The following is a 71,147-nucleotide window of genomic DNA, read 5'->3' as shown; positions in this document are numbered from 1 at the left end:
ACACTGGTCGTTAACTTGACGAGATTATATGAAAGGACTTAGATGTATTGTTCATCCATCCTTATCAAGGCTACAAGCAATTGTCCAAACAACACTCACATGAATAATACTCCCATTGAAAAAACGTGAATTATAAACACTGCCGCGTGTTTCTGATCGGTGGTTTGCATCCTGCTCATCCACGCGGCCAACATGCCTGTACTGGACACTAATGTTGTTAAAATCATCAGAACATCATCAAGAACAGGCCACATGCCACACAAATCCTTCCTAATTGGGAACTTAAAAGACACAAAGCCACAGTAGTGCGATTGTGGCCATTAAACACAAATTATGGACAAAACAGTAATCTCATTGAGGACATGAGTAAAAACATACCCAGATATATTGTAAATACATAGGAGACCCATGTAGATACATACTCACATAAATACGTAGAGACACATCGATAGACCCATTAGACACATAGACAGTCGGGTCCAGATGTCTTGTGACGCCCTCAATTAATTGACCCCTACATTTTTGTTTTCCTTTACTTACTCACTTGTTTTCACATCCATTGGTATTGTATCAAAAATATTACGTTTTAACAGAATTAAATGGTAAATGGTGGCGGTCGGGGGGAGGCGGTAGTCACGGGACATCTGGATCACTCTGTCCATTAAAGAGCCACCTTAGTGAGATTGTGGTCATGCGAGCCAAACTATGGACCACACACGAGTAAAACTAAAAATAGGTACAAACGAAGCTTTTCAATGCAAACACTTGTATTTGCACTCAAAAGGAGAAAATCAATTATTTTAACCCCACAATTCATCAAATTTGATGTGCTCAATAAAAGTGGATTTAAACATGCTTTCGCGACCAATATTATCCAGGTTTTTTGAGGGGGAGTTAGATCTCGTAAATATAAACGTGTCATTAAACCTGCCGTAAATGTTGAAGGGTTTACTCTCCAAGACACCGCTGTGTGCTCTACTAGTAACGAATTGGCCACGTTTTACGTGAGAAGCCTTACTTAATTGGCTGCATCGGGTGGTTTCGGGTTTAACGACATATTTATGCGATCTAACCCACCCACTCCCCCCCAAAAAAACCTCTTATCATGGACTAAAGTGGGTGGCTTGCACAAAAGATAATTAAAACATATCAAAGGGAAGGTCACCCACTTTTATTCAACACATCAACATTTGATTCAATTCCGGCACTGGGGAGAGGGTCATAAGAATGTATTTATATTCTAGATTTGAAGCTTTCGTGACTGCAAGGATTCATACTCTTGAGTTTTTTTCCGGTAAAGTCACGTAGGAAAGGAAGCTTGTGTTGCCTCCGAAACGTGGCAATTTATTATTTTCTATTATTATTTCTATTATTTTTAATTATTATTTATTCATTTATTTCCCCCTACGTGGCTTTACCGAAAAAACTTAAGAGAATGTATTTCTAACTGTTGAGTGCAAATAAAGGTGTGTGCGTTGCTGAAGCCTGTGTGTGTTTTTGTATTACCTAGCAACAGAGGTGTGGACTCGAGTCATGTGACTTGGACTCGAGTCAGACTCGAGTCAGACTCGAGTCATGAATTTGATGACTTGCGACTCGACTTGGACTTGCATAACAATGACTTTGTCCCACCTATGAGATGTGGACTCGAGTCATGTGACTTGGACTCGAGTCAGACTCGAGTCATGAATTTGATGACTTGCGACTCGACTTGGACTTGCATAACAATGACTTTGTCCCACCTCTGAGATGTGGACTCGAGTCATGTGACTTGGACTCGAGTCAGACTCGAGTCAGGAATTTGATGACTTGCGACTCGACTTGGACTTGCATAACAATGACTTTGTCCCACCTCTGCCTAGCAATAGCTGTTGTACTTGTTGGTCTCGCGCTAAAGGAAGAAAAAAAAAGCAGCCGCAGCGGCCGCTCCTGCGCCATGTCAAGCGCCGCCTCCCATTGGTCAGAGGCTGGCCCAGCAACAAGCGCTGTGATTGGACCCAGACCGTTTGCAGTCGTGGGGTGGGCGAGACCATTCGTGGTTTCAAAAAGAGGGGGAGGGGGTGTGGAATGTGCGATTATTAATTAGTAAAAACATTGTTAAAATATTTTTTTCATTAAATCTTTAATTTTCACACGAGTCTATTTTGAAAATGTCAGCTCGTTAGGATTCGTAGATTCGAAGATATATTTAGCGTTGAAGGTTCCAAAGATTGTAAGCCGTCGAAAGTGGGCGCGACCATTCGTGATTTTAAAAAGGGGGGGGGGGGTGGTATGTAAGATTATTCATTGGTAGCATATATACTCTTTGGGTCTTTCGGTGACTTTACCGAAAGACCTGCAGTCACGAAAGCTTTAAGTCAAGTGGTAACATTTAGTAAAAAAACGATTATTAATCATTACATTTTGTAAAAAAAAAAAAATACACGATGTCCGGGAACCTGGACAGATCTCTATTTTTTTTAATGAAATCTCGAATTGTCACGCGAGACGGCGAGTCTGTGTTGAAAAGTCCAGCTCATTGATCCGAACATATATTAAGCGTCGAAGTTTCCGAAGAATATGAACAGGCGGCATGGCAAGTTGAATAAAATTGTGTGTGAAAATAAAAGTGCGTGAATAATACAACGCACACCGGTTGATCTGCGCCCCTTCAACGGAGGCGTAAGGGGCCGTCCATAAATGACGTCACTCGATTTTGGACGATTTTTGACCCCCCCCCCCCATTCGTCACACGGCGTCACAAAAAGTCAGGCCCCCCCTCAAATATGACATCACAAAGCTCTGCCCCCCCCCCAAATATAAAATATTCTTCAAATCGCTTTAAACTATTGTCATTGTAGTGCGTATTTAATGTGGCGCTGCACTCTGATGTTGTAGGAGAAAACATTTATTAAAAAGTCAATTTAAGTAGAACGTGTTGTCTATATTTATTTAAAGTTGCGCATTTAGATGTGACGTCACATTTCTCACCCCCCCCCCCACTCGTCACACATCGTCACAAATGTCTGACCCCCCCCCCCCCCCACTAGGTGCGTGACGTCATTTATAGACGACCCCTAAGAGCGAAACGACACCAACTTTTTATTTAAAGCTTTCGTGACTGCAGGGATTCATATTCTTGGTTCTTTCGGTAAAGTCGCGTAGCAGGGAAATAATAAAATAATACAAATATAAAACAATAAAAATTCTCACGACGTTTCGACTGCAACACAAGCAATCATCATCAGGTGTGAAATCCACAGCAAGAAAATTTGATGGAAGTGTTGCACCGTGAATATTATCGGCGTGCATCGGCGACGCACACGCACACACACGACCGGTATAATATCAACTTGGACCTCTCACTCGATCGGGTCAGTTTAACACGTAGGAGGCTTTCGCGACCAATATCCATAATACGGTTTTTTTTTTCGGTGAGATCGTGTAAATATATAAATGTGTCGTTAAACCCGCCACCACCCGACACAGTAAGGTTTATCACGTAAACAGAACGTTCCAATTCGTCACTAGTACAGCACTAACCGGTGTGTTGGAGAGCCAAGCCACAACATTTACAATCTGAGTACGACGTTTCGCCAGTAATTACAACCAGCTTCATCAGGCGACAGCCAGATTTGTGGAGAAGTCCACCTGTCTCGTTCCTTATATGGAGGCGTAGATGTGGTGACCACGCTTCTGTGCTAGGGTCCCCTGCTCCTTCTTGTATGGTTACCAACTTGCGAGTTAACTTTGCTTGATACTACTATTGTTGTAGGAACTACGACGTTTTACAAGTTACACATGTCCATATTGGGGGGGAGGAGGTTACAATGTGCCAAGATTGGTCTGCAATGCAGCGGGTGCTGCAGTGTTGGCCAGTGATTTCTCAGCTGATTAGAAAATCACGAACTCTGATCCGGTCATTGCTTTCCTCCTGGTACTGTGGCAGTCGGGGGCTCTTTGTTTAACCCCCCCCTCCCCCCACTTATCTTTCTATCTTATGGCCGATGATGTAGATGGCAGAGCAACAACTACAATTTCACATTGAGGTGGTAAAGGCAGCAGCAGCTAACCGCGTTAGGAGAAGCGAGCGGAGTGGTATCGCTGTGATGTCCCCTTTGTATTTGTGGATCGGGGGGCATTGCGTCGTTACACGTTGAAGGGTCTGTTCTGGATTACCACAGTCACACACTAATGGAGAGTTTTTGTTTTTATTTTATCCCTAATGCTACCCCCCGCCACCTCATTCGATGTATAGCCTTCATAGTTCAGTGCTTTGGAAACTTTTTAGGTCTGCAGATCACTCATCCGATGCCATAGAATATGAATTCCTGCAATCACGAAAGTTTTAAGTCTAAATTACGGAGTCTTTAAAGCTGTCACCAAGCCCTCGACCGCTAGGTGGCAGTAAGCATCCAAACAAATGCCCATAGAAATAACTTTTTGACTGTGATTAATTATTGTTATTCTTGCCACGAGGCAACACTAATGGGTCCCCAAAGTGCAGAAGTGGGTTCTTAGAGGCAGACTTGGCAGCAGTGAGCATTGGTGATCGTACTGATGAGTCCTAATGAAGATGAAACGGGCATGCAGTTGTCCGTCTCACTGCTGCCCAGTTGGTTCGGCGCAGTTGCTCAATGTATTGATGTTCACTTAAGACAAGTGGCCCACAATGCAGTTCTTCGGGAGCTGGTGGTTTTTTTAATCGTGCTAACACTGCAACGTATTGTTGAACATCTTCTTGGTTCTTTCGGTAAAGTCACGTAGAAGGGAAATAATAAAATAAATACAAATTAAACATAATAAAATACAATTCTCGCGAAATTTCGGCCACAACGCAAGCAGCCGTCCTCAGGTGAAGAACAGGTCTGTCGGAAAGACAGTGTCTTTCCGACAATTTTGGGGGGGGGAGGTCTGTCGGAAAGACAGTGTCTTTCCGACAGACCTCCCCCCCCCAAAATTGTTTTAACATGCTTCAAATCGCTTTAAACTATTGTCATTGTAGTGCGAATTTAATGTGGCGCTGCACTCTGATGTTGTAGGAGAAAACATGTATTAAAAAGTCTATTTAATTAAGTAGAACGTGTTGTCTATATTTATTTAAAGATGCGCAATTTTACGTGACGTCACATTTCTTACCCCCCCCCGCCCTCGTCACACATCGTCACAAATGTCTGACCCCGCCCCCCCCAGGTGCGTGACGTCATTTATGGACGCCCCCTTAACCACTGCCCCAGAATCCCTTAATGTCCATTTAATCATCAACAGTGACAACCTTTGCCCGATCGAGCATTGGAGGCGGTACAGATCACTAATTTACAGCAATTCCACATTCATATGACAGAGACGAGCGTTTCCATTGGACAACCACTGTTTTTTTTTTACTTACAAAGCGATACTCATGTTTAGCGATCCCCTCTCCAGGGAGGGATGATGAGCTGAGTCAACCCAATTCCCACCTGCCCCCACCCCTCCCAACCGCGATTATAATTCACATCCTTCCGACTGCGAACCGCTCGCTCCCCCGCTGAGCAGCAACACCAAGGAAATTGGAATTGGCCACAGTCGCCCGGTGACACGCAGCCCTGGCCACGACCCCACGGTGTAATTGTGCCGATGATGCAGATGCCATTATTGGGGGGAAGCGGGTGTGGGGGGAGGTGTTGGAAGAGGCTGCATTGCCTCGCTCGCCTTCGCCACCGGAGGAAAATTACGAGGCAGCCGTGACTAAACGGTGATGCCGTGTCCAGATGTTTCCACGCTCCCGGTTCCTCCCGAGGAGTCAAACTCGAATCCCCGTTGCACACGCAATGATGTTATAGGTTTTGTCGTTTGCTTCCCAAGCCTCTGGTTGTATAGCACATGTTATTAGTAGGGTCACCGCCTGGGCCTGGGTCTCTCCTTGTTAACATCTCGATAGGCAAAGGGATTATTGCTGCTCTGCGCGGCGAAAACGGCTCGTGTTATTGCCCTCGCACGGACGCTTTAAGGAGCAAGCGCACATATACAGCAGCAAGTTTGTGTCAATCCACTGCTGGATTGGGGTGGAGGGAGACCTCCCCATACTTCACCATTCCGGAGTGCAGAACAAGAACGGGTGGATTTTATTTTCTCTCTCCACTGCACTCAACAGCCAACAAAACACATTCAGCGCTTGTCTTTTGAATCTGCCGGTCACCAAATCCAAGTGCTATCCAGGCTCAACACCCGCTTAGCTTCCCGAGATCGGATGAGTTCGGGTGCATTCCGGGCGAATGAGTCGTATGCAACTCACAGTGCAATGTCAATTTAATGCCCCGGGAAGCCTCACTGAGTCTCAAGACTAATTTAAGGAGGGTCATGCTATGTCTGGATGTTTGGCCAAATGAGATGAATAAGTATCTGGGATGAAAGTGGAGGACCCGGAGAAAACCCTGCATCATAAGAGGGGGGTGATACTGGCTACACCTCATAGCCCCACTGGGGCTGTGAAGCTATCGAGCTGAGTTCAATTCCCCTTGATTATTTACATCGGCGGTGTCATCCAAACCGCTCATGGGCATTTCCACTTCACCATGCAGCACTGACCAGTGACCAGCGTGGTGAAGTATGGTCAAACAACCGCTTTGGCCCGCATGACCTCGGGGTAGGCAACCAGCAGTGCCTTTACACATAAACTAATCATATATGTATGCGTTTTTAAGACATTTCACACATAATGTATGAACACGTGCAAAATGAATGAATGAAATAAATTGCGTCCCATAGACATCTTACACGGCCACAAAACGGAATTATATACGACCGGAAACAATGGCGCACGTGACCACAAACGTATATTCACAAGCACACCCGTACGAGACAATGCTTGTACACACACACGCACACGGCCACTTGAAATACGAGAAGCCATTACGAACAGATCACCGTAGCCAACATTTGGCGAGACATTACAACAGCCAACTTTCGACCGCGAGATGGATCGCCTACATTTGTGCGCAATTGGCCAGAAGATGGCAGTATATCAATGGGTCGTTGAATCTTAACTGTGCAGATCGTTTACATGGTATCCCCCTCGTATCTGCCGGTGGTGGTTTTTTCCTGGTTCTCTGTTGGTTGTTTTAGTCCTCCACGAAGTCAAACACTCATTGATGAAATTGGCCAAACATCTCAATGGAGCCGAACCTTGACAAAAATGACTCTTGAGGTTTCGAGCTTTAAGCTTTCGTGACTCCAGGGATTCATCTTCTTGGTTCTTTCGGTAAAGTCACGTAGAAGGGAAGTAATTTAGACGCTGTCGCCTCGACAGACCTGGTCTTCACCTGAGGACGGCTGCTTGTGTTGTGGCCGAAACGTCGTGAGAATTATTTTATTATTTTATTTTTATTATTTTATTACTTCCCTTCTACGTGACTTTACCGAAAGAACCAAGAAGATGACTCTTGAGGCTTTGTTGGGTAAAGAAGGGACATCATTTACATCGACTCCTCTGAACAAGGCCAATGGTGCTTCATATTATTCGCTTTGCAACTAAATGAGCTCAAACCTCCCGTAAGTCACGTGACTTCCGTGTGGCCACTCCCACTTTGAATCCTCCCCATCGCTCCGCCCCCCGTGAAAACAGACGCCGCTCCTCCGTGCAGTAGCAGCACGGTCGAGGCCATCACGTTTAGCCTCTTCCTCCCTCATCCTCATCTCTCCTGACCCTTTGTGCTCCAATTTCTCCGTTCCTTGCCCGTAATTTTCCTTTTACTCGTAATAAAGATTTTTGAGTTAGATTGCGTAAGTATAAATGTGTCGTAACCCTCCACCACTCGACACAGCCGGTAAGGGTTGTCACTTAAAGAACGCGGCAATTCGTTACTATTTCAGCCCACCGGTGTGTTGGAGAGTAAATCCACAACGTTTGCGAAACGTCGTTCTCAAAATCCATCTGGGTGTAATTAGCAGCGAAACGTCGTACTACTCAAATTGTAAATGTTGTGGATTTCCTCTCCAACACACCGGTGGGCTGAAGTAGTAACTAATTACCGCGTTTTGTTTACGTGACAAACCTTACTGGCTGTGTCGGGTGGTGGAGAGTTACGACACATTTATACTTGCGCGATCTAACCCAAAAACTTTTATTATGAATAATATTGGTCGCGAAAGCCTACGTGTTAAACTTAATTTTTATTTTTATTCCCCATTCTTTCTCTTCTCTTTTCCCTTTCCTATTTCCCCCATTCATTATAACTTTGACTCTTCTCCCCCATCTCGTGGGGTGTCACAGCTACAAAGTGTTATAATTAGATCAATCATCATCAGCCATGGTCTATCCAAAGCTGGATAACCCACCTCCCCTCCAAACGCTGTCGCTCACCTTCGTCCTGGATTGTCACGACTCACAAATCATCTCACCAGTGGCGTAGCTAGGATATTTTGCGCCCGGGGACGAACTATAACATTGGCGCCCCCCCCCCCGTTTAATCACGTACCAAAATGTAATTACATGACATGTAGGCTGTGTGTGGCGGGATATATAAACTTTTAGGTTGAGGTGTAGATTTGTGCAGTAGTTTCAGGCTGCCGCGCCCGCCGCAATAAGTTATAATGTGACGTAAGCCTCATTTTGGCGCCCCTTTACCTTGGTGCCCGGGGACATATGTACCCCCCTGCCCCCCCCCCCTAGCTACGCCTCTGCATCTCACCCGTACACAATAACTCATCGTAGAGTTACTCTTATTTTACAAATCGTTGTTTGACTTTAAATAACGTCGGTTAAGTTCTACAATAAACTTACACACCATGGAAACACAAGTGTCACTTTTCCGAGAAGCTATACCAAACACAGTGCCGGGATATCCGAGCAGTAAAAGAAGCTACATATGTAGCTACGGGCCCCGCACTTTCAAGGGCCCCGCGTTAAATGCTTTCAATCTATCAATTCTGGTTCAGTGCTTCTGCACTTGCTCTATAACTATAGTACTATACTGCCTTCAACTTTTATGAACAACTGGCTGTTTAAGGTTAGCGATTTGTCGTATTATTTTGTCGTATTATCTGGCCGTAAAAGCAAATGAAAAAAATACAATTACTTTACGATGCAAGTTAAAAATATGTGTGTTTTAATATTGATGTGTGTTTCATGTTTTATTTAGGGTCCCTTCATAACATGTGCTACAGGCCCCGGCACTCGCTTAATCCGGCACTGACCCAACACTCTATAAAGCACGTGTTTTCAGAACTGCGGATTGCATGTTTACAACTATTTGTGCATGTGTGTGCACGCTGCTTTGTATAGCGTAGGTGTGTCTGTGTTTGTGTGTGTCTCTCTCTCTCTGTCTGTGCGTTGCGTGCATCTGCGCGAAGTGTAGTGGTTAGCGGGGAGTGGCCGCGTGGTGGTTAGGGTACTGCGCTACGAACCCGGCGACCCGAGTTCGTTCGATTCCCGCTCACAGCCAACATCGTTGGCGAATTTCGGAACGGGTTATGCCTCCCACCCCATCCCCTCCCTCGGTCGACTCAGCCTTGAATTAAGTGGCTGGTACGGTGTGTGTAAGCGTCAACGTTGGGGTAACAAAGGTGGCCAGGCCGTGGTGCTGGACACACCATCTCTTCGTACGCCGTCCCGACCTTCATAGGTTCTTGCTAACAGCACTTGCCACTTACAGCCTACTTAGGATAGACGGGGGGATTTATGTTTCTGTGCGAGAGGTGTTAATCTGTGTGTACGTGTGTATGTGTATCTGCGTGCTGTGCATATCAGTGTGTGTCTACACTCAGATGAGTAGCTGGTGTGGTGTTTAACATGGCCACGAGGGAGACAAAGGCGGCCAGGCGTGGTGCTGGCCACACACCACCCCACTCGCGTGCTGTTCCGGCCTTCATATGTGCTCGCTAATAGCACTTTCCCCAACATCCTCTCGAGGCTATACGGGTGATATTTATCTTTGTGCGGCTATAAACACGGGAACTGAATAATCCGTGCTCTCGTTTCCGCCGTTGTATTCTCAACCAGCACACACACACACCTCCGGTTGGCACGGTTGGCGACGTACGGTGCGAAAGAAGTTCAACAAACTCACACACCAACAGCAATCTGAAGTGTAACTCCGTCGGGTTACATGTGTGGGAAGGGGCGATGGCGCAGCGGTTCGTCTTCACTGCCTAAGTTCGATTCCAAGTCACAGGCAACATCAGCGGCGAGCGATATTCCATATTCATGAACCGGTACTGGGGCCTCAATCGTACCCCCCCCCCCACCACTTCACTGGCTAGAGTGGTGAAGTATGGTCAACCCCCCCTACCACCACTTCACTGACCAGCGTGGTGAAGTATGGTCAACCCCCCCCCCACCACTTCACTGGCCAGAGTGGTGAAGTATGGTCACCCTCCCCCACCACCACTTCACTGGCCAGAGTGGTGAAATATGGTCACCCCCCTCCCCCACCACTTCACTGGCCAGAGTGGTGAAGTATGGTCAACCCCCCCACCCACCACTTCACTGGCCAGCGTGGTGAAGTATGGTCACTCCCCCCCCCCCCACTTCACTGGCCAAAGTGGTGAAATATGGTCACCCCCCCCCCCCCAAATAAACACGGCGTAGGGAGGCCTCCACCTAGGAGTGGATTACATATGAAGGCCATGGATTACCTTAACAATGGCAATGATTAACAATGATTACATTACATTAACAATGCTAACGTTACGTAGTGCCTGGCGTTAGTCCATGTTTAGCAATGAGTGCCGGCTGCTGTATGACGATCGTGTGTAGAAAACAGGCGTCGTGTTAACAAAGCACATGCAGGCTTGATGGTGGTGCTGTTCACCCCGAGCTCTCAATGTCCTGAAAGTGGCATTGTCTTTGCGCTGTTCGCCTTTGGGCGCCGTCCTCTTGTCTAACACTGTTTGAGACAAGGCTCTAAAGAAAGCTGTCTCTGGTGTGGACCAATCAGTTTCAAAGGCAATGCATCACACACTACCAGAGCACGTGTTTTTTTCTGTTTGCACGTTCAACTCAAGTATATGTGATTCATGCAGACGTGATTCCTTTGCAAAAGGTTTCAGTTTGGTGTTTTAACATCTTAACACAACTGTGTTATTGCCAGAGAGGGCATAACCACTTCTCGTAGGCGTGATGATTGCCGACGGACGAGACTGGCGACGGAATGGCAGCTGACGGAGCAGGGATCGCGTCCACCGCGAACACGGCCACTTGCCGTGACGGGATGAGCTGATGCGCAGCAGGAGAGTGATGAATGATCGGGACACGGCGCTGCATTGCCAGGGATGGCGACGGCGTGGGTTGTCAATCATCCGGCAGCGGATTGTGCGGCTGATGATAATGCGGTAACAGTACAAGATGTTGATCGAGATGGAGATGTATTTGATTGCGTATTTGTTTTGCTACTTATATTCTCGACAACGACGCGAATTTCTGTTCGGTGTTACGTGTAATTTCCTTTCGCGTCGAACTAAGGCATATCTTTGAGAGGGAGGGCCCTTACCTCTAAACATCTGGCTGTTTATCAGCAGTTCATCAGCATCAGAAACAGGCAATTGAGCCTGTTTCTGATGATGAGGCCTTGTATGTCAAAACCGGTCCGGAGTTATTTCTTGTATTACCACGATAATTTGCTGATCTCGTCGAGAAACTTAAACCATCATCACGCGAAATCCGGTCATCCTCACAGCAGCGGCTTTTGGCTGCTGGCCATCGAACAAAGACGGTGGCCACTGCATCGCGCGCTTTCAGATGCGCTACTTCCGCGGCCGTCTGGAACGCTCTTCCTTCCGATATTAAGAAGCCCGTGAGAGCTATGCACGTTTAAAGCATCGAGATTTAAAACTCATTTCTTTGGAACTGCTTTTTGTGCTTAGTCTGTTGTCCTTCCCCCGCACCTCCGATTAGCTCGATTGGCAACGTACTGTGCGAAAGAAGTTCAACACACACCCACTGTATTGCACCAATGTTGCTGAAATTACGCACTTGCGGAAGGCCTTGTGGTGGAAGCGATGTTTAAACACAAAATACTTTTGTTCTGCAATCACGTGGTGGGGAAGATGTACACGTCCGCTCATCCGAGTTGTTTACTGTGGTAAGTTAACGACGCAAGTGTATAGAGCCACCTTCCCAATCGGTCTGCGTGAGTCTCCACGCAACGCGAACCGTGGCCAAATAAGGTCACACCGCATACCTCGCGAAGCCCTCACTTCACTCAGCAGAGCACGTCGACTGCAGCGCTCACCTGGTTTCAATTACCGCCTACAGATCCAACGTTACCGCCTGATAAATGACCGCCAAAAATACCAGAAAAAAACCCCCCACGGAACGATATCCCTTCGAGTCGGTCAGCATGGTGTCCCCCCCCCTCCACTCTCCTCCTTCTGGAGTTACGTACCGCTTATACACACTGCCCCCCCCCACCCCCCGTCATCAACAACATCGTGGATGTAAAAAAACAACACATTTCATTTGTTTAAAATTTAGTATTGCTACACAATGATCCTGCTGCTGCTGCTGCCACTGCGGGAAAGTGATGGCTGGCGCAAGTGTAGAGGCAGAGGCAGAGAGAGATTGACGGTTTGATTCAATTCTCTGCCGGCGCCGCAGCTGAAACAACGGCCGGGATTTATTACCTGAGGAATCCCCCGTCTCTCCGTGACGGGCAGATAGCGTGTGGCAAAGGTGAGCGGGAGCGGTGGTGCAGCGGTTATCGCGCTGCGCTACGAACCCAGCGACCCGAGTTCGATTCCCCGCTCACGTCACAACACCGGTGACGAATATTTGAACCGGTCCGGAGTCTCCCCTAGGTCGACTCAACCTCAAAATGAGTACATGGTTGCGGCGCGCAAACATCGCCACTCGGGAGACAAAGGCGGCCGAGCGTGATGCTGGCAAACCCACCACATCGTGTGCCGTGCCGGCCTTCATAAATGCCACTCGCGAACAGCACTTGCTCCAACAGTCTGGCAGGGCTACACGGGGGGATCCTTTGTCTTGTGTAACTCACACCTCCTCCGAGGTGTTTGGTCAGCGTGGAAGAGTAGGCCAAATGCCCTCGAGATGCGCTCTCTAAAACACCCTCGACCAGCGCGCAGAAGGATCTTCCGCCGACTATGGAGTGAGCAAGCAATGGCAGGGCTACGCCTTTGCCTTTGTATTCCACACCGGGCGTGAGACTGCACGCAAAGCTGTACCGGGCACTGGATGTCGGCTGCGAGGTGGACAAGGAGATGGCAGCGCTGAGCGTCACCCCTCGAATCCAGTCACGGGTTCTTAAACGTTACCATAACATCCCCCAGTGTAGCAGGAGCCTCCTTAAACATAGTCTTGAGACTCGGTGAGGGTTTCGCTGCAGCGCAGCAATTGATTCTTGAAGCCATCTTTACGGAGTTGTCGGTTGTTGTTGTTCTTTTCCATCAGGCTTTTTTGGCTTTCTCCGACACTATCAATAGAATTGGCCAAACATCCCCAAGCGTAGCATGAGCCTCCTTAAAACGAGTCTTGAGACTCAAGAGATCCTTTCCCGGGTCTTATTGTTTTGACAACGCGTAGAACCTATACACATACACACGTGACCCGAGAATTAAGAACATCCCACAATGCAACTGCGGGCATCGATCTCAAACCGTGGACCACGTAATATACACGACTGTACGTGAGTCCATGCGTCTCTATGTGAGTCTTTGGGCGTCTATGTGAGTACGGGGCTCAATGCGAGGACAAATCACAGCGTAGACCACACAGCAAAGCCCAATTCTACCATTCACACAGCAAACATTCACCAAGCTAGTCGTGAAGCCTGGTCTATTCAAGTCTATGGGTCTCTATGTATAACATCTGTGGACCAATAAACCATTGCAGTTTGTGCTCCTTCGACGTAGGAATAGCAACGCTACACCAACGCTCACCAGAAGGCCTCTCGTGCCCAGCAGACCGTGACATTGGCATCGAGCTCTTGAACAAATTGCCACACTCAAGAACAGAATTGGTAAGTCTACGAGGTCTCTATTGTGTCTATGAATCTCAATATAAGTCTATATATATATCTGAAACCATATGTACCACAAGATAACTATGTCTATGAATCTCAATATGAGTCGGTGTTTACATCTGAAACCATATGGACCACAAGATAACTATGTCTATGAATCTCAATATGAGTCGGTGTTAACATCTGAAACCACATAGTCCACTAGGTAACTACGTCTATGAATCTCAATATGAGTCGGTGTTTACATCTGAAACCACATGGTCCACAAGGTAACTACGTCTATGAATCTCAATATGAGTCGGTGTTTACATCTGAAACCACATGGACCACAAGATAACTATGTCTATGAATCTCAATATGAGTCGGTGTTTACATCTGAAACCACATGGTCCACAAGGTAACTACGTCTATGAATCTCAATATGAGTCGGTGTTAACATCTGAAACCACATGGACCACACGGTAACACCACTGCCCCCCTTTCTATCATTCACTGGCAGAATCTTGAGGATAAGTCACGGGGGGTACCCCTGATCGCGACCACTTGGCTCAACTCAGCCAACCTCGACAGGAACTTTGTACTCCACTGCCGGCAACGTCCTTAACACACGAACGAACAACAAACGCCACGGATCGTCGTTAGCGACGCAATGCTCGAACGTCGCAAACAACTGGGCAGTTGACAGCATTTGGAAGACGCCGTGCACGGGAGAGGCAATAAACTAAACTTTTTTGTTCGTTAAACTAAACTATTTGTATTTTAGCAGGTAAGGCCCACTGAGCTATATGGGTCTTTTTTTCCAGAAGCGACCTGGCCTCAAATGACAGCTCAACGAAGTGGCTTATCACGTGGAAACGTATATCGGCCAGATACTCTGAACGCGTGTTTCTAAATGTGGAGTGAAAAACCGGAGGACCCGGAGCAAAATCCACGCGATCACCGGGAGCGAGAGACACGCAAACTCCAAATATACAGCAGCAGGCGTCAGGGTCGTGACCGAACCCACGACCTCCTGTATACCAGGCGAGGTAGTTAACATCTCGCCACCGCGGCACAATAGACATGGGCATCGGGCACTCTGTGAGGTCTTGCGTATTCAATCGAGAATTCGAGAATGCTGCGCCGACAGGGTGAATTGGACTTGCGATACAGAGAGGTCGCTCGTCCGATCTCCCGTCGCGGCAGTCGAGACAATGGGCAGGCCTCGGATATCCCCGCATGCCCGTCCCACCGCGTCTGCCCGACCAGCAGCATACATCCGCACGTCGCGTTCAGGCGATCGGCTCGTCACGTGTGTGGTGGGGTAAAGTGCGGGTACCCCCTAACTTCTTCCAATACGGTCCATCCAGCGTGAAAGAGCGCGCCAAATACCCTTTGACCGACGGCTCTCCGAAGCTCCGTCTACAGCAGCGGAGGCTCTCTCCGCCGGCAGTGTCGCGAGCAATACATTGCAGGGCTACGCTTTTACCTATTCACCTTTTATAAAATCAAAATAAGGGCACTTATTGGGGGTAACTATGTGGGCTTGAGGTCTTGTGTTTCCACGGAAGAAGCCCGAGATCGGCGGAGATAAGTCTCATCGCCGTGTGACGTCGTCTCACCCGCCTCGCCTCGCCCTGCGCACTGCGCTGGGGCTGCTATATAGCCCGCGTACAAAGCGAGACCCCCCCCCCCCCCCCGTGGAGGAACATGACCCCACAGTCAATCAGTCGGTGACTGCTGCTGCTGCTGGCCACCCTGGACTCCTGGCACCGTGGAACGAAGCGGCCAAACGAGCACAGGCGCAGCGGAGCGCAGCGGAGCGAAACGCCGGAGTCTTAGAGTTGTTATTGATGTAATTGTTGTTGTTGTTGTTGTTGTAAGCGAAGTGTGATCTCTTCTTAATTTCTTAATTCACACTTCCCCCCCCCCCCCTCACCTCCTCAACACACAAGCCCGACCCCCACCCCTAACACCCAGCCCCCCCCCCCCTACCATCACCACCCAACGCCCCCACCAGCCTAACACGCGTGCGTCACTCTGTTGATCAAACAACGCTGTCGGCAACTTGCGCCGTCACACGCTGGTCGCACACGCACGCGAGCGCGCTGCCTCTACTCCGAGCTCGGCGGGACTATGACGGGCGGCTTCGACCAGCAGCAGTTGCGGAACTTCCACGCCGCCGCCTCTTCCTCTTCTTTCCATGGCATGCACCCGCTGCACCAGCAGGATCAGCAGCAGCAGCAGCACCTGCAGCAGCAGCAGCAGCAGCAGCGGCAGCAGCAACAGCAGCTACAGCCCGAGAGCGCAGCGACAACGGGCGCTGGATTTTACGCATCAGCGCCGTACGCCGCTTACCAGCAGCCATCCCCAGCCGCCTTCTACGGACCGCCACCTCCGCAGGGCCAGCCGGCTATCTACAGCGAAGGGAGCTACTTGAACCATAGCCACCACCACCACCAACACCACCAGCAGCAGCAGCAGCACGCGCACCATCATCATCATCAGCAGCAGCAGCACCAACAGCAGCAGCAGCAACAGCAGCAGCAGCTGAGTGCGTATTACGCGGCTGCCGAAGCACTGGATGCGCCCTATGACGCCAAGGAGAACGGCGACTACCCCGGGTATAACTCGACTGCCGGAGATGCGCAAGACGGCAAAGCTTTTGACAGAGGTAATGATCATCATCATCATCATCGACATCATTTATCGTCGGTTTCCATTGCACGGTGATCCGTAAATGCGCTTGTGGTAGTGTCAACAACCCCCTTTCATATCCTCTGTGTTGTGTAACCTGAATTGTTTTGTTAATACGTACAAAAAAATAATTTTGGGGGGAAACAAATAAGACATCATTATAGTCATCTGCAGCAGAATCAACATAATCGGCAATAATGTCAACAACATGGTGATCATCATCAACATAATCAGCGGTAATATGATTACTGCCAGAAGCATCAGCGTCAGCAGCAACATCAACGTCGTGATCATCATCAGCAATAGGAGAATGAACAACATGATCAGGAGCACTATCATCATCATTAACATCACCAACATTTTTATGATCATCAACATCGTTCATCGTAATTGTCATCATCAGCTGCGCGTACATTGATATCCATTGTAATCACAGATGGATTAACTTTTGTATTCAATATCTGACAATGTGTTTGGCTGGGGGAGCATTCATTCATTAATCATCACGTTAAATTCGTCGTCATCAGCAGCAGCAGCGCCTCGTACATTGGAATATAACTATACATGGCTTTTTGTTATTCGTTTGCTAAAAGTTATCGTTTTTGTAACTGGCTGGTTGGTATTAATACACTCATCATAGTTAACTTACTTTCACCACCACCACCAACATCATCATCCTCCTCCTATACCATGGTATACAGTATAGCCATACATATCTAAACTTTTTATGAGTATTATTAAATATTGCAGAGTGGTTGTAACTGGCTGCGGAGCATACATTCACCACCATGAGTTGTATGGACTGGGAGCTGAACCTCTTTCGCACCGTACGTAGCCAACCGTGCTCATCGGAGGTGCAGAGAGTCAATTAACTTCATCATCATCAACAACGCACCATTACCATCATCGCTCTCAGCCATACATTAGTATTGTTATTATTATGACTATCATCATTAACTGTAACCCACCAGTCAGGCTCCCCTTGAGAGACACCGACCCACCGAGGGTGTGTGAGGGTAGCCGGGCCCGGCCTGCCTCTGTGTGGGGCTCATCTCTATGCTCGCAGCAGCAACAACAGCGGCGGCTTTTGGCTGCTAATCCATCGAACAAAGACGACGGCGGTCACCGCATCGCGCGCTTTCAGATGCGCTTCTGCGGCCGTCTGGAACGCTCTTCCTGCCCATATTAGGAAGCCACTGGAAGCTGTGCACTTTTAAGTCATCTAGATTGAAAACTCATTTCTTTAGAACTGCTTTTTTGCGTTTAGCTTGTCCCCCCCCCCACTCACGCACCTCCGATTAGGCTACGTACGGCGCGAAAGAAGTTCAACATGAGGGTGAGCGAGCTACGGTAAATGCAAGAGCGTGCAGTAAATCGTTCTACCAAACTCCCGAATTGCCATCGTCCTCCCTCCATTGAAATTTTTGTTGCTTTTTTTTTAACCGACAAGAGTTTTTGGAAATAGTGTTGTTACACACATCATGTGTGTGGCCAGCTGTTCTCCCTCTCTCCCTGTCTCGCACATGCGAATGACGACAGAGGACGCCAAATCGAAAACACGCTCCCATCGCTCTGGGCATTCGCCCCAACATTTTTTAGAAGTCGTTGGCGATTGAGACTTCGGCGCGGGTTGACGCCAAGAATCGCACGGAATGGAACATCGGCCAAAGAAATGTGAAGGAGGGTCTCAGTGATTTTTAAATAATAATAATAATGTAACTCGTAGGCTTTTGCAAGCAATGATATAATAAAGGAACCCGGTTACACGAGTTCCTTACCCCACCTCCACCCGACACAGCCTTTGAGTAAGTTTTTTTTTAGAAAGGTTTATCACGTAAACAAAACGTGCAAATTAGTTACTGCATCAGCACACCGGTGTTCAAAATAAGAAATATCTATTCATGTTAATAGAAACCATTTATTAAACCCTTCTCGCCAATGCGACGTCTTTATAACATTTGCGCACAACTTCAAATGAATATTCAACAGCAACAATGAATCATTGAACACATTCGTCAATAAAACTCTGTGGTCTTAAAAAGAAGTATATATGTGGCGACGTATCGGGCAATGCCCCTTCTTAATAGCAGTTGTTGATAATAATAATCGTTAAAGACTATTATCAACTATTCAGATAATCGTCACTGGTGTTGGCCGTAAGCGAGAATCGAACTCGGGTATTCGGGTCCGTAGTGCAGCGCGCTAAACCGCTACACAGGGTAAACAAAGACAAAGATCCCCCGTATAGTCCGTAACAGACTGTTGGGGCAAGTGCTGGTAGCAAGCGCCTAAAAACGCCGGCACGGCACACGAGGGGGTGGGTGGCCAGCACCACGCCCGACCTCCTTTGCCTCCCCGCACCAGATACTAATTTGAGGCTGAGTTGACCTAGGGGAGGCCCAAAACCGGCTCAGATAATCGTCACCGGTGTTGGCCGTGAGAGGGAATCGAACTCGGGCCGCCGGGTTCGTAGCGCAGCGCGCTAAACGCTACACCTACCGCTCCCTAAAGGTTAAGACAAAAATCCCCCGTATAGCCTGGACAGACTGTAGGGGCAAGTGCTGTTAGCGAGCACCTATGAAGGCCGGAACGGTACACGAGGGGGTGGGTGGCCAGCACCACGCCCGACCGCCTTTGTCTCCCCCGTGGGCATGTTTACACATCGCACCTAGTACTCATTTGAGGCCGAGTCGACCTAGGGGAGGCGCAGTACCGATTCAGATAGTCGTCACTGGTCGTGGCCGTGAGCGGGAATCGAACCCGGGTCGCCGGGTTCGTAGCACTAACCGCTGCGCCAACCGCTCCCTAAGGGGTAAACAGACACACGTGCACGCACACTGCGCCACGCGAGTGCTTTGTTGTTTGACAAACGCGATGGGCATCAATAATTTAACTCCGAGCTGTTCTCCGAAGTGTTTTCGGGCTTGTACCGCGTGGTGTTCTACACGGTGTCTAACGTTTCGCTCCACGGTGCTGGGAGAGAGAGGGGGGGGACACGTGGAAGAGTGGTGATGAAGCCACGTGATAGAACCCCGCTGCACAGATGCATTTGAATCTTCAACTCGACAACTTTTTTTTTAATAAATATATATTTTGAATAATAATAACAGCGTGTTTATATAACCTCGTGAACAAAATTTCAGGAGGGTCGTCCAACTGGATTGCCTAGTCATTTTATGTTCAATCTGACATGGTGTCGTAAGTACATGTTGCCTATAAATACTTTCATATTTAATTAATCTTATTCTGGAAGTTGCTATAATTATCCAATATAGTGATGTTGAACGAACAACAATTTAGAGCATTTAATCAATCCGCTACCGGATGAAGGCTTCCCCATGCAAGTGTAGGCCGTTGAGTTTGTTTGACCATACTTCAAGTGCGCTAACCACTGCGCCACCGCTCCCCAAAAGGAAGGCTGAGCATGATGTAATTTATCATAAGCGATGTTTTTGCAATTACATTTAATTTATTTGATCAGGGAAGTCAACTACATTATCGAATATTTTGACGTTTCATTATTTCACTTAACTGCGTTTCCAAACCACAAATATGTAATTAATGTCACTTTCACATTGGCTTAAGTACTTAGAGGAATTATGTTAACGTAATTAACTGCACATATACAACATTCCGCATTACTATATAGGTACGTAGACCCATAAAATAAACGTACGTTTACATATGACGTCACGTTACATATCGTTAATGCGTAATATACATATTCTGTTTTAGAATTTAGCAAAATTTCGTAGAATCATAGCGAAACGCTTGGTTTAAGAAGTCACATCCCCAAATTGTTTATCTAAAGACTGCCGAGACTCAAGACTCACTCGCAGAAGAGTCCTGCATTGGCACGTTTAGGCCAATTCCCGAATCAATGTACGTATAATATAATAAATTTTACATATTTTACAACACGTTGGACGCACCAACGCTGATAAAAAAAAACATAACTGCTCCACCAGATTATATCCATTTTTGATTTTAAAAAATCCGGATAGGAAGACGCACCCCCAACTTTTGCTTTAAATTACGGATAAAATGTGCGCCTTATAATCTGGATAATACCTCATCGCAGTCATCGGTGCATACAAATGTACCCAGTTGTCCTTGCTGCTAAATGCATTGCGCACACACAACACACACACAACGCACGTACATTATACGCGTTCATAAGCGGCTCATGTGCACATCTCAAAAACAAGATCCCTCTGCATAGCCGTGCAGACTGTTGGCGCGAGTGCTGTTAGCGAGCACCTATTAAGGCAGGCCGTCGTGGCCTACGATGGGGGTGGTGGCGTTGTGGTGTGGCCAGCACCACGCACTGCCCGGGTGCCATCGTCTCAAGAGCTCGGCTATGCCGTTTGCAACGCACCATTTTGCCAGGTGCTCGTTTAATGCTGAGTCAACCTAGGGGGAGAGTGGTGGTGGTCGGGTGAATGGAACTCGGCTCTACCGGATTAGTAACGTGGTTTTACGGGCTGAGCGCACGGAGACTGGCGTCACCGATTGAAAGGGATTCTGACGATGTTCTAAAAGGGCTGGGCAGCTGAACTCGTTAATGCACATCGCAGAAGCTTCGCGCACAACAACAACTACAATAACATCAATAAACTGAGACTCGTAACTTTTACTCCACGGTGGTTGATTCGTTTCACGCCAAGTCGTCCCATTTGCTTGGCTACCACTCCGCCACTGTTCTTGTTGGCTACGTACGGTGCGAAAGAAGTTAAACGTACGTGCATACAATAACACGGTTGGCTACGTACGGTGCGAAAGAGGTTCAACGTACGTGCATATCCTTGGCGCGTCCTGCCCACGTGCCCAGTTTGATTGATGCCTTTAACCGGAGTGCGCTTTCAAATGCGTTTCTAGTTTTGTTGTTGTTGTCATTCCAAAATAATTCATATCCTTTGGTTCTTTCGGTAAAGTCACGTAGAAAAAAACAAAAAACGCACGACGTTTCGATCGCAACACAATCGCTCGTCATCTGGCGCCTGATGACGATCGATAGAACCAAACGATATCTATTCCAAAAGAGTTTGCGTCTTCTCTCCATGCTCCATTGTAGCACTCTCTCCAGTTTTCGTTTCGTGAGAGTAGCGACCGCGCACGTGCAAAAGTGGCGTGTTGACAGCAGCAGGCGCGGTAGGATCGGCACTGCCCATCATCACGCCTGCATGCCACTCCATATCACCATACCGCGTGTGTACTGTGTGTGTACTATGTGTGTGTGTGTACTGTGTGTGTGTGTGTACTGTGTGTGTGTGTGTACTGTGTGTGTGTACTGTGTGTGTGTGTTTACTGTGTATGTGTGTGTACTGTGTGTACTGTGTTTGTGTGTGTGTACTGTGTGTGTACTGTGTACTGTGTGTGTGTACTGTGTGTGTGTACTGTGTATGTGTGTGTGTGTACTGTGTGTGTGTACTGTGTGTGTGTGTACTGTGTATGTGTGTGTGTGTACTGTGTGTGTGTGTACTGTGTGTGTATTGTGTATATGTGTGTATTGTGTATGTGTGTGTGTACTGTGTTTGTGTGTGTGTGTACTGTGTGTGTGTACTGTGTATTGTGTATGTGTGTGTGCACTGTGTGTGTACTGTGTATGTGTGTGTGTACTGTGTGTGTGCACTGTGTGTGTGTGTATTGTGTATATGTGTGTATTGTGTATGTGTGTGTACTGTGTGTGTGTGTCCTGTGTATGTGTGTGTATATGTGTGTATTGTGTATGTGTGTGTGTGTACTGTGTGTGTGTGTACTGTGTATGTGTGTGTACTGTGTATGTATGTACTGTGTATGTGTGTGTGTGTACTGTGTATGTGTGTGTGTACTGTGTATGTGTGTACTGTGTATGTGTGTACTGTGTATGTGTGTACTGTGTATGTATGTACTGTGTATGTGTATTGTGTATATGTGTGTATTGTGTATGTGTGTGTACTGTGTTTGTGTGTGTGTACTGTGTATGTGTGTGTACTGTGTGTGTACTGTGTATGTGTGTACTGTGTATGTGTGTGTGTGTATACTGTGTATGTGTGTACTGTGTATGTGTGTACTGTGTATGTGTGTACTGTGTATGTGTGTGTGTGTATACTGTGTATGTGTGTACTGTGTATGTGTGTACTGTGTATGTGTGTACTGTGTATGTGTGTACTGTGTATGTGTGTACTGTGTATGTGTGTGTACTGTGTATGTGTGTGTACTGTGTATGTGTGTACTGTGTATGTGTGTGTACTGTGTATGTGTGTACTGTGTATGTGTGTGTACTGTGTATGTGTGTGTACTGTGTATGTGTGTACTGTGTATGTGTGTGTACTGTGTATGTGTGTGTACTGTGTATGTGTGTGTGTGTACTGTGTATGTGTGTACTGTGTATGTGTGTGTACTGTGTATGTGTGTGTACTGTGTATGTGTGTGTACTGTGTATGTGTGTACTGTGTATGTGTGTGTACTGTGTATGTGTGTGTACTGTGTATGTGTGTACTGTGTATGTGTGTGTACTGTGTATGTGTGTGTACTGTGTATGTGTGTGTACTGTGTATGTGTGTACTGTGTATGTGTGTGTACTGTGTATGTGTGTACTGTGTATGTGTGTGTACTGTATGTGTGTGTGTGTGTATGTGTGTGTACTGTGTATGTGTGTGTGTACTGTGGGGAGCGGTGGTGCGGCGGTTAGCGCGCTGCGCCACGAACCCAGCGACCCGAGTTCGGCCAACACCAGTGGCGATTATATCTAAACCGGTCCCGGGCCTCCCCTAGGTCGACTCAGCCTCAAATGAGTACCGAGTGCGGTGTGTAAACATCGACCACTGGGGAGACAAAGGCGGCCGGGCGTGGTTGCTGGCCACCCACCCCCTTAGTGTGCCGTGCCGGCCTTCATAGGTGCTGCTCGCTAACAGCACTTGCCCCCAACAGTCTGTTAGAGGCTATCTGTGGGCTCTTTGTCTTCTTCCATACAAAACGAATTGTGAGTCTGCGTTTTGCACAAGCACTCAAGACAAACACTCGACGCATGCGTCAGTAGCGCTTGTCGCTAAAGACGACGAAATACGACCTAAATAGCCGACGTTTCGGGCAATGGCCCTTCTTCACAGCAGGCCCATTTCTCGAAACGACGCATTTTGTTGTCGTACGACAACCACCTTCGTGTCGCACGCATTTATCCTGAGCACAACTAGGCAGCCCTATACATAGCACGCGTACGCATGGCACGCATACACGTTGTCACAAAGTTCAGGTGGGAAACAAGGTAGAGAGAGGCCAGCCAGCCACGGGAGCAAGCGGAGTTTTGGAAAGGTTTCTCTACACATATGGGCGACGTTTCAGGAAATGACCCTTCTCCATAGCTGGGCCATTTCTCGAAATGTCACGTGTCATGTTTATATATTCCGTGCTGTGTATATACGATGTTTGTGCTACTATTTGAGGAATTGTCATTAATTATTGAAGCGTCAGTGCGCAGAACGTCACTTATTGTATGCTTATAATGTTTTACATATGTGTGTGTGTGCAACGTTTCGGGGAATTAACCTTATTCATAGCAAGACAATACAAATCAAATAGACGACGTTTCGGGCAATGACCCTCCTTCAAATGTAGGGTCATTGCTCAAAACGTGGCCTATTCCATTGTGTATCCTCCACAGGGTCTCCCCCACCCCCCCCCCCCCCGTTTTACGTCGTTTTGCAAATACGTCACTGCTTTATGATTAACATCGCGACCCCATTGACGTCGCTTCAACCGACCCCCCCCCCCCAACACTTAACGTCGCTGACAACATCGTCCGTCTGTCCGTCCTCGTCTCGTGTATCCGTCGCCTCCTCAGCCTTCGTCACCACCACTACCACCACCACTACCACTACCACCACCACTATCACCACCACTACCACCACCACTACCACTACCACCACCACTACCACCACCACCACCACTACCACCACCACTACCACCACCACTACCACCACCACTACCACTACCACCACCACTACCACCACCACCACCACTATCACCACCACCACTACCACCACCACTACCACCACCACTACCACCACCACTACCACCACCACTACCACCACTACCACCACCACCACTACCACCACCCTCTAGATCGGTGGTCTCTTAACCGGGGGGGGGGGGCGCGAGGTGTCCTTTCTGGGGGGTGCGAGACATGGGCAAAACATTTTTTTCTTTCAGAAGGTAAATGATCGAAAACACACATTAAGCACGGACACGCAAGCACAACTTACTTAGTTGCATCAAACCTGTGTGAGTATTAACATTATTACATTTGTTGACGATTGAAAACAAAAGGTGTGCAAAGCTGCAGTCAAAGTCCAGGACCACTGATGTGCACGAACTACAGGTTGTGCGTTGCGCATCGAGAAATGCACGTCCTGTAGAGCACAATGTATAATGTACGTACATTCACGTGTTTTGGTGATTCGGGAAAACAATTGCTCTGGTTTGCTGTGCGTCGTATCGGTAGTCATCGTGAGTCGTCGTTGCACCCTTTCAGGAACGCATCCCCGAAGTCAACCGGCCTACCGCTGTATCTCTTGCTTGACTAACTCATCTTGTTTCGGGTCGAGTGTTGGGCATTTGCACGCGCAGCACAGCGCTCCTACCCCTGCAAATCGCTTTGATTTAACGTCGTTTCGATATGCGTCGAACGTCGCGCCTTGCAGCAACGCATCCTCGACGTAAATCTTCTCCCCATCCCCTACAACATGAATGCACCAACAATGGCCATGTGGCTGAGCATTGCCTCCACCGTGCGCGCGTCTTGACCGTCAGATAGGGACGACTCCGAGCCGGAGGCGCGCCTCGTGAACGGCAAGCCCAAGAAAGTGCGCAAGCCCCGAACGATCTACTCGAGTTTCCAGCTCGCAGCCCTCCAGAGGCGCTTCGAAAGGACTCAGTACCTCGCCCTGCCCGAGCGAGCCGAGCTTGCGGCCTCTCTGGGACTCACCCAGACACAGGTAAGCCTCCCTCCAACCCCTCCCCCCCCCCCATCGTCGCCACCCTCCTCCCGGCCCTCTCTCCTCCCCGGGGCGCATGCTTAGGCAGGGAGTGGATGGATGAGTTGGTGTGGAAGTGGGGTGGGTGGAGGGGTGGTGTGGGTTGGTGTGGTGAGTGGGGGATGGTGTGAGTGGGGTGGATTGGGGTGGTGAGTGGGGGGGTGGTGTGGGTTGGTGTGGTGAGTGGGGGATGGTGTGAGTGGGGTGGATTGGGGTGGTGAATGGGGGGTGGTGTGGGTGGGGTGGTTAGTGGGGGATGGTGTGGGTGGGGTGGTGAGTGGGGGTGGTGTGGGTTGGTGTGGTGTGGGTGGGGTGGTGAGTGGAGGATGGTGTGGGTGGGGTGGTGAGTGGGGGATGGTGTGGGTGGGGTGGTGAGTGGGGGTGGTGTGGGTTGGTGTGGTGTGGGTTGGTGTGGTGAGTGGGGGATGGTGTGAGTGGGGTGGATTGGGGTGGTGAATGGGGGGTGGTGTGGGTGGGGTGGTGAGTGGGGGGGTGGTGTGGGTGGGGTGGTGAGTGGGGGGGTGGTGTGGGTTGGTGTGGTGAGTGGGGCTGGTGTGGGTGCGGTGGTGAGTGGGGGGTGGTGTGGGTTGGTGTGGTGAGTGGGGCTGGTGTGGGTGGGGTGGTGAGTGGGGGGGTGGTGTGGGTTGGTGTGGTGAATGGGGGGTGGTGTGGGTGGGGTGGTTAGTGGGGGATGGTGTGGGTGGGGTGGTGAGTGGGGGTGGTGTGGGTTGGTGTGGTGTGGGTGGGGTGGTGAGTGGAGGATGGTGTGGGTGGGGTGGTGAGTGGGGGATGGTGTGGGTGGGGTGGTGAGTGGGGGTGGTGTGGGTTGGTGTGGTGTGGGTTGGTGTGGTGAGTGGGGGATGGTGTGAGTGGGGTGGATTGGAGTGGTGAATGGGGGGTGGTGTGGGTGGGGTGGTGAGTGGGGGGGTGGTGTGGGTGGGGTGGTGAGTGGGGGGGTGGTGTGGGTTGGTGTGGTGAGTGGGGCTGGTGTGGGTGCGGTGGTGAGTGGGGGTGGTGTGGGTTGGTGTGGTGAGTGGGGGATGGTGTGGGTTGGTGTGGTGAGTGGGGGTGGTGTGAGTGGTGTGGGTTGGTGTGGTGAGTGAGGGTGGTGTGGGTGGGGTAGTGAGTGGGGGTGAGCGGTAGTATAGCGGTTAGCGTTGCTGTGCTACGAACTCGGTCGACCCAAGTTCGATTCCCGATCACAGACAACACCAGTGACGATTATCTGAACCGGTGCTGGTCCTCCCCTAGGTCGACTAAGCCTCAAATCAGTACCCTGTGCAGAGTGTAAAAATCGACATTGGGGAGACAAATGCGACCGGGCGTGGTGCTTGCCACCCACCTCCTCGTGTGCCATTTCGGTCTTCAAATGTGCCATTCGCTAACAGCACTTGCCCCAACAGCCTGTTCAGACTATACGGGGGATCTTTGTCTTTGTGGTGAGAGGAGACGAGGGTAAAACGTGGGTTTGGGGTGGTGTCAGATAGTGGTGAGGTGGTGGTGCTGTTGGCGGTGGTGGTTGAGGTCGTGGTAGTGCTGCGTTGAAGTGATTGTTGTTTTGGTGGTGGTGTTGTTTTCTACGATTGTGGTAGCAGTGATAGTTGCGGTAGTGTTGTGATGATGACGATGGTGGTAGTGGCGTATTTGCTGTGGTTGTGATGGTGGTGGTGCTGGTGGTGGTAGTGGCGATCCTTGTGATTGTCGTGCTTGTGGTAGTGAAGCTGCTGATGATTGTTGCGGAAGTGGTGGTGATGTTTGCGCTGACAATAGCGCTGATTATGGTGGGTGGTGTTGCTGTTAGTTGTAGCAGCTGCGGTAGTCGTGTTGGTAGCGGTTGTGACAGCGGTGGTGGTGGTGGTGATAGTCGTGGTGCTAGTAATTCTCAAACAACTCGCGGACACGTGTTTAAAAAATATTCAGCCTTAGTGCATTATGCAAAAAAACATCAACAGTTCCTGCAGAACTGCATTGAGGCTTTACTGTCGTACGTAGGTCACCCTCAACATAAATTGATACAAATGCAAATATCAGTCGGTCACGATTCCTCAAGTTCATTTCGCTGGTTACATTACAAAATAAGAGGACCACAATGCAGTTCGTCGTGAACTGTTGATGGGTTTTCGCACAATGCACAGAAGCCGAGTTTCAATGTGTACACGTCCCTCTGTGCGTCGTGTTTATACGTACGTTGTGATTCCGTAGTAATGATGATGTCGATGATGAGTTTTCTCGTCACTTACATATTTTGATTGGTGTTAGTAAATGATGTCGGTGCTGGCAGTGGTGGTAGTGGTGATGTTGGACATGGTGGGGGGGGCGTTGGTGGTAAAAGTGCAGTGGTGGTGATCAAATATATGTATTTTATAACTGGAAGCCCGAACGTCCTTTGAAAGTGACCATCCATCGGCCCCTCCAGCCAGCCATGAACCCAGCCAGCCAGCAAAACTTTTTCTCTCATATCGTATGATGAGCGCATTAACGGTGGTTAGGTGTGAGTGATCAAATATATCTGTTTTATAACTGGAAGCCCAAACGTCCTATGGATGTGACCATCCGTCTGCCCCTCCAGCCAGCCAGCAAATCTTTTTTTATCATATCGTATGATGAGCGCATTAACGGTGGTTAGGTGTGAGTGATCAAATATATTTATTTTATAACTGAAAGCCCGAACGTCCTGTGGACGTGACCATCCGTCCATCCCTCCCTCCAGCCAGCCGGCCAGGAACCCAGCCAGCCAGCCAAGCAAAACTTTTTTTATCACGTAGTATGATGAGTGCATTAACGGACACTTAACCGAGCCACCGAATGTGGAAGCCGCGATACTTCCCGTGGCTAAGAGGCTAAGAGCCAAGTAATTAAACCCCCCTTTGCTGCTAATAATCAGTAGCAGTCTGGCACTATATACATATCCACAACACGGCAAGGTCTACCAACTTCCATCCGTGCGCTGCCCTCGTATGTGCATGGGATATCACTTAAGGGGCTCGCAAGCGATCATGGTTTCTCGCTGTTCGTTTATCCCAATGACACTTTGCCGGCTGACTTTCCATCCAATTACGCGGGCAACAATGAAATGACAACATTCACGTGAACAACAATCGTAGAACATATCAACATCACGACATCGATTTGACGTGTCAACGTGAACGACGGTGTTATTGTCCGTTTCAACAGCACCGACAACAATGTGCCACACCAGTGATGTTAGCGTGAATATCGTCAACATGCACGTGCATTCATTCAGAGCGGTTGCTTTGCCACCGACGAGATGGAGTGGCAAAATCAGTCCTTGTGCAGATGCTCAGTGGAGTATTGCATTGCCAGTTTAACACGGAGGCTTTCGCGAACAATATCATCCGAATTGGCCACGTTCTGTTTACGTGACAACCCTTACTAGTTGGCTGTGTTCGGGTGGTGGCGCGGTTTTAACGACACATTTATATATTTACGCGATCTAACCCAAAACAAATCTCTATTATGGATGCATTGCCAGGATTGCGAGAGGTTGGGAGGGAGATCTTCATCCAGCAGTGTATATGTACACGTATGTTGAACGTCCTTCTCACCGTGCTAATCGGAGGCGCGTGGGGGGGGGAAGGACAAAAAAACTCACCATGGCTGATGATGTAGTCGCATTTGCAAATACACGATGATGATGATGATCAGAAATGTGTCATTCCACTGCTGGATGAAGGCCTCCCCACGTCGTGTCGGTCATGATGCGCTCTTGTTTAAACCACATTTCATCACCTTGGTCAACGCGGGGCTTTGCCGGAGAATCGTTGGGCCCAACGCCGGTTCTGAAATCACTCCTCACTCACGTTAGTCGTGACCGGGAACTGAACCCACGTGCCCTGCATCGTAGCGCAGTGCGCAATCCACCACGTCACGAATTCTATGACAGTGCACCATACATTTATATATAATCATCCGCTCGGTCTGCCCTCTCTAATTAAATTGTGTAAGGCCTCCATAATAGGGGTTAGATCGCGATCTAACCCAAAAGACCTCTATTATGGATGCTATTGGTCGCGAAAGCCTTCGTGTTAAACTGTTTAAGGCCCATTACTCTAAATGTGCAAGACTACACACAGGATGGTAGTGTGGCCTAGCGGCAGCGCGTATCGTTGAGCAGGTTCGCGGTTCGACTTCCAGCAGCCGTCCTGGTCAATACTCGCGCGTGGATTAAAACACGTGATACAATCCTATGACGTCAACGTTCTGCTGACGTCATTCACAAAAGCACGCCATTTTTTGTGTGCTGGCGTCTTCGTCCGAATTTGACAATTAGTTAAAGCATTTACACCATTGGAACCTCATTTGCCAATGGTGTAAATGCTTACCCCGAGCTCTCATACTCTGATGGTGCATTGTCTTTGAGTTGTGCGCCTTTTGGCGTCATCTGGTCCAACACCATGTGAGACTAGGCTCTAAGGAAAGCTGTCTCGGGTGTGGACCAATCAACTTCAAGGACAGTGCACACATTATCAGAGTTATGTTTTTTTTGCATTATGACTGCAGGTATTGTGGTCTACGCAAACATGACTCCTTGTAAAAAAAAGGTGTCAGTTTTGTTGCCAGATAAAAGGGTAAAAAAAAACTATTATCATGCTTCAACGTGTGAAGTTTAAGCTGAAATAATAATTGTTTTTGGTCAATCAGCCATCCAGATAAATGTTTTCCTCAGCAGCAAACTCCGAACTGGTTTTGCCTTCTCTAAGTCTCATCAGCAGTGCCGTGGCCTGCTCAAACAAAAAGGGGCCATCATATTTCAGAAGCTTATAAATATTTCAACCTCCTAATCCACCGCAAAGTTCAACGTGAAAGGGAATCTCAGGGGCAGTAGTAGCTCTGTAATACCCACTTCCGTGGGCCATTCAGTTTTCCCACTCCTCTGCGAGGGTTTCCTACGTGCTATGACGCCAGTAGCACGATCGGAAGCCAATTCATGAAAACATTACCACAAATATATAACATCTACATATATATTTGCGTGTACATGTATAAATAAAAGAAACCCATCATCACTAAGCAACAACACACCTTACTATTTTAAACATCTCAAAATGTTCTCGGCTGGGTTAGAACATTCGTGTCTTGGGGGCATTTGTATTCAGTATTAATATATATTTAAAAAAAGATCACACCCTAAGGCTGGTCGCAGTGGAACATCTCAATTCAATGAGCAGTATGGAGAGCACAGACTCTCCCAACTTGACTCAGATTGTCAGCTCGGCTAATCCTGGGGAATTACAGAGGCTCGCGGTAGGCTGGAACGCGCTGAACGCCAATAACATATATCCATCAGTATCACGGTGACCATGATCATGATGATCATAATCATCGCTATTATCAGCCACAGTCTATCCACTGCTAGATGAAAGCCTCCCAATGTACATACATCAAGCGGAAGAAACGTGAGAGTGAAAAGGATCTATTGTATTTGAGAGGAAGTGATATCCCGTTGAGGCTATTCAGTCTCTTTCTCAATCTTGATTTGAAGCTTTCGTGACTGCAGGAATCCATACGCTCTGGTTCTTTTGGTAAAGTCACGTAGGTAGAAGGTAATACATGATATACTACTGGACATCTGTGAAAAAATTTGCTTCATTAGTCATCGGACTTCGCCAGGATAAATGAAGATGCTGATTCTAAAAAAGAGTCTGTATTTACACCGTATCTCAACGTAAATATGCAATGTCTCTTTAGCCTCTCGGCCGAACGCTGCACTTTCAGGGTAACGTGAACCATCAGCAATGATGGTTAAATGGACTAACGCTATTCCGGCTTCTTCCCTCTTCAGTTTCATCAGCAGTCATACCTGTGGCTTCAAGAATGTATTTACGAACGACCAAAAAAATGTCTCGTTGAAACGCAACTGGTTGTACAAAAACTACCGGAATGTACTGTAAATCAAATTATATATTTAACAGCTAAATGCAATGCGCATTACTATTCGTAATGTATATTGGTCAGAGCACTGTAATTTGAAGTGCACATTCATGTGTTTAAATATATAATAAAAACAAAGATCCCCCGTATAGCATGAACAGACTGTCGGGGCAAGTGCTGTTAGTGAGCACATATGAAGAGGGCGACACACGAGGGGGTGAGTGGCCAGCATCACGCCCGACTGCCTTTGTCTCCCCAGTGGCGATGTTTACACACCGCACCAGGTACTCACATGAGGCTGAGTCGACCTAGGGGAGGCCCAGATACCGGTTCAGATAATCGTCGCCGGTGTTGGCCGTGAACGGGAATCGAACTCGGGGTCGCCGGGTTTCGTAGCGCAGTGCGCTAACCACTACTGCTGTTATTATTATCAATTTATTTTTTATTTGTAAGTGTATTTTTTCCTATTTTTATTGTGGGTTTTTTGCTTTTATTATTTTCAATTTATTATTATTTTACTTTAATTATTTTTTTATTTTCTATCTACAGTGACTTTACCGAAAGAACCAAGAATACACTACCCTCCCGTCAATATCAAATCACACACACGCGCGCGCGCGGGTACACCCTCGGTCGGGTTGAGGCCTGTACAGCTTAACCCGGTCGTATAGGCGTTGTCGCTATACCGGGGCAGTTGCGCCGAGTTCAAGCCGGGGTGTTCCGGCTGTAGGGACTCGAAAACGGGTGATGAATTACTTTGAGAGACAGGGAGAGGAACGTTTCTAAGGGTAATGACATCGCTCAAACCGTGGGGGAAAAAAGGACTGAATTTTGGCTTGGGCGGGATACGTCGCTTGAAAGTCGGGATGATGGACGATGGTCAAGAATAATAACGGAGTGGCAGCCGAGGGATGGAGCCGCATCGCGAGAGAGCTCGGAGCTGCCGACGTGATGGAGCAATGAGATCAGTCCGTATGGAGGCGCTGGGTGGATCGTTAACGTCGCAGGGCCGTGAAGGGTGACGGTGGCTGACGGAGGCCTTCATCCAGCAGTGGAACGACCATGGCTGCTGTTTGTGTTTAGTTTGTTGTCCTTTCCCCGCACCTCCGATGAGCACGGTTGGCTACTTACGGGTGCGAAAGAGGTTCAACGAACAGAAATGGCAGATGATGTTGGTGGTGGTGGTGATGGGTAATCATTTACAGTCATTTGTCAATGCAAATCCTTTTTTCTTTAATGGTTAATACGACGTAGTTTCCATATTTAATACGACGTAGTTTACCATATTTAATGTAAGTCATTTAGAGAGGCCGACGTAATTATATAATAATGATACATAATTAAATAAAATCAGCGGCTGTATAAGGTTTGCAATTATTTAATTCGTTTAACAAAAACGGTTATTTGCGAGCCTGGGATGTAACAATTCACCCGGTTTGAATTGATTTCATTGCTCCGTCTCCCTCTGATGCGTTCCATTCCTTGGGTATCATCCCGTTATTATTCTGGACCATCGGCTAACATCTCTCCCTTCTATGATCGTGAATTATTGTTAGGAAGAAAATGTGTTTTTTTATGATACATACAATGTACCGTACACAGGCAAGACACACAAAGACAAAGATTCCCCGTATAGCCTTAACAGACTGTTGGGGCAAGTACTGTTGGCGAAAACCAATGAAGGCCCGTACGGCACGCGGGTGGGTGTGGCCAGCACCACACACGTCCGGGCCGCCTTTGTCTCCCCAGTGCCGATGCTTTATACACAGCACCCAACCCAGGCACTCAGTTAAAGCTGAGTCGACATGAGCAAAGATAATTATCGTCACTTGGGTGTTCGCCGTGAACGGGAATCGAACTCGGGTCGCCGGGTTCGTAGCGCAACACGGTAACCACTAGACTACCGCTACCGCTACCCATGTAGGGCACAAACAAACAAAGATCCCCCGTATAGCCTTAGCAGACTGTTGGGGCAAGTGCTGTTAGCGAGCACCTTTGAATGTCGGCATGGCATGTTAGGGGGTGGGTGGCCAGCACCACGCCCGGCCGCCTTTGTCTCCATAGTGGCCATGTTTTACACACCGCACCAGGTACTTATTTGAGGCCGACTTGACCTAGCGGAGGCCCAGAACCGGTTCAGATAATGACCAGTGGCGTTGGCCGTGAGCGGGAATCGAACCCGAGTCACCAGGTTCGTAGCGCAGCGCACTAACCGCTACACTACCGCTCCCCAGATAGAGCACACGACACACGCGCCCACGTGAATCTCTAGATCCCACTGCTCGCGATGTTGGCGAATGTTTCCTCTGCGTCCGATTTTTCGCCCTTTTCTCGCGGAAGCGCGCGACACCCGAATAAAAATCGGACACTAATTAACACAGCGATTAAACCCGCAATTAATTACACACGGGACAATTCGCCAAGTCGATCAAACGTCGGCCGTTTCATTGCGCGCGTGGGACCCGCGAGCGAATGGGTTCCCAAAACTACCACTCAGGTGTCGCGTGAGATTTTTTTTGTTGTTTGAAAATTAATGTATACATCAAACGTCGCGCTTTCAGGACTGTAATTCATTAGGGGACGATATTAATTAGTGCGTTTCCATTCGGAACACGAACGATGTCCTTTGCATGTGTTTTTTAATGGAAGACGGATTCTTTTTTTTCATAATCGAGTCAATTATATTGCCTTGTGGAATACGTCCATGCGTATATACTGTATTGTATTATATAATACACGCACACACGCAATTCCCAACGAACACCTGGTGAGAGGTGGCGGAGACTTGGCGAGAGGTCTTCATTCAGCAATGGATTGACCATGGCTGCTGATGTGTATTTGCTAACGCTAACGCAAATGCGTGATGAGTATAATTGTGATCATTTACAACCCTTTTGTCAATCCACTGCTGGATGAAGGCCGCCCCCATTGTCCAACTGCCCCGCAGGGACGACGGACCGATTTAAAAAGGGTGTTAAAAAAGTGGTTTAATAAAGTGTGTAGTTTTAAAGTCAAGGGTGTATCGTATATCGCATTTAACATGCCATCCCACGCGATGGAGGAAGGGACGTTGTCAACGAATCTAACATACGAAGGATCTTGATAGATGAGTGAAAGATGTGCTATTGTGTGTATATATATACTGGCTGAATGTCCACTAGTGGCGTGTACACGGGAAGCAGTAGATTAATGGGTTTGTACTCGATGGGGTGGTTAACGTAACTCTGTTGGTAGAAAAATGTCGAGTGCTCGACAGAGAGTCCCATTCAAGTACACCTTTGCAGTATAAGTACGGCTATATATTGTCAACAAAACTACTAAACTGTTCAATTTGACCAGGCGAGGCTCCGAAGTGACCTGGCTATCACAAATGAGAGCTCAACGAAGTGGGCTCATCTTCTTGGTTCTTTCGGTAAAGTCACGTATAAGGGAAATAATAAAATAATAAAAATAAAACGTAATAAAATAAATGAAACCATTCAGACGCTGTATTTCCGAGAGACCTGTTCTTTACCTGAGGACGGCTGCTTGCGTTGTGGCCGAAACGTCGTGAGAATTATTTTATTATGTTTTATTTTTATTATTTTATTATTTCCCTTCTACGTGACTTTACCGAAAGAACCAAGAAGATGAATCCCTGCAGTCACGAAAGTTTTAAATCTAGAAGTGGGCTTAACGTGTGGAAATTTACAGCAGAAAAATGCTCTAAACGCGTGTTTATAAACGTGGAGGAAAAACTCGCAGGACCCGGAGAAAAATCCGCACGATCACGGGGAGAGAGAGAGACGCGCAAACTCCAAACATACAGCAGCAGGCGTCAGGGTCAGGATCGAACCCACGACCTCCTGTAGACCAGGCAAGGTAGTTAACATCTCCTAGCCACCGTGGCGCCTCCGTTGTATATATACGCGTCGTCTTTATGATCTGATATCGCATAGAACGGACCATTACAAACACACACAAAGCTAAAGATCCCCCCGTGTAGCCTTATAAACTGTTGGGGCAAGTACTGTTAGCGAGCACCTATTAAGGGTCGAACTGCGCGCGAAAGGGTTTTGTTTGTCGTCTTTGTCTTCCCCAGTGTGCTGCGTTGACCCACCGCACACCAGGTACACATTTAAGGTTGAGTAGACCTAGAGGAGGCCTAGCGCAGGCTCAAGATTTAAACTTGTCACTGATGTGAGCCACGGCCTAAATATGAAATCGTGGTTTTCAAAATCTGTTGTTGTTGTCGGTATAGACCAGGGGTCGGAAACCGAAATAACAAGAAGAGCCATTTTTTGTTCTTTGAATTCGGTCAAAATTGAAAACGCATACGTTGATATATTTCAAAAGTCGCAAATGCTGCAATGTGAATGCGAGACGCTGGCCCTTAACAGACAACGGTCACGGAGGCGCTCGCGGCTGACTCCCTGTGACTATTAGACGACCACTCGACTACAATTTGTGGTAAATTGCCAGAACGCTCTCTCTCTCTCTATCTCGCTCTCTTCACTAAAACGTACATCAGGAGTCATCGCCGTTGACTTTACGCACGCGTTTGGCAATACACGTCAAAGCTGTCAGCCTCAAATGGTATATAAAGTATGGGTTTTGGGTCAGGTTTGATTGATTGCTGCAGATGGATAGGCTGGTGTTAGTTTAATTACCAATTGATACGCAGAACATAGCCCCAGAGCTTAGGAACGTCACGCTACGAATGATTACAGCCACCACCACCACCACATCGGCCCCACGTCGACGAGCAAATATATTTAGACGCGCTACTTTCAGAAGGCAATGTTTTGCTATCGGCTGTGAGTTTCCATATTGTATATAGAGACACAGAGGGCAGTGCTTACGCTACACAACACACGCATCTTCTTGGTTCTTTCGGTAAAGTCGCGTGACTTTACCGAAAGAACCAAGAGGATGAATCTCTGCAGTCACGAAAGCTTTAAATCGAAATACCACACGCAACATACGAATGGGAGCGGTGGCGCAGCGGTTAGCGCATTACGGTTGACATCAATGCGGCGTGAGGAGGGCCTTCATCTGGCAGTAGATTGACAAAGAGCCGAAACGTTACTAGAACGTTTATAAAACGTACGGTAATTACACAAGTACGTAAATAGTGAACTACTACCTCACATAAATATATATGTATATAGGCCTGCTGTGTGTATGTGTGTATATACATAAGTACAACATAAATGGCTGCACTACTACAACACCTTTTATATTCCTTACACTTAACCATAATATTTTACATGACCTTTTTACAAATCCGTTGTTCGATGAAGGCCTCCTCACGCGACTAAGGCAATGGGGGGGGGGGGTTGTTTGACCATACTTCACCGCGCTGGTCAATGCGGATTTCGTGAGGTCTTTGGCGGGGGGAGGAGGAGGGAGTTCAGACACCTCACGACCAGTTCAGACGCAGCTCGCCACTGATGGTAGCCGGGAATGGAACTCATGCGGCCGTGAGCATGCTGCAGTTGCGCTAACCACGGCGCCACTCTGTGATATGTGTCCTACAAGAATACAAATAATGATAATAATCGTGCTGGCATTAGGACCCACACTTCATTCGCATACACGCACAAAGACAAAGACCCCCCGTATAGCCTTAGCAGACTGTTGGGGCAAGTGCTGTTAGCGAGTTGCACCTATGAAGGCCGGCACAGATAATGCGGTTGGCGAGGGAGGGGGGGAGGCTGATCAGCACCACGCCCGGCCGCCTTTGTCTCCCCACTCAGCGTACCAGGTACTCATTTGAGAATGAGTCGACCTCGGGGGAGTTCCAGGACCGGTTCAGAATAATCGCCACTGACGTTGTACGTAAGTGGGAATCGAACTCGGGGGGGGGGGGGGGCGGGTTACGTCACGCTAACCGCTGCACCACCGCTCCCCCACTCACACACCTACACGCGTGTGTATATATACACACAGACGCGTAGACAGAGTTCACGCGCTAACAGAGAAAGAGTTACCACTGTCGCTTAATGCACAACGGATCCTTGTTCAGCGCACGCGTAAAGCGCAGCTACATTATAGCTATTCACGCTGGCACGTGGAGCGAAACGTCAGACATCGTATCGAACAGCGGGCGTTGCAACCCGCAAATACATTGGAGGTGGGGGGGGCTATATCTTACAGCACAACGTAGTGGTACAACAGCAATCTGTTTTCTATATATTGTAGGTGAAATGATGTTGACTTTCGATATAATTTACTGGAGTGTTCATTGAATGATAGTTTTTGTTGTTGTATTCCAATGTTGGTAAATATCGATGGGATTTTGTATATGCCAATGAACGTGCCCCTTACACAGGGGATGTGCAAGATCAATGTTCATGTATGGACGGTAATCTACTTTTAAATGTAGAAAAATGCATGATGGAATTGGTTAATAGTGATGGGCAATAGATATACGCACATACATAAACAGACACATATTAGCACATGAAAAATATGGCGCAAATACACACACACACAAATACACACATATACAAGCACGCACGCACACATATATATACATACACACAAGCACAAACATACACAAACACGCGTACACACAACTCACATACTCACAACACACAAATTATATACAAAGGTCGGTACCGTCATCACAGCAATTGTGCCAGGCTGGGTGCACAGCCACGCTCACACACACACAAGATTAAGAGCCCCCGGATAGCCTCAACAGACTGTTGGGGCAAGTGCTGTTAGCGTGTAGCACTTACAAAGGCCCAATTAGTACAATATACACGCGTACTCATAAACACACACACATACGTCCGTGCTTTCTTATATATACTGTATTTTTGCTACGTTTAAAATACTTCTAGCTGTTAATACATTGTTTGTGTGGTAACGTTTTAAATCGTATCAATGGTTTACAGCTCTTTATATATATATGATCATTATGGCGGTACCACGGGGTTTCAAATAATACAAAATTGCCGAGGCAATTAAATACTTTATTTCTGGGACACTATTTTTCCCCAGGGGTGTACTTAACTCCGTGACTGGGGTACCAATCAATCCGACATCAGTGCCACACTCCGCGATGTCGAAACGCAGCGAGGACGATTGCGCCGAAACCCTGAACGCTCGCACGTGGCACCGTAGTGGTGGTGCATCGTGAGTACAGCTCCTCGAGATGAGTCGATTGCCGCATCGCCGACCATCAACAGACTAAGAGTGACTGCATCACGGACATTATGCGAGAGCCGGGGTACTATGGTAGCCCGGGGTACCGCCATGAGGTTAATGTACACAAACACGCATTGGATATTGTGTTATGGTAATGTCGCGTTACGATAACGATGACAACAATGCCCTTCGTTTTAGCCAGCCGTGCCTCATTGAGTTCATTCTCAAGCCACTTTTGCAGTAAGGTCCATGCGATGCGATGTTTGGCAAATGTTATTTTTTTTTCAATAAGGCGCTTATGATAAGCCACTTCGTTGAGCTATTAATATTTGTGGCCAGGACGCTTCCAAAAAAGATCTATACTGTATAGCTCAGTGAGCCTTACTTGGCAAAATAATGATTAAAAATGTGTTTAGTTTAGTTCGCTTGAGTGTGTGGAGAAGTCATAGAGAGGTGGAGAAACTTGATGTCGCATACGAGGATATACCAATCACAAGTTCGCTCAGACGGGTTCGCGAGCGCGCTTGCTCGACTCGAAACTCGTGGCCACCTCGCAGCACGGCTGGACGGGTGGGTGGGTTTGGGAGTTCCATAAATCTCCACGTGATCCACCAACTCTTACCTCCGAAGCGCTGGATCGCAACGATGGCTATGATCATAATGAGGATGGTGATGAATATGATAATGACGATGACTGGAGTGATGACGATGGTTATGATGATGATGAGAACTCACGATGATGAATCCAGCGGATGACGTGTGTGTGTGTGTCGAACTTCTTTCGCACCGTACGTGTCCAACCGTGCTCATCGGAGGTGTGGGAGAAGGACCATCGACATGATTATAACGTCGAGGGTAACATTGATAACCATGGCCAATAAGATGATGATGGTGATGATGATCACGACGACGACGACGACGATGATGATGATGACGACTATCACGACGACGTACCCAGAGTGCGCATTCCATCAACGAGCATCTGCGCGCGCGTCTCATCCGCCCCCCCCTCCCCCCCATCTCGCAGGTCAAGATCTGGTTCCAAAACCGGCGCTCCAAGTTCAAGCGCCTCGTCAAGAGCGGCGAACTCGGCTCGGAGCACAGCCCCGGAGCCAGCGACTCCATGACCTGCGACTCGCCTCCCTCGCCGGCCCCCTGGTCCGACGCGATCCCGCACGGAGCCCCCGCTCCACCGGGACACCCAACCGGGGGTCTCCAGGCCCCGTCGACGACGCTCATCGGCCTGCGCACCCCATCGCCGACGCGGGCGCACCACGACGCGCCGCTGATGCAAGTCCACGTGGCGCCGTCGTCGACTCCGACGACATCTTCCACGTCGTCGTTGTCGTCATCGTCGTCGTCATCGTCGTCGTCGTCGTCGTCGTCCTCTTCGTCGACGTACCAGCCGTGGTACCGGCCGCCCCACGACTCGAACTTTGCTCCTCCGTCCTCGACTGTCGTCGCCGCGGCCATGCAGCCTCTGTGCGGTGGAGCCGCAGTCAGCGCCGGGGTCATTTATTGATCCGACACTGATCAACGTCGATGATGATGATGATGATGGTGGTGGATCAATACCGATCGATGTTGAGCCATTCTAATCTTCATCGGTATCACTGTCAAGTGCCCTGTTCAGTACTACTACGACTACCGCATCACCATCGTCAATTTAAACAGCCACGATTACTCCGCTGCTGCATGAAGTGCTCGCCATCAATCACGGTCCATTGCTGCGACGGTGCAAGCAACAATGCGTGCATCTCCCGCGGCAGCACCTGCAACGCGGGTCGATATTCGTCACTCCGTCTCCTGCGGCACCGCGCGTGCTAATGGACGTTGACTGCCTGCCAAAACAGACGATGCTCCAAGAAGAGGAAACGTAGAGAGATCGCCGTCGTTACAAAAAAATCTTGAGGCCACATTTTTTTTTTGCGATGCATGGGCCGAAAATTCACGTCTCTTCCGAATTTAAAAAAAAAAGGTCCTAATAAGTCGTAAACACAGCGACTTCGTTGGCGATTTCACCCATGGGTGTGGTTACTGTGCACAGAAAACACTAGCAAACAAAAAACGGACGAGAAAAAAACACGATATCGTCAACAACGAGTAATCGTCTTCCTATACATTCAAGTTGGTGTGTGTGTGTGTGTGAATGTGCGTGAGTGCACCTAGCCTGGCACAATTGCTGTGGTGATGTCAGTATTACGGCAGCAGCTGTTGTTGAGTGCCTTATCAATGAATATATATCCTGTATATATATACACACAGAGGCCAGTAATTAAATATATTGTACATAAAATTTGCGACGGTTATAAGGAAGGGTTAATGACTATAAGATTATATCCAAGGGTATATATAAAAACTACGATCTCGTATACACCATTTGCGTGTGTGTGTGTGTAATCGCGTAGTGTAACCTATGTTGATTGATTAATGTTCTCGAAGGCTCTAGAGAGTGTGCAGGAGACAATGGCTCACACGACTGTGGCGTGCGTGAGTGTGTATCGAACTGTTGATGTTGTTGGTGGTGCATGTTTGGAATGAAGTTATTTTTTCATAGCCGGTAGGGAGAATCAAAGATGCAAATATTTATAAGCCATTTGTTTATCTTCGTTGTGTAACTTTTTTTTTTCCCCACTCGTAAAGCTTGCTGTGTGCCTACAATCAATGCCGTGATTTCATAGACACCACTTTTAACCAAGTTAAATAAATCAAAACCAACCTCTGGATCTCAAAGTCATTTTTTTTTTTGTGAGTCCATCGCCCCAGCGAGCGACCTTCATCGTGAACACTAAAACCAGCACGTTTTTTTTGTTTCAAATGGACAAACTCTGGACTGGTTTCGCCCTTCTTGAGACTCATCAGCAAGCGTCAGACGTGCTAAACAAATACTTTCGAATTACCGAATCGCTGTTGGGACTCTGCTGATGAGACCCAGAAGGGCAAAGCCGGTGCGCGTTATCAACAAATACCGCTGGTTGGCGGGTGAAGTTACGTCTCAGAGAGGCCAATAGGTGGATAGACTGAATCAACGATCGTATGTTCTGCGGCGGAGTTACGCAAACTATTCTTGTGTACATGTATTTATTTTTCTATCCATAATGCTCCACTCACAGCTTGCTGAGTACAGTTAGCCGGTCGTCAGCTAATCGCGCTGCAAGGAGGTAGAAGAGGGCGGTGGGGTGGGGGTGACTTTCTCCTCCCTCTTTCTCTCTCCGGAGATCCCCTCAAGTGGAGGGAGCTTCTGTCAGCAGGGGCGTGACCGGCGATTGCAGGGCCTGCACCTTTAACCCCTTTGCGTGCGCGCTCGGCGCAGAGTGTGACAACTCTTAACGCTGGCGTTCGGTTCATCCTCGCGCCTGTCGATTTATAGAGAGAGAAAGCGAGGGGTGTGGGGGGGAAACACAAATTTGGTTATACAGAATTTGGTTAATGGGGGGTGTGGTGGGTAGGGACAAACGACTCGGCTATTTTTTTCCCTTCCCACTCACCCCCCGTAAAAAGGAGAGCTTTTCGCAAGTGTAATCGAATTCCGCAAGGATTGCGTAAAAACTTCCAAAAGGAGTTGCGCACGAGTTCACCCACCGCAATTAGATGACACACAGCAACGCACCAGGAATATGCCATCGAATTCCTCTGCCGTTACATTTGTTTCTCCCATCGATTCCAAGACGTCTTGGTCAAGCAGGGCCACTCACAGTTGGAGGTGGGGGGGGGGAGGAGAGACTTGGGGGGACTCCCACGTGGCGTTCTGCCCCGGGACCTCCAGCAACCTCTGGGTGGCCTTGCTGATCAGCGCAGGAAGGAGGGAGAATAGGCCAAAGTGCGTTCTCTAGAGAGGCCTCTCATGGGAAACCCATCCACTAGCAGCAGTGGGAGCTAGCAATTGCAGGGCTGCACCTTCGCCTTACTGGGGTGGTTTGATTATTATGATTCATATAGTGCGGCCACACGCGTGATTGTTTTACCAGAATCAGAAATGTGAAGTCGGGAAAAATTGGGTCAAATACGGTAACTTACAACTGTCTCCAGCACGATTGCCAAGCCAGCGGTATCCATTTATCTCCCGTATTCTGCGGATTATATGACGCCCTTTCCCGTTGCCCTGTATGTAAACTGAAATGTTTTGGGGTGCGTATTAAAATCCGGAGAATACGGTATATACCAGTATTTGTGTGTGTGTGTGGTGGGGATGAGAGGGCCTGTATGTTTATGTATGTGTCTGTGTATATGTATGTGGTGTTGGCCACCTACCCCCTCGTGTGCCGTGCCGTCCTTCATATAAGTGCTCGCTAAGAGCCCTTGCCCCAATAGTCCGTCAAGGCTATACGCATGTGGGTATCTGTGCCGCAGTGGTTAGCGCACTGTGCTGCAAACCCAGCGAACAGAGTCCTGCTCACGGTCAACACAAGCGATGAATATTGGAACCGGTTCTGGGGCCTCCCCGAGGTCGACTAAGCCACTAACAGCCTCATGTGCTGCGCCGTACTTCATAGGTGCTCGCTAGCAGCACTTGCCCCAGCAGTCTGTGAAGGCTATACGGGGGTCTTTGCCTTGATGTATGTGGGTGTGTGTTCATCGCGGGTGAGTGTGTAGCAAGCATAGTTGTTTGCGCACTGTGCTACGTACCCTGCGACACTGGTTCAATTCCAGTCTACGACTGACCTCGGTGGCAAAATTGACATCTGAACCCGATTCCCTGCGTCTACCCGAGTTCGACTCAGCCTGCTGCGGTGTGTAAACGTCAGCATTGGGAGGGAGACAAAGGCGGCAGGGCGAGGCTCTGACCATACCACCACCTCGTGTGCCTATTATAAATGTACCTCCTCTTAAAAGGTGCTCGCTAACAGCACTTTCCGCAAGTCTGTAGGAGCTTTGTCTTCAGTGTGCGCGAGCGTGGCCGCATTTTGTGCATCATGTACGGCATGTGAGTGTGTGTACTGGGAACGCGTTGCGGGGAGCGGTAGTGTAGTGGTTAACGCGCTGCGCTACAAACCCGGCGACCCGAGTTCGATTCCCGCTCACGGTTATTTGAATCGGTGCTGGGCCTCCCCTCGGTCGACTCAGCTTCACATGAGTATCTGGTGCGGTGTATTGAATCATCGCCACTAGGGAAACAAAGGCGGTCGGGCGTGGTGCTGGTCACCCACCCCTTCGTGTGCCGTGTCGGCCTTCATAGGTGCTCGCTAACATCACTTGCCCCAAAAGTCTCTGCGAAGGATCTTTGTCTTTGGGAGCGTGATGTGTTGTACGCGTGTGTGTGATGTGGTGTGTGTGACCAAGCAGAGTTGTGAGTGACTCTCACGTGGAAAGCACAAATGCCCTTCTAACCGAGGAGTGAAAGACCTCGCCAGTGGTGGTGGTGGTGGTGGGAGGAGGGGGTCACACGGAGGGCAGCACAAAAAATACGCACGAAAAACGACCACAATACCGCTGTTGTGAACTCCCTTTTTTTCTGATTACAACTAATGGCTGTGTCAAGAACGAGTCCAGCGTTCTATTTGAACCGTCCCTGGTGTGTTTAAATCTATACACATTTATACATCGTGCGCAATGTGTTGTGGCCGACTTACCTTGTGGGCTCCCACCCCATTTCCCTGCCCCTTCCCCTAACAAAGAATGACGTTTTGCACGGCAGCCCAGCGCCCGCGTGCGCAACGTTCCAGATCATTCTCTCCAATACACCTGGCATCTCGATTTAAAGCTTTCGTGACTGCAGGGATTCATTTTCTTGGTTCTTTCGGTAAAGTCACGTAGAAGGAAAATAATTAAATAATAAAAATAAAACATTATAAAATAATTCTCACGACGTTTCGGCCACAACGCAAGCAGCTGTCTTCTCGACAGACCTGTTCTCCATCTGAAGACGGCTGCTTGCATTGTGGCCGAAACGTCGTAAGAATTATTTTATTATGTTTTATTTTTATTATTTTATTATTTTCCTTCTACGTGACTTTACCGAAAGTACCAATAAGATGAACACCTGGCATCGTGATCCATTCTGCTGGACCTCGACGCGCCCTGCCATCCACCGGAACTGCTTTTTGTTGTTGTCTGTGTTTAGTTTGTTGTCTCTCTCCCGCCCGCCGCCGCCGCCGCCCAGTCGCACCTCCGATTAGCACGGTTGTGCTACGCACGGTGCGAAAGAAGTTCCACATAAATGCATACACCAGGACCGACCAGAAAGCCACACACAATGAGCCGGATGATTTAACCCTGTAATGTACTGTGCTGTAAAATACACTGAAGTGCTCGCGCCGTATATTGATTTTGTTTTACGCATTCATTCTTAAATCGGGGGATTTGTTTTTTTTATTTGCCGTCAGCCGTAAAGAGAACTATCTTTATTTATGTGTGTGTGTGTGCTTATGTTAGAGGCGTTTTTTTCATTGCGATTTGTCCTGAGATCCACAATTTAAAGAAGACAATCTCCCAGCGATCATCCACGTCCTGGGTCTCGGCAAAAGGTAAAATCACAACTCATGGGGGGGTCTCGACGTTTCTCGTTGAATTGCACCCGTGCCAAGCTTCGTCATCATACTCCAAGCTCAATCCACGTCTGGTTGTTTCTCCGTGAATTGTGCCCGTCCCAAGCTTCGTCAACATGCTCCAAGCTCAATCCACGTCTGGATTAAAGGAGATTGCCCCCCCCACCCATTCCCCACCACCACCTCCCCACCGCCACCTCCGACGATGTAATGATAATTCACCTAAGTGCCTCGACATGAGATGATTTTGTCGGTTGACGTCCTCTCTCGCAGACGCGTGCCAATTCCGTTCTTTTTTAAATCCTTTATATTAAGTTCACTTGCTTGCTTGCTTGCGCGCTTACGACCGTGCAAATCTTTCGGTCGTTTTTTGAACCCACTTCCCGTGATCCAATCGAGCTGACATTTTGCACACAGACTCGTTGTGCGTGACCATTTCTTTTCGTGAAAAAAAATTCCAAAATGTTCCACTTTTTACGAATTTTTTTTTTTCACATTTTATTTAAAATACCAATGTGATAAAAATGAAACTCTTACTCAAGAAAAACAGAAATGAATAATAAAATAAAACCGATGCCACGCATATAAATGATTTATAGTGAAAAACTTTGTTTTTACGGGTTAATTTTTTTCACCCCTTGGTCATCCGGCTGCTGTCACCCCTTCTGGCCATGATGGCGTGTCCCTGTCCTGTCTCTTGAGTTCCAATACCGACGAAGCTTGCGTCTCTCCACGTGCTTTGTGCCCTCCATCGCTTAGCCGATGTAAATGTCCGTTAAGTTATGATTGACGTCATTTGACGCAAGGTGTTGTGTGTGTTTATGTTTGCCGAAGATTATTGTATATTGTGTGTGTGTGTGTATATATGCATGCATGGTGAACAATGTATAGATACCCCACTGGCTTATGGAATATTGTTACGTGAAAGTGATGGCCTCCGTAATCTCGCAGGGGAGAGTGTTCTTTGATGTAATAATACAAGCGGACTGTGTTGGAGATTGGTGGGAGGCCGGTGTAGGTTGTGAACGTGTTGGCTTACAGTAATTACTCGACCCGTTCATTTTAGTGAGGGTATCTACAAGCGGATCACCCTGTACTAATGTAATGTGGACACATTAAGTCCTACCCGGTGAACGTGGAGCGTCGGGCCAACGTTGAACCAACGTTGGGCAAACGGTGCCTCGCCACGTGCCAATACTGGCCCAACATTGGCATGTTTACTGGGTTGTGGATTGCACTCTCGCCTTCATTTAATCCATTCTTGAGAAACAACTGTCCTGTACTGGAGATGGTGCAAGGTGTGTTCCCTCGAGAGTAAGCTCCCTTTGTCTTTTGCTCCGCAGATAATCGTCAAAGTAACTGACAATGTGGCTGTCCAGAGGTTTTTTGGTTTCTTTTCTTCCAGTGCTATCGATTACATCAGGCAAACGGTTCAGGTGCATGCCATCACGTCTACGCAAAGCAATGCGGTGATGCGGGGAGAGGTGGGGGGGCAAATGTTGCATCTTGCTGTTGGTGCAATGGCGATGCTATCCCAAAGGTAAAAGGCGCAGCCCTGAAACGCCCCGTTCACGCCACTGCTGGCGGTAGGTCCTCCACCGCAGGCAACTTTGTAGTAACGGCTAGCACAGTTGGCTACGTACGGTGCGAAAGAAGTTCAACGTACAATACCCCCCCCCCCTCCTCCTCCTCCCCCATAACCATCCTCCATTCCCCCAAGCGTACTTTGGCCTACTCTTCCACCCCCGAGGACCAAGAGATCAGGTTTACCTTGACCGACCCCTTTGTCCCGTCTTGCCACGAACACCGACGACGCCTGTACGTGACTGTAACTTGCATTTGATGTCACGAATATTTGTAAAATAAATCAAATAAACCCACCATGTAATCCCTACAAAAGGCGAGGTTGTATGATTTGAGTGGCTTTCTTCCAGTTGTGATTGCATTGAGTGTTTATATATACTGCGTATGGGCCAAAGAGGGGAAGTGATTCATTATATATTTATATATTTATTTATATTTATATATATACATGTGTTGCTCTCACGAGCATTCTTGTTGCTTTACATCATTGGAATGACGCAAACATGGGAATTGGAAACGCGAGTAAACAAGAGGGAAATAATATGAAACGTTAAGAATAACAATTACTATTATAATAATAATAAAAAGAGTGTTAACCCTTTGTCAATATGGCGAGACTGGAGGCGTCTCCGCACTTTGCCGGTCCATTGGGGTCGTTTGACCATACTTCACCAAAACAAAGACAAAGATCACCCGTATAGCCTTTAACAGACTGTTGGGGGCAAGTGCTGTTAGCGATCACCTATGAAGGCCGGCAAGGCAAACGAAGGGGTGGGTGGTCAGCACCACCCACGGCCGCGTTTGTCTCTCCAGTGGTGATGTTTACACACCAAATACTCACTTGAGGCTGAGTCGACCTAGGGGAGGCCCGGTGCAGTGCACACACAATAACGAGGACAGCCTCCATTTGATACGAAGTGACGTCGACAGAGCCACAGCGCTAGTGCCAGGCTAGGTGCACTTCGAGGCCACGTGAAATGTCAGACTCGCTTGTATGTGTGTGTGTGTGCATGTAACCGGGTTGGTTAGGTACAAAGCTTCAGCGTCCTAAAAATAACACAACACAATGCACGTAAACACATATATATTACTATTTACACACAGTTACACATCCACACGCTCTACACATATGTTCCAGATATTGTGATGAATTGTGTTGTTGGTTGTGCCTTTCGTTTGAATGCAATTGCTTTATTTGTTGATTAATTGGCAGTAGGGTTTTTATATTCATGGTGCTTTCGGTGAAGTCACATAGATAGAAAATAAAAATAAAAGACCGCTTGTATTGCAGTCGGAACGTCATGGGTTTTTTGCTTTTAATTTAATTTAATTTTTTCTACGTAACTTTACCGAAAGAACCAAGAATATGACGTCCTGCAGTCACGAAAGTTTTAAGTAGGGTTTTCATTTGCTGAGTAGTAGCTGCATATAGGATTTGGTCATTATACATTAAATAATTAATGCACAGCGTTATGGGATGCAATTAACATGAATGACGCGATATGAAATGGAAGTATTATTATATTAAACGGAGTCATTGGGGAATGGGAAACTTTAAATACCACGGGCATTCGTGAATTACCATTATTAATAATTCCCAGCCCTTTCTCGATCCACTGCTGAACGAAGGCCTCCCCGCAGTCGGTCATGGAGGCTTTTAACCATACTTCACCAGGCTGGTCAGTACGGGTTGATGATAGGGGAGGGGGGGCAGGGAGTGGAGGATCAAATCAGATAACACTCGCCACTGATGTTCGCCGTGGCCGGGAATCTCCGTCTCTTTATCGAAACTGATCAAACATGAAAACTAATACTAATAGGGGGTTTTCCCCTTTTTTCTGGCAACAAACTGACACCTTTTGCAAGGAATCATGTTTACATTAACCACAATACTTGCAGTCAAATGCAAACAAAAAACAATACTCTGATAATGTATGCATTGTCTTTGAAACTGATTGGTCCACACCAGAGACAGCTTTCTTTGGAGCCTCGTCTCATATGGTGTTCGACCTTTTGGCGTCATCTGGTCGAACACCATATGAGACGAGGCTCCAAAGAAAGCTGTCTCTGGTGTGGACCAATCAGTTTCAAGGACAATGCATACATTATCAGAGTATTGTTTTTTGTTTGCATTTGACTGCAAGTATTGTGGTTAATGTAAACATGATTCCTTGCAAAAGGTGTCAGATTTGTTGCCAGAAAAAAGGGGAAAACCCCCTATTAGTATATTTTGGTACTGGCAAAAGAGGTCCCATGATGTAGATGAAAACTAATTTCTGCTTTTTTTCTTCTGTTTAGTTTTCTGTCCTTCCCGCACACCTCCCATCAGCGCGGTTGGCTATGTAGGGTGCGAAAGAAGTTCAACGTACGTACATAGAAACGCGCGCCCGTTGACTCCAGTCGCTCGCTCACCTGCGGTCAGTCGCATTCGTATAACTCACATCACGCTACTGCCACGGTTACTTCGCCCGAGCACTTCGCTCTTTGATTCCTCTATCCATGTTGAAAAGTGCCTATCAGACTGACTTGTTTCATCCCGTATGTGGAATTCGCTCACATTTTAATTTTTAAATATAACCTTGCTCAATCCAAAAATTAAGAATTTCCTCTTATCTATCACGGTGTGTTGCTCACCGCTCGGTCTGATGGGCCCGTCCTCAGAAACCGTGATAAATAAATGTATCAACAACTCAACATATTCGTCAATAACACGGCGTGGCCTTAAAATGAAAATAAATATAGACACGTGTCGGACATGGTCCTTCTACATAGCACATATTTATAGCAGGCGACGTTTCGGGCAATGGCCTTTCATAGCACGTGCACGAAGAAGAGCCATTGCCAAACCGGTGCCTTTTATACGTTACGTTGTAAGGTAAGAGTGTTAATGACGATTGCATTAATTTGTTAACTGTGCCGACGCAACAGCAGCAGGAGCAGCCTCGCCAACAAAATAGAACTCGTTTAAAACAAACATACGTCTCGTTAAAAAAAGAAATACTCGCTGTGTGGAACGTCCAGCTTATTTCCTTTCCCTGGTGATGATGATGATGATAACAGTAATGATATTAAAGCAACTAAAACTTTTGAATGTTGGCCGCCTTCCTGCCCGCAGCCACAAGCGATGGGTTTGTGTGCACACTCAGACATCGTCGAGACGCGGGGTCGGCCGCGTGGCGTAGGGGTCACGGCGAGGTCGCGGCGAGGTCGCCTCGGGCCGGACTAAGGGGTCACGACTTCCACGCTAGGTCACGAGTTCCTGGGTTAGGGTTCGGGTCAAGGTTCGCTACCGGTTCGGGGTTTGTCCCCAACAGTCCGGGAGAATGGGCATCGGTTGTTCGAGTGGCGGCCGGAAATTGATTAGTGCCGATGTCCGTCTGGCACCGGCTATCGCGCTGTGTTGAACTTTATCGCAGAAAAACTTGCACGGTTTTGAGAAGAGACTTCGCCTGAATGAGAACTTATATCGGGGTTTGGTTGATCACCGTTGGTTAACCCTATGATGCGAATGAAGTTCAACAGACATAGAACGTTCAGAGGAAAGCTCGAATCCCGTGAGTCTGGAGTTAGTCGGATTTGCGATGCAACGAACCATCTCACCCCTCTGCACGTTAAACTGATCTCATCGCTCCATCTCCACGGAGATTGTACTCTATAGGTAACGTGCAGACGAAGAGGATAAGGGATACATCGCGTGTTCGTATGTATAACTTCTTTCGCACCGTACGTAGCCAACCGTACAATCATCCCACCGAAAGATATACTGTATACGGTACTTTAATCAGTGTGGGATACTAAAACTATAAATGAAACTATTTTTATTCTTATGATTTTTTCGGTAAAGTCACGTAGGTGACTTAATATTAATTTAAATTTTTTACCTACGTGACTTTACCGAAAAAAACTAAGAATATTAATCCTTGCAGTCACGAAAGCTTCAAATCTAAAACTATTTTTACTTTACCAGCTAAGGCCCACTGAGCTTTCTCGCTATTTTTTCAGACGTGACCTGGCCACTCAACGAAGTGGCATATCACGTGGAAATCTATAGCGGCCAAATACTCTAAACGCATGATGTTGATTCTAAATGTGGAGGGGAATACCTGAAGACCCGGACAAAAATCCACGCGACCACGCGGAGAGAGAGAAAGAGACGCGCAAACTCCAAATATACAGCAGGCAGCAGGGTCGGGATCGAACCCACGACCTCCTGCATACCGGGCGAGGGATTTGACATCTCCTAGCCACCGTGATGATGATGAGAGAGAAACAGACGCGCAAACTCCAAATATACAGCAGGCGTCAGGGTCGGGATCGGAATCACGACCTCCTGCACACGAGGCGAGGGAGACGTCTGCTAGAAACCGTGGCGCACCTGGAGAATTTGCTCACGCAACTGGCTTCTGGCGGAATGAAGAGGCACAGGCCAGTGCCTCTTCATTGCAAGGCATGCGAGCCACTGCCGGCCCCTGATGGCCTTTAGTGCGGCCCCTGACAATACACAGAGAGGGAAAACACTCCCACACCCCACCCTATCGTGCTGCTGTCAAACCCCCAATGGTTCCAAATGTGTGGCGGCCCTCACACTTGACGATGTCTTATCGGCGAAAAAGTGCCCCCTCCCACCCTCCTACCCCCCTTTGAAAATTTGTTTAAAAAAATAACAACCCTGCTGTTGGGAGCTCTGGGAGAATACAACTGGAGGGTACATTGGTCTACTCTTCCACTGTGGCGACACTTTACCCCACTCCGAGCTGCCCGCCGATCGCCTGGCGTCGTCCTGCCTGTTTACACAACGCCACCTATAAACAGAAAGTCGGGGAAAACAACAACAATAACACGTCCGGGTGGGCAGGCGCAAGTGCGGTGGTGGAGTTTGGGGAGTTTCAGAATCTGCGCGCCCCGTTGCTTTCAACTGCCGCTGCGCCGAGAGATGTGACCCCACGGGTGTCGCCGTGCGGGAGGAACGTGCCATGATCCATAGCTAGCCGGTGAGACCTCGGCAGGAGCAGGAGGGGTGCTGAGAGAGTTTCCATCAATGCCGCGTGATTGACGACGGTATTTCGCGTCTCGACAAGAGTGTCCATTGGACGCACTCATTCACTCGCACGTCCGGGGGAGAGACGCGCCGAGTCACATGGCTCTCTTTCAGGAGGGTCCTGCCGTCGCGGCCACCACCGCTGCATTGGGATTTTGTTGAAAGATGTTTTCAGCCAATTAATGACGAGATGGATCGTGGCCGTTTTTTTTGGCGGTATCAAAGTATGAGAAATACATTTTGACTTAAAACTTTCGTGACTGCATTAATTCATATTCTTGGTTCTTTCGGTAAAGTCACGTAGATAGAAAATAAAAAATTATAAAATCTAAATTAAAAATAACTTACATTTTGTTATCTACGTGACTTTACTGAAAGAACCAAGAATATGAGAAACAAGATTAGGTTTTACCCTTTCTGGCGATACAACAAGTGTTAAGATGTTCAACCACCAAATAAAAACCTTTTGCAAGGACTAAAGTCTGCATTAACCACACGTACTTGTGGTAAGGTACGGCCCATTGTCACCACAAGTACGTGGTTAATGCAGCCTCGATTCCTTGCAAAAGTGATCTATTTGGTGGTTTAACATCTTAACACCTCTTGTATTGGTTCAAGGACACATTTATATATTTACGAGATCTAACCCAAAAAAGCCTTGTATTATGAACCTCTTTTATTGTCAGAAAGGCTAAAACATATTCTTATTTCTCAATGACGAATTGTGTTTGTTATTGACTCGTGGGAGGAAACCGGAGCACCCGGAGGCAACCCACGACGTGTGCGAGGGGGAAACACTCTATCCCCGTACACATGGAAACGGATGACGATTAGTCCACTTCCTGTACTGCGTTCTCCCTTTGGAGTTTACTCATTTTGTCACACGGATGATGGTCCCGTTTAGCCAGCTGCCCGGCTATTTTACAAGGCAGATCCGTGGTGCATAAACACAGCGACAACAAGACAGAGACAAACACATTCCTGCGGAGGGAGCTGGTAGGAACGTTGGGTTGCTCGGTCAATGGCCAGGGTCAACGGCGGCGTGGTGTATTCCGCAAATATGGCCGACTGTGAGGGCGGGCACAAGCCGGCGTGAGTAGGTTAAACGTTGAGTTTTATAAGGGCACCACGGAGTGACCAGTCCCTCCCCACCCAGCCCCACCCCCCACCCAGCCCCTCCCCACCCTCCCCACCCAGCCCATCCCCACCCTCCCCACCCAGCCCCTCCCCACCCAGCCCCTTCCCACCCAGCCCCTCCCCACCCAGCCCCACCCCTCCTATTTTTGGATGCACGACGGACGGACGGACGGACACAATAATCCCCTGTGGGCTGGTGGAACCAGGTGGTTCCTACCACTAAAACATTAATATTTCAGCGAGCGAGTACCGGATCCTTAAGGGATATTGCACCATTAGCGAGTTATTTAACGACCATGAACCAAACACGCGAATACAAAAAACAGTGCCAACACATAGCACCTCCGTGACTCCCACGCGAAGGGAGTTTCACAGCATTCGCGTGTTGTGTCATCCACAAACCCTCGCTGCGGCCTCTTCACTTGTGGATTATCAGCGGTAAGTCCACGCTTAATGTGCGGTGTTCACACAACGCGATTTCGCTATAACGCGGTTCTTCCATTCGAAAACACTTTGCAGAACGCGGAACGCACACCGTTATAACGCGTGACACGCTCCGTTATAACGCGGTTTCTGAGCGGTCGACGACGAACTACTTTCTTGAGCTGCTCGGCTGAGTGGTACAGTAATACTGCACGCGTAATGATACAGTAACGCCGCGGCGAAAACCCTCAGTTATTCGTCATTGCACTGTGCACGCGTGTGTGTGTGTGTGTGCGGCGTATCTCGCCAGACGTTATCGTCACGTTCTTTTTTTTTTGTCGCCTGACGCGTTTTTCGCTCAACGTCGCACGTTTCAGGAACGCATCTATCGCATTAAACGAGGACCTACCGCGCGGGTGAGTCACGCGCAGCCAAAGCCGCAACCGCCACCCGGCTACCCGGAGCGAGGGTTCGGCATAGGCGAGCTCTTAGGCAGGCACGAGACGCACTGCATTGTATGGCAGGATTTCAATGAAATACGACCGCCGAGTCGCGTGCCACGGTGAAGAGGCCCTCTGTCGGGTGCCCAACAATAACAGCGCTCCAGCCGTCGAGCACCGCGCCTCCGCGTGCAGAGCCAGCGATGACACGCGGACAGACGCGTATCGGTTGTCGTCGCGAGCGCGCGCGCGTGTGTTTATGGGGAGCGGTAGTGTAGCGGTTAACGCGCTGCGCTACGAACCCGGCGACCCGAGTTCGATTCCCGCTCACGTGCCAACACCGGTGACGATTGACTGAACCGGACCTCCGCTAGGTCGACTCCGCCTCAAAATGAGTACCTGGCGCGGTGTGTAAACATCGCCACGATGGTGACAAAGGCGGCCGGGTGCGGTGTTGGCCACCCACCCCCTCGTGTGCCGTGCCGGCCTTCTTAGGAGCTCGCTCACAGCACTTGCCCCAACAGTCTGTGACCAACAGTCTGTGACCAACTATAGGGAGATCTTTGTGTTTCCGTCGCTGAGTTCGAAGATTAATTCGTGGTGGTCGTACAATTAGCCACGTGCCCGTAGATGTTGAACGTCATCATGATCAGCAGCAGCAGACATTGTCTTCATGATAATTAGCAATTATCATTCGTTAATGATGGTACGTGCTATTAATTAACAATGACGATTATTATCGCCAACACCTATATTATCATTACCTCCATCGGCCGTCCCATTATTCACAATTAATTGTCTTAATACCATCGTTTCTTTCTCTCTCTTGTCTACCCATGGTTGGGGGAAGTCCTCTCTCATCATCCATTACACGATGTAACACGATTTTTGTCCCTGGGTAATAAGTGTTATTTTTAATTGCTTATGCCTAAAAAGCATATAAAATGGCTATTATTCCCCACAAACTTTGCTTTTGTGAACAGGACTCTATGTGAAGGAATTACGTTTCTCATTGAAAAAATATAAATTGCTAAATATCACTGTCCTGGTCACAAAGGCTAAGTTAGTGGGGAATAACAGCCCTTGTCTGCACTTTTGAGGCATAAGCAATTATGAAATACACTTACTCCCCAGGTACAAGAAAATACATTTTTGTTACACAGTGAATTATCGACCGTCTGTTGGACAAATTCACCTGCGTCACCACCACCACCATCCACCAGCGCCACCACCACCACGACCATCCATTGTCAATCCACCGCTAGATTATGTTGCTGCTATACATGTCCACGTGATAAGCCAATTTGTTGAGCTATCATTCTTAGCCAAGTCGCTTCTGAAAGAAGAAGTTAATAGCTCAGTGGGCTTTACCTGGTAAGATGAACAAAAAAAATGTTTAGTTTTATTTGTATATATTTTAAATGATTGTTTTACCTTTCCTATACTTTGCACTCCTACCGCGTTTTTTTTTGCATCGTTTGCTGTTGGGACGTTCTGACTCGCCCCTACTGTACGTTGGTGAAAACAAATAAAACGCTTTATAGCTCATCGGATTCCTCCCGTACAAAATAAATTTTCTGATTCTCAGATAAATGAATGACGCGCCATGCCACGTCTCCTGCAAGCGAACACGGTATCTTTGCCCAAAGCTGCCATCGCCACGTTCCAAAGATCCATGGGGGGGGGGACCTCTGCTGTAGAGAACAAACTTTGAGACAACTTTGTGCGGCAGCATTCGCCGCAAACTTTTCGACGCCACGGCCGCCGGTCACTCAGCGTGTTGAGAGTTGCTTTCGAACACTTTTAACAGTGCCATGTTAAGTCGCTTTCAAAAACCTAACGCATTCGTCAGTAACACTGTGGCCTTAGAATAATAATAATTAAACAAATGCATGCAATAGGTGACGTTTCGGGCAACGACCCTTTTTCATAGGATCCTTTGGGGGTGGGGGGTGGGGGGCGGGTCCGTTAAAAATCGGTCATCTTCAACGCACATTTCGCAGCTGTTATCTTAACGATTCAACACGATTTGGTGGTGATGTTGATGCAGCGTTTGCAGTGGTGTACAAGCACAATTAACAAAGAGCTCGCTGTAGGACCGTTTCTGGGATCGTTTTCTTCGTGCGGCCCATGTAGATGTTTAGAGCAACTACTATACTATCACAACGAGGTGGTTGAGCCAGATAATTGCGTCAGGAGTAGCAGAGTGCATCGCCGTGATGACGATTGAGTCATTCTCTGTTCCGCGGCTCCGTTCTTGGGTGGTGACCACAGTATCCGCACGCTGCCGGAAAGTTTTATGTTTTTGTGCCACACATGTGCATCATCGTCGTCGTCGCGATCAAGTATCCACATTTGCTACCGTGGTTTGTGCGGATGCGGTTCATCGCACAAAACTCTGGATCGCTTCGACTATTCATCGCTGGCTCGGTCAAGTTACGGGGCGGTTGCTACTGGATCCTCAAAAAACCACTTCAAAAAGGCAGCAGCAAGCAGCAGCAACAACAATAACAACAACGCCACATGCTGGGTCTGGCTGGCTTGCTGGCCGTAGTGCAACCACGCACGAACTCAGCTGGCTGGATCACTCACAAACCCGCGCACCCCACCACCACCAACACCACCACCACCACCCCCTTCCCCATGCGTTGGCTGATAAAGAGGCGTGAGCCAGTCCCCCCGGTGCCCGCCTTGGGGGCGTGCGCGGCGCATATAATGGATGCCGTTGAGAAATCCGTCTACAAAAGCGCAGTTTGCCCCCGGGCGCGGAATGTAAATTGCCGAGTGTATGCGCGCGCTGGGGTCCGCCCGGGCACGCGGCCCAACAAAGCGCCCTTGAGGGCTGGCGCCTGATCCGTCCCGCCGCAGACAGGCGAGCCAGTCCCCCCCCCCTCCGCCCCCGGGTCAGAGCGGGCGGGCGGGCGGGTGGGAGGGGGGGTGAGGGCTGCCTTGGGGTGGCGGGGCGGTTGGGTGTGGGGAGGGTGTTGTGGGCAAGGGAGGGGTTGAGATGATGAGTTGGGCTGGGTTGAGTTGGGTTAAGCCGGGCTGGGCTGGATGGGAGGATATGGAGGTGGGGAGGGGGGAATGGAGGAAGAGGGGAGAAGGGTGGAGGAGGGAAGAGGAAGGGAGAAACTGGGTTCGTGAGCTACCGACCCAAATTTGACTTTGCGCCCGCGCGTAAAAGCGCGTGGTTTAGTACGGGGCCGATACAGCTATTATTACTCGCAATTGTGTGCGCGAGTGTGTGTATGTATGTATGTATGCGCCGTTCATCTTTTCATCGGCTGCATAACGCTGTGTGGAAGCTACCTGGTCTGTCGCTCCATACAAAGCTCCGGGTCTTCTCGGCCACAAGTTTTGCCCTCCATTCTTTCCGCTTGCGGAACGGGGATCCCTCTGAAGTCCAAACGAACATATGCGCCGGTTTGAAACATCCAGGCTAGCCTGCCTGGTTTAACCAGACTGGACTGTGTGAGTTCACATAGCCTTGAAAGATGTGGACACGCTCCCATCAATAAGCTCCTCCGCAAAGCGAGGCTGTGTTGGCTGGGTCATGTAGCCCGCATGCCCAGCCACCGCATGCCCAAGCAGCTTCTGTTCGGCCAAATATATGGGGGCGAAACGGGCGCGGCAAGGGCCAGAGAAGAGATGGTTGTTGCTGATGTGGTACAGAAGGATGTTGGAGCTGAGTAGACTTGCCGATGACTGATACCAGCGGTGTCCAGATCGGCCTCTGTGGAGGAGGTTCGTGAAGGACGCCGCTGGGGCAGTCGCCCTCCTATCAGTCCGTCAACCCATGGCCCCTTGGGGTCTATCCCGTGACCTGTCAGCAAGCCATCGACACGTGGTCTCGAGAGTACACCTAGCATGGCACAAGCGCCGTTGTGACGTCACCGCCGCGGAGTGAACGGCGGTTGTGTTGTGTATGAGCGCGGCCGTGTGTGTGAGAGCGTGGTTTAGCATCAGTGTGAGAGAGAGAGTGTGCGCGAGTTTGTGTGAGTGCGAGCCTGTGTGCGAGTGTAAGAGAGCACGTTGTGTGTGTAAGTCTGAGTGTTTTCTTGTGTATGTGTAGATGGTATGTGCGTGCTCACGTGTGTGTGAGTTTGCGTGTCCGTGCTCGGCCTGTCATCTCACTCAGTCGACCCACAGCACCTGGGTCTGTCCCGTGACCTCCTGCCAGCGGGCGTTCGACACTTCACGTGGCCTTGACGTGCACGTCGCCTGGCACAATCGCCGTGGTGACATCACCGCCTCTTCGTGTTCAATGGAGGTTGTTGTTGTTATTGCCGTGTTCGTGTGCCCATGGCACTGTGCGTGCACCTAGCGTGGCACGGACGCCGCTCTTAACGTCACCTGCATTCATTCCGCGTCGCGTGGCGGTTGTTGTTTGCTGGGTTGTTATGACGCTCCTTGTGTTCGTGTGCAAGGAGCGGTGGGAGCAGTGGTTTGCGCACTTGCGTCCATTGATGGCAAGCGGCGTCCGAATCTCCACGCATTCTAGGTATTTCCGAAGTCGGTTCACCATGATGACGAGTAGCTGTGCACGGCAGAAGTCGCGAGAGACGACGGCGGCCAGGTGCCGGTCGGGCCTTTATAGCTGCTAACTAACATTGCATATCACAATATAAATACTGTGTACATAACGCCACGTAGGGAGGGGGATGTCAGCTCATTTGCAGGAGCGCGCCGTGAGAGGTGGCGAAGGCTTGGGGGGGGGGAGACCATCCAGCAAAAGATAGATCATGGTAAATGATTTTAATGATGAATATTCCAATTCGCGATTTAAACCACAGGCAGTGTGACATGAAGGTGTTTGATTTGAACAATTAACTTCTATTATAGATGGGTTTTTTGGGGGGTTAGATCGCGTAAATATATAAATGTGTCGTTAAACCCGCCACCACCCGACACAGCCAACTAGTAAGGTTTGTCACGTAAACAGAACGTGGCCAATTCGTCACTAGTACAGCACTAACCGGTGTGTTGGAGAGTAAACCCACAACATTTACAATTCGAGTACGAAGTTTCGCCTGATGATGCTAGCTGTACTAGTAACGAATTGGCACGTACTGTTTACGTGACAAACCTTACTAGTTGGCTGTGTCGGGTGGTGGCGGGTTTAACGACACATTTATATATTTACGCGATCTACCCCCAAAAAACCTATATTATGGATAATGTTGGTCACGAAAACCTACTGCGTGTTAAATGTACTGAAATGTTGTCATTTAAGACGCTGCATTTAGAACGCTTACACATGCGCCAGTCAATATTAGCTGTACCGACGTGTCTATTAATCGATAAATACAATCGATTATTCTCACGATACATGCGTCGAGTCGCGCGTGTCTAAGAATCGATTATTTTTGTTGCGCGGGGAAGGTTGTTAATCGGGTTCACGCGAATTTCCTCCAGCCACCGGAGGCCGCTTACATTGACCGCGATGTTTACAACAACAACAAAATAATAATAATAATAATCAATCGAACTCTAATCGAAAACTCGAGCGGGGGGGGGGGTGAATCATTTACAGGTTTACACCCTTACCAATCAACCAAGACTCACCACCACCACCACCACAGCTCCGAGTCCCAAACAATCGCCCCACGTGTGCGACCATAGCAAATTGCTCACACATGTTTAGTTGCAGGCCACGTGCTGCTGTTCAGTGTCACGAATATGTGTGTGTGTGTGCACGCCCGTGTATACAAAGGCTATACACAATCACACAGATCCATATACCCCCCACCCACCACCCACCCACGGTCTCCACACCCTGCAGGCATACAGACTGTGTTGTTAGCGAGCACCTATGGAGGCTCGCTCGGGCACACCAGGGGGTTGTGTTGGTGGGCAGCAACCACGCCCGTCTGCACGTGTCTCCCCAGTGCTGATGGTAATCATTTGAGGCTGAGTCGACCTTAGGGCGCAGGCCCCGGGACTGATTCAGATGTTCGGTCACTCAACGTTCGTCTGCGATCGGGAATCGAACTCGGGTGGTCGGTTTAATCGCTACAGCCCCCCGCCCGCCCCCACTTAATTACAAAGATAAAGATCCCCCCCCCCCCGATATTCTCAAGGCTCTTGCACGGGACGAGTGCTGTTTGCGAGTGCCCATTACGGCAGACGCGGCACACGAGGGGGTTGAGTGGGGTGGGCCAGCGCCGCGCCCGGCGGCCTTTGTATTCATTACACAAGCCCACACACAGCCAAACAAGGTTTTTATATTCTTAGGTTTTTTCGGTAAAGTCACGTAGGTAAAATTTTTTTTAATTAATACATGTAAAATAAAAATAAAATCACGACGTTTCGGAGGCAACACAAGCTTCCGTCTTCAGGTGGAACAGTCACAGCACGATAGCTGTATCAAGTGATACAGCTATCATATCAAGTGATACAGCTATCGTGCTGTGACTGTTCCACCTGAAGACGGACGCTTGTGTTGCCTCCGAAACGTCGTGATTTTTATTTTATTTGTATTTTACTTTTATTAATTTTAATTTTTTTACCTACGTGACTTTACCGAAAAAACCTAAGAATATGAATCCTTGCAGTCACGAAAGCTTCAAATCTAGAATTAAGGTTTTGATATTGAGATCTACTGCCGTATTAAACTTGAACAGCCGACCGTTTTAATCCGGCAATCGATTGGCATTGACTCATGATGAGGATCACACTGAACAGTAACACGTCCGGAACGTGAAGCTCATTTTAAAGAATCGCCCGCATTCAAACGGCTATGAGAAAGGTGTGAACTTGCCAACGTGTTGATTATTATACTTGTTTGGCGAGGGGTTAATTGACCACACCTTCAACAAGTTGGTCAATGCGGGCTGGAGATGTAGCACAGCCTGACAATGGCTTCACTGCTTTGCCCACTACCGCACCTCCGATTTGCGCGGTTAGCCACGTACGGTGCGAAAGAAGTGAAACGTACGTACGTTTATACAACAAAGCCCAGCATTGTTCGTACAAAATGCCGAATTTAAAACGTTACGCACGGTCTACCTTAGAAACCTCCTCAATAATTGCAATTCATTGTAAATGTCCGAGGCATCAGAGGTTCCGACGCCAAAAACTCAACTCTGACAGCCCTCCCAAGACCGATGACGCAGCGCCTATTATGAAACAAAACACCGACCGACGCGTTACCGGCAGAGAAACACCACCGGTGGTTTCGCGATTCGATAAATGAACCTTATGGCGGGACCCCGGGGTCCCATAAGCCCCCGGCTCTCGCATAAACTGCGTTGCGACGTCATTTTACGTCTGTTGACGGCGAACGAAACTTCGATCTATTCCTCTCGACGAGCTCTACACGATGCGCTAATGAAAGTTTCAAAGTTTTGTTTATGATTACGGTAATTTTGGCGACGACGGGTGCTTGGTGAAGAACGGTTGGACGGAGTCGCCAAAAATAAATACATTAACTACGATTTTGACTTCCGTTTATTCGGGACCACGGGGTCCCGCCATAAGGTTCAAATCCTCAGTTCACAAAATTTCATTTTCATCTCTTTCACCCACCCCCTTCGCCACCCTGTGGGAGTCTGTCAAGGGCCACATCTTGCCACTGTCAAGCCCCCCGAAGTGTGAGATTGATGATGACGCAGTCGCGTTATCGTTTGACGCTGACACGCGTGTCCTTGTGAAATGAGAATAATGCCGACAGTGAATATACCCCCCCCCCTTCCCCTGGCCCGTTGAGCGCCTGTGCAGTTGCACCGCCTGCACACTTCATAGCTATGCAATCAGGCGATCGTTTTTTTTAAATATACAACTTGGCTTGCACGTTCTGCGCACCCCCCCCCCCCCCCCCCAAAAAAAAAACCTAATAATAGTCCAGTAATAATGCTATTTGCCCAGAAAAAGACTCACTGAGTCTCAAGCACTCTCTCTCTCTCTCAGGAGGGTGCTGCCACATTGGGATGTTTGACCAATGCCACGAATGTGCGGGGTTTTTTTGGGGGGTGGGGGGGTCCTTAGCATGGAAGGAAACCGGAGAGCCCGGGAGAAAACCCACCGCGCAGAGAGGGAGCTGACACTCACAGCACGGCCACCTCCTAGCCACACGCCGACAACACCTGGCAAGCCCTGGTTGGTGGACGCCCATCCAAATACTGCTCGGGGCTTTACACCGCTTTAGCCTCAGTCTCAGTCGCTCACACATGCACTACAGTACTGTATTTTCCAGAATATAAGACACTCTGGAAACACAAGACGCGCCCACGAAACCTGTGTGCAGTGTGAATAAATGTACCCAAATGCGATCTGACACACACACACACACATTGGATTGGAACGCATTCTAACCTGTGCTTTAAAATATAGGGGGCGAGGGCGGTGGGGTTCAGTGCGTCCGATGATCCGGATAATATGGTAATTGAGTGGAGAATGAGGCTTGGGGCACGTGGGGAACGAGGAAATGAGCAACCCATCGAATCGTTGCAAGAAACTCAACACATTCGCCAGTAACGCAGCGTGGCCTTAAAATAAAAGAAACATATATAATCGGCGACGTTTTGGGCAGTGGCCCCTTCTTCAGATGTTATCGTTACAGACATTCCTTAACGTTACCCAGCATGGAATAATCAACACGGTGTCCTTTTTGGACTACGCATGTAAGTGGACGCCAAGGTATAATCAGGGCTTAATCTATCACTCGATATTTCCCGAAAATTGTTGCCGGGCTGGCTTGGAGTAGGGGATTATTGGTGTAGAGGCACTGACACTCGAGTACACGACACGCCGATCCATAATAATCCAGTCCAATAATCCTCTCGGCAGGTTTTATACATTTCAGGGCAATATTAGTCGAGATCGATTGTGGCGTACAGACAATTACAGGAACAGAGTTCCGGACTCTCCCAGCTGCAATGAGACCCTGGATATCTTGCAGGGATATCCTAAAACATCAGTCCACGCGATCCTCCGCGGAACACCTTCCCACGGCTTCAAGTCTCCTCCGTTCAAATGGGAATTAAGGCGGTGCACGCTGCACTTGCCTGATGATTGCTAAACAAGTGTCACGTGTCACAGAGAGCGTTGATTCAAATGAAGATATAGATTACGTGCGTGCGCGTGCGCCGATATCACGTGACCTAAAAAAAGTCAACACATTCGTCAATAACTCTGTGGTCTTAAAAGCAAAACACTTGGAATAGGCGACGTTTCGGGCAATGACCCATCTTCATAGCACATATACTGAGAGGCCAGATAAATAGAGTGGATAATAAGAGTTGGAGACTGCGCTTTACACCATGGGGCCTGATGAGAATTACATTTTAATGTTTTCTGATGAACAGTTTTTTAAATAGACATATGAATAGATACACTATTAGTGGATATTGAGTAACTGACAAACCGTTTGTCATCAAAAAACGTATTACTCCACGAACCTATTTGTATTAAATGTGAAATTACTAAATGTTCCTGGCACATCGTAGTGTGGTGTCGATGTCCAACGCATTTTGACGTCGATGCATAATCGATTATTGTGGAAACAATCGATTCTTGAATCTTAACGCCATCGGCAAATCTCAGATCTGCAAATAACGAGGAAACTCCATCATGACAAAATAATAGTGCACGCCAGAAAGCCAGAGCGTTTCAAACAAGACACAAAACCGTGTAAAAGGGAACACATCCATTTGTACTTCTGCAAAGAATACCTAATACTGGTAGGAACCTCCTGATTACACCAGCCCACAGGGAATTATTGTGTCCGTCGTGCAGGGAGGGGCTGGGTAGGGAGGGAGGGGCTGGGTGGGGAGGGGAGGGTGGGGAGGGGCTGGGTGGGGAGGGTGGGGAGGGGCTGGGTGGGGAGGGTGGGGCTGGGTGGGAGGTGGGAGGGGTGGGGCTGGGTGGGGAGGGGCTGGTCACCCCGTGGTGCCCTTATAAAACTCAACGTTTAACCTACTCACGCCGGCTTGTGCCCGCCCTCACAGTCGGACATATTTGCGGAATACACCACGCCGCCGTTGACCCTGGCCATTGACCGAGCAACCCAACGTTCCTACCAGCTCCCTCCGCAGGACAATGTGTTTGGGGATTTCTTGTCCTTAACTCGAACCGCTCCAATGTGTGTGGCTTTCACTGCATCACTGACGCTGTCCGTCGTTTACATTTGATCCCATTTATTTCGATGTACGCATGTTGAACTTCTTTCGCACCGTACGTACACAACCGTGCTAATCGGAGGTGCTGGGGAAGGACGACTAAACGCACAAAAAAATTAACCCGTAAAAACAAAGTTTTTCACTATAAATCCTTTATATGCGTGGCGGCTAGAGTCCTCTCGTCCTCTGGCTTGAGATGGCTGCCACCTATGGGTCAGATGATTGCATGCCAGCATTAAGCAATTGGTAATTAAATATAATATTTTTGTCCAAAAAAGTGTAAAATTTTGGGAAAAATTTTTCACGAAAAGTAATTGTCACGCACAACGATTGGATCACGGGAAGTGGGTTAAAAAACGACCAAACGATTTGCACGGTCGTAAGCAAGCAAGCAAGCGCGCAAGTGAACTTAATATAAAGGATGTAAAAATGAAGGAGATCTCAGACAACATTACCCACAACGCAACAATTTTTTCGGTGTTTCTTGATGAATATTTATTTTTACCGGAGGAATCCGATGAGCTATAAAGCTCTTTTTCACAGATGTCCAGTAGTGTGGAGAGGCGCTTATGACGTCACGTTGGTGAGGTCAAGGGGAGGGGTTGATTGGACTGCTGTGGAAGGGGGGGGGGGGCTGATGACCTCACAGACACTGGGATGATGTGAGGAAGAGGGGGGGTGATGACGTCACGCGACACTGGTGAGTTGTGAGCAGAGGGGGTCATGACGTCACGCTAGATTTGGGGGTGCGTTGGTGAGGAGAGGGAGTGACGTCACCAGGCTCGGGAGTGGTGAGGGGTCGATGTCATCACGCAACACAGGTGAGTTGTGAGCAGAGGGGGACATGACGTCACGCTAGATTTGGGGTGCGTTGGTGAGGAGAGGGGGGTGACGTTACCAGGCGCGGGGGGTGTTGAGGGGAGGGGTCGATGACATCACGCGACACAGGCGAGGTGCACGGCAGGGATTGATGAGGTCAAGAGACGCGGGAGTTGTGAAGGGAGATGGAGCGGGTTATGACGTCACCCGACATTGGTGAAGTGCAGGTGAGGTGTAGGAGAAGGAAGTGATGATCAACAAAAAAAAATAACCGCAAATCTTCGCCCAGACTTTCTTTCTTTTTTTTTCCGCGGAAGTTGCGCGCGACCCTGGGAAGCGGTGCTTTCTTGGCTGTGTACTCGTTACGCATTTTTTAATCCTTTATATTAAGTTCACTTGCTTGCTTGCTTGCGCGCTTACGACCGTGCAAATCTTTCGGTCGTTTTTTTTAACCCACTTCCCGTGATCCAATTAAGCTGACATTTTGCACACAGACTCGTTGTGCGTGACAATTTATTTTCGTGAAAAACAATTTTCCAAAATTTTCCACTTTTTAGGAAAAAAAAAATTTCATATTTAATTTAAAATACCAATGTGATAACAATGAAACTCTTACTCAAGAAAAACAGAAATGAATAATAAAATAAAACCGATGCCACGCATATAAAGGATTTATAGTGAAAAACTTTGTTTTTTACGGGTTAATTTTTGTTGTGCCTTGTTCCAAACTGGAGGGCAAAAACATCGTCACGCACCCGTCTCTGGCAGGAAGAGTCGTCTGTAAATCTTTCGTCTCGATCGGGGAAGACACGCGGTGAGGTTGTTTTTTTCAATTTTCTTCAGCGGATGCGCCCCTGCCAAACGAAATGAAACATGTGATTTATTGCACGAGACATTTGTTTGGCAGCGGTCTCAATAAGTGTCGAGATAATGTCTTTATTCACCCAGGAAAGCCCCGAGTCTCACGAATTATTTTATTATTTATTTAGCAGGACTAATGCTGCTGTGGATCTTTGTCCAGATTCTGTCGGGAGATTAATTTTCTTTTTTTCGTGTGTGTGTGTCTGTGGGAATATTTCAGCGTGCTTGCCCTGAGAAATCCCACAAGTGGTGTCGGTTTTTTATATTTTTTTCCCGTGAAAAAAGATCACGGGATCTGAGCAAAAGGGTCAACGGGCAGCAACAATCAGCGCCCTTTGAAGATTGTAATAGAGAAGAGTTTCACGCGTCTCCTTAGCTGAGCAAGGCTGCACGAAACTTGGGTGGGAAAGATGACGAGAAGGGAATTCCATACCAAAGGAGAGTGGGTCGGTAAAAAAAAATCAGGAAGAAAAAGTGTTGCGACCTGCAGTGCGGTGATTGGTGAGTAAGTGATCGAGTTGACGAATGAGCGAGCGGGTGTCTTTAGTTAGTGATTGTGTGAGTGAGTGGCCGAGTGTGTGTGTGCGTGCGTGTGTGAATGTGTGAGTGAGTGTTGTTGCAACCTGCAGTGTGGTGGCCGAACACAGTGTGATAGGTGAGACGAAACAGCCAGTGGCTTGGTAAGAACCGAGTTTTCAACGTTGGTGGAGCAATCAATGAGTGGCGTTCACGGGGACAGTAACCCTTGCAGCAGTAGCGATAGAAGAGTGATAAGGAGGTGAGCGAGTGGCTGGTGCCGTGCAATAAATGCACTAGCCAAAGAAAACCAATTGTTATCTTGGAGATGGCACCAAAGGAACGCGAGTCTCAGGCTGATTCTTCGACATTAATTCCCAACATTATTGAGAAATGGAGTTGGCCGATTCCATCATGCATTGGGTCTAATTCTTCATCCAGTGAATTTCATGTTGTGACCACGCGGGCCGGATTAAGAGCTCTAGTGACGTCACAGGGACACTTCTGAAAGTCATTTGAAAGTCGTTTTGCCACGAGGAAGGCTTCCAGCAGCCTATAGAAGGTGTGTGTGTGTGTTTATATTAAAGACAAGATGTGTTTGTGTTTGGGGTTGTTGTTTTTCTGTCAGTTTGACCGAGCCATCGACACAGCCTTTTCTCAAACATCCTCAGCGTCATTCGCCACGATCTATCGACTGCTGAACGATTCCCTTCCCTAATTCTAGATTTGAAGCTTTCGTGACTGCAATGATTCATATTCTAAGGTCTTCGGTAAAGTCACGTAGGTAAAAAAAATCAATTAATAAAAGTAAAAGTAAACATTTAATAATATAATAATTATTTTATTTTATTTTACTTTCATTAATTTTAATTTTTTTACCTACGTGACTTTACCGAAAACCTTAGAATATGATTCCCTTCCCCTTATCCGGCGCCTTCACTCACGATCACGCGGGAGCGACAATCCAACCATAGCTCCCTGCACGCGACTTGATCTAATCCGGTGGTTCGTAACCCGTACCCTTCACCCCCTTTGGCTCTCAATCGTAAACAAAATGTACAATCTTCATAGATGTTTGACGAAACGAAGTAGCTGTTACTTACGTGCCGGTGCTTAATTTGTTGTTGCGATGATTTGCCTTTCTAACAAAATCTGGCCACGTCTCGCCCCCCCAGAAAGGGCATCTCGCATCCCCCAGGCAAAGAACCACTGCTCGAACCACCCCATCTCCTCGACGGTTAGCTACGTACGGTGCAAAAGAAGTTCGATGTACGTACGTCACCTGCCTACGGAGGTGATCTCCTAGGGGAGGGGCGTGTTCCTCTCCTTTGACTGCCACTCTGTGCCTAGTCTCGACCATCGCGCCCTCACCACTTCCAGCGGATTGCCCCGACTGCCAAAAACCCACTCGTTACTCGTCGTTCATGCGTCGACGTGTCTAACTTTGACGTACGTTCTTGAATCCAACACGCACCTCTCTATCTATATATAGACACTGATTTGTGCAGATTGCAATCAGGCGTGTTGTCGTCCGCTTTCGCAAAAATGTAGTTGAGAAATATCGACTCAGATAAAGGAAATGGAGTGAGGTGGTGCTAGGGGGAGGGGGTGGTGGTGACGCTGCAAAGTGCGCAAAGAAGCCTGTGGGCCTTCATCTTTGTTCGTTTAGAATTCAATTCAGTCGGTCACCAACATCTATTGGCCACCCAGCAGTAACGTGGCTGAATTGAATATTTGGAGAGAAAAACAACGCAGGATAAACACGTCTGGTCGTTAACATGCAGTACACGGTCAATTGTGTACGAACGCATCTGTACGGAATGGCGCGTAAATCATAACTTGGAGAATCGACGAATACAATCAATGCCGAGTGATACAATAAAAAAAAAACACGCGCGAATTAAGGATGCATCTACAGCGGCACCTGCACACGAGCTGATTGCAACGCTCCATCTCTTTGGCAGACGACCTGGAAATTAACTACAAAGATCCCCCCGTGGAGCCTTGAACAGACTGTTGGGGCAAGTGTTGTTAGCGAGTAGCGCTTATGAAGGCCAGCACGGCACACGAGGTGGGTAGGGTGGCCAGCACCACGCCCGGCCGCCTTTGTTTCCCCAGTGGTCGATGTTTACACACCGCACCAGGCAACTCATTTAAGCCTGAGTCGACCTAGGGGGAGGCCCAGGATCGGTTCAGATAATCGTCACCGTCGGTGTTGGTTGGTGGCCGTGGTCGTAAGAGTATGAATCCTTGCAGTCACGAAAGCTTCAAATCTAGAATCGAACTCGGGTGGGCCGGGTTCGTAGCCCTACCACAACACCCATCACGCACGTGGCAGCCTCTACATCATCCACCGCGAATACAAATAAAGAGATCACATTTGTCTCATTTTTAGACAAGCGTGGAGGACTTAACAAGATAAACGGCCGTGTCGACACGTCGTCGTAGTAGTTAAAGTCGTGTTAGCTTGGGGCTACACACACACACCAAGAGGAAAACAAAGATCCCCAGTATAGCCTTAACAGACTGTAGGGGCAAGTGCTGTTAGCGAGCACCGATGAAGACCGGCACAGCACACGAGAGGGGGTGGGTGGCCAGCACCACGCCCGGCCGCCTTTGTCTTCCCAGTGGTCGATGTTTACACACCGCACCAGGTACTCATTTGAGGCCGAGACGACCTAGGGGATTCCCAGTATCGGTTCAGATGATCGCCAATGGGTGTTGGCCGTGAGCTGGAATCGAGCCTGGGTCGCTTGGTTCGTAGCGCAGCGCGCTAACCGCTACACCACCGCTCCCCAATACACACGCACGCACACACACGTGCGTGCGTTCTGTTCTCTCCCGAGGCGAGTGTCCGAGCGAGCTCGCGTGTGCGTGCGTGTGTGTACAGGCCGGTGGCTGTGCATTGCACAAACACACGTGAACTGCCCAGAGCTGGACGCGGAGAGGCAGAAGCTTGTCCCGTGTGGCGTCTTATATCACGCGTCTACAGTATTGTGTACACACATTCGGGGGAACAGGTGGCCCAGCGGTTTAACGCGCTCTGCGCTCGCCGATTATTGCGGTAGCTGTTTAGTCTCTTGTCCGTCCGCCGCACCTCCGATTAGTACGGTTGGCTACGTACGGTGCGAAAGAAGTTCAACGTACGTACATAGAAACGCGCGCCCACTCGCTCAAGTCGCTCGCTCACCAGCGGTCAGTCGCATCTGTGTCACTTTTATAGCGCTACTGCCCCAAAACGTTGCGATTATACATTTGTAATTTTAAGGCCAAAGTTTGTTTTTACGAACGTGTTGAATGTGTTGTTATCTTCGCTTGAGCATCATTGTCTAGTTAGTGCCGAATTATCCAAGTAGCAAAAGTAGCTACTATACATATGTAGTAGCTACTACTAGCTATGTAGCTACCACACATGTAGCTACTACACGTGTAGTAGCTACGGGCCCCGCACTTTCAAGGGCCCCGCGCTAAATGCTTTCAAGCTATCAATTCCGGTTCAGTGAGTCTGCACTTGCTCTATTACTATAGTACTATACTGCATTATACTTGTATGAACGACTGGGTGTTTAAGGTTAGCGATTATTATCTGGCTGTATAGCAAATGAAAAAAAAATTACTTTACTATGCAAGTAAAATATGTGTGTTTTAATATTTACGTGTTTTTTTTATTCAGGGCCCCTTTATAACATGTGCTACAGGCCCCGCACTAGCTGAATCCCGCACTGTGTCTAGTACATACACAGGATGCCCTCGCTGTATGCGGTAGTAGATGCGTTCCAAAAAAAGGGTCGCACAAAGCGAAACGGCACAAGGCAGCTTCCTGCCGCATCGCCCCGCAGTGCACACACTCACTACACAATGCCGTTACCACGTCCGACCGCATAGCATGATTGAATTCAATCCGCATATAGCGAATTTTGGGGAGCAATCGTTTAGCCGCTTGCACGCGAAATAGCGCAACCTGAAGCCGCATAAAGCAAGGGAATCCTGAACATACATACGCATTGTTCATAGATATCAGTTACATATACACACAGTAGATGCATATTTACATAGTAACATAGTCCACCTATGCAGCATACATACATATGGTCTACAGTGCTCACAATAAAGTTATGATTTACATAGCGTCGATATACACACACACGTAGTTACAAAGATAACGATCCCCCGTATAGCCCTCACAGACTGTTGGGGCAAGTGCTGTTAGCGAGCACCTCTTGAAGGCCGGCACAAATTTGGTCAGACGACGACGTGGCCGACCACAAATATAATTTATGCGTCCAAACAATAGCCGCGAAAAACAAGGACGTGTTAGATGTATGCTGGACAAAAACATACTCACGAGCGAAAACAAGTAGTTTACGTGAATTACATACATCTTCTTGGTTCTTTCGGTAAAGTCACGTAGAAGGGAAGTAATAAAATAATACAAATAAAACATAATAAAATAATTCTCACGACGTTTCGGCCACAACGCAAAGCAGCCGTCCTCAGGTGGAGAACAGGTCCGTCAGTAGACAGAGTGAATTACAGAGTTACATAGTATGCAATCCCGCTAGTTTATACATTACGGCTGGTAATGTCCTTTTATTTTATATCTTTGGCGCAGTGGTTAGCGCACTGCACTTTTGAACCAGGCTTGCCGAGTTGCAATGCCTTGTGAGCGGACACGGTATAGGGAGGGCCTTCATCCAGCAGTGGGATTGACACATGGGCTGGAAATTCATGGAATAATTTTTTTGTAAATCATTATTATTTATTAACGAGTTATATAATGAATACACACATTTGGGTACGCTGCTTGCAATAACATCATGGAAATTCGTTTTAATTTGGTCTCACTTTATTACGTCTGTGTTGACTCGATGATTTAATATTAACGCTTTTACGCTGGCTAATATTTCTAGCCATAAATAAACTTGTAAAGTGCGGGCACTTTAGCGGTGCAACAACGGGCATTGAGTTGCAAAAGTGGCATGATCAAAACGAATGTTATTTTCAATTGGATTTAAACAAAAATATATTACATAAAATATTGTTAAACCAAACATCTTAGCAACCTCAGAT

At 48.2% G+C, this 71,147-nt stretch overlaps 1 protein-coding gene across 1 annotated transcript; it reads left to right on the top strand.

Moving 5' to 3' along the window:
- Positions 1 to 16,052: 16,052 nt before the first annotated feature.
- On the top strand, positions 16,053 to 40,995 carry LOC144938103 (homeobox protein DLX-2-like). The gene is made up of 4 exons (XM_078865800.1): positions 16,053 to 16,122; positions 16,495 to 16,590; positions 25,404 to 25,588; positions 39,684 to 40,995. Exons 1-4 carry the CDS (start codon positions 16,053 to 16,055, stop codon positions 40,176 to 40,178), a joined length of 846 nt encoding a protein of 281 aa, XP_078721926.1. The 3' UTR covers positions 40,179 to 40,995.
- The last annotated feature ends 30,152 nt before the right edge of the window (positions 40,996 to 71,147 follow it).

Source organism: Lampetra fluviatilis, chromosome 21, assembly GCF_964198595.1.
Source record: "Lampetra fluviatilis chromosome 21, kcLamFluv1.1, whole genome shotgun sequence".
NCBI lineage: Eukaryota > Metazoa > Chordata > Hyperoartia > Petromyzontiformes > Petromyzontidae > Lampetra > Lampetra fluviatilis.
This window is presented reverse-complemented; position numbering and strand designations above follow the sequence as displayed.

Bases quoted from the DNA above. Each gene is read 5' to 3' on its own strand.
- LOC144938103 (XM_078865800.1), top strand. From the start codon at position 16,053: ATGACGGGCGGCTTCGACCAGCAGCAGTTGCGGAACTTCCACGCCGCC. The intron at 16,123-16,494 runs GCATGCACCCGC...CGGCTGCCGAAG, and splicing joins CTCTTCCTCTTCTTTCCATG to CACTGGATGCGCCCTATGAC. The intron at 25,589-39,683 runs GTAAGCCTCCCT...CCCATCTCGCAG, and splicing joins TGGGACTCACCCAGACACAG to GTCAAGATCTGGTTCCAAAA.